This window comes from Miniopterus schreibersii (genome assembly GCF_964146895.1).
Source record: "Miniopterus schreibersii genome assembly, chromosome: 5".
NCBI classification, from domain to species: Eukaryota; Metazoa; Chordata; class Mammalia; order Chiroptera; family Miniopteridae; genus Miniopterus; species Miniopterus schreibersii.
Window position 1 is genome coordinate 44,252,826 of NC_138106.1, and position 70,914 is coordinate 44,323,739.

General features: G+C 48.2%; 1 protein-coding gene and 1 long non-coding RNA gene across 3 annotated transcripts; one reads left to right on the forward strand and one right to left on the reverse strand.

The window, feature by feature from the left end:
- Positions 1 to 2,136: 2,136 nt before the first annotated feature.
- Positions 2,137 to 38,793, forward strand: BDH1 (3-hydroxybutyrate dehydrogenase 1). 2 transcript variants are annotated; one of them, XM_081138427.1, is made up of 7 exons: positions 2,137 to 2,208; positions 16,540 to 16,665; positions 21,036 to 21,108; positions 21,785 to 21,895; positions 28,195 to 28,336; positions 34,805 to 34,957; positions 36,313 to 37,106. In XM_081138427.1, the coding sequence occupies exons 2-7, from the start codon at positions 16,583 to 16,585 to the stop codon at positions 36,780 to 36,782; spliced, it is 1,032 nt and encodes a 343-aa protein (XP_080994553.1). In that variant the 5' UTR covers positions 2,137 to 2,208; positions 16,540 to 16,582; the 3' UTR covers positions 36,783 to 37,106. The 2 variants fall into 2 exon arrangements, with proteins under 2 accessions (XP_080994553.1, XP_080994552.1); XM_081138426.1 differs by lacking the exon at positions 2,137 to 2,208 and adding an exon at positions 6,372 to 6,877 and having other exon boundaries at positions 36,313 to 38,793.
- Positions 37,084 to 45,836, reverse strand: LOC308557702. Its single transcript, XR_013998882.1, has 4 exons — positions 45,399 to 45,836; positions 40,295 to 40,417; positions 39,221 to 39,374; positions 37,084 to 38,642 (listed from the first exon to the last, which is right to left on the reverse strand). It is a non-coding gene; the product is annotated as an uncharacterized lncRNA (long non-coding RNA).
- Between the last annotated feature and the right edge of the window lie 25,078 nt (positions 45,837 to 70,914).

Genomic DNA, 70,914 nt, shown 5'->3' on the forward strand with positions numbered 1-70,914 from the left:
AAACGACTGGGCAAAGTATATATGTGTGTGTGTATAAATACAGAGGAAAAACAAATGTGACAAACTGTTAACAATTCATGAATCTAGATTATGGCTGTATGGGCACTCATAATACTCTTCCTTCATCTTTTCTATAAGTTTAAACTTTTTCAAAGTAAAAATTTGGAGGAAAAATACCCTATCTATTGTTGAGTCTGTGATCCAAGGTAGTTACCTCCTCCACGAGGCCTGCTCCTTGGCCCCAACCTGAAGGAATACCTCCCTCTTCCATCTTCCCAGAGCTCTATGGTTTTGCTTGTTATATCACCTGACTCCAGCTGCCCTGGAGTGGAATACGTTGCAGTGGTGTCTGCCCCTTCCCTGGGCTGTGAGCACCTGGAGGGCAGTGGCCACAGAGGCCTCAGGATGGAGAGGGTGAAAAGGAAGGCTTGCCACATCCCAGCTTGGCCTGTGCTCCAGGCCCCTGAGTAAGGGCCCTTCCTGCTGCTATTGGGTCCTTCCCTCTTAGATAGAAAGATGAACCAATTTGGAGCAGAAGGATCTATTTCAATGTTGTTTCAGAGTCTGGTCAGGGTAGCAGACCACACTGGGTGGATATTTTTTGCCAGGGTTTTTCTGAGGAATGTGTATGGATGGAGAGAGGGAGAGGGAGAGGGAGAGGTAGGAGAGAGAGATTTAAGGAACTGGCTGACATAATTGCAGAGGCTTTACAAATCTAAAATCTATAGGCTGGCAGGGTAGAGACCCAGGGAAGAGTTGCATTTCAAGTCCAAAGGTGATCTGTTGGCAGAATTCTCTCTCCTTCTGGGAAGATAAGTATTTTTCTATTAAAACCTTCAATTGGTTGGATGAGGCCCATCCACATTATGGAGGTAATCTGCTTTATCAAAGTCCACCAATTTAAATGTTAATTGCATTCTAAAACACCCTCACAGAAGCATTCAGAATAATGTTTGACTAAATATCTGGGCACTGTTTGTAAGTTGACTTATAAACTTAACCATCACAGTCTACTCCTTGTCAACTTGGCACCCATACATATCATCAGATTAGCCATACTTAATCTCCAAAAAAAGACAATAATAAGGTCATAATTCCACCTAATGTGATATAACTATCTTGCATACAACTGAAAATGCACTAACCTTTTCCCCAGAAGAGGAGGCAAAGTCCTCGTGGTGTTTACTCTTCTCCTTGGTATCCCATAATTTAAGTACTATGATATAAAGTTAACAATACTATGATATATATGATATAAAATATCTTACATTACATGATAAGGAGATAAGAGAAGAAAGAAAACAAAGGTATCACACACCCTCCTCCCCCCAAAATAAGAAAGAAATACTCATGACAGTTACAGTCCTTGTTTCCATAACTGGTCACGTGGCTGTAGCTGGTATTTATAATTACCTTTTCCAACTGTCTTTTCCATATTCCCTTTGCCCTCAGCTGGTCATGATTCTTTACCTGATGAGGTAACCAAACCTTCATTCATGAAGAGTCCAGGCCATTAGTAGTCCTGCCCGAATCCGGTTGTAATTTTCCATTGGCTTTAATCACAGGGCATGGTAATATTGAAACACCCTAAGGGAGTTGTATTCCAGACATACTCCTCCTTATCTCCCCTTGATGTTAAAGGCGTATGTTTTGGCCCCTCCTTCTTGCAGGTGAGCCAGTCCAAAGTCACTTGGCCATCTTGAAATTTTTCTCAGGTCCTGATTCTGTGTCATGCTCAGGATATTCTCATTCTGTTCAGACCAGTTCCTATGCTCATTTACGCCCACATATACCTGGCAGGGAGAGCTCAAGATGGAGTTGGCTGGAGCTGCCCTTTGGCATAATTTTTTCTTATGTGTCCCCAAGTAGCGGCACCTGCCTTTGACCCTCTGCTTGTCAGAGGGCCAGACTCAGACATTTTAAGCTTAAAACAAATAGTTACAAAGCTGAACTTTGCCTCAGTGACAAACAAACACCCAAAAGTCTAAATATTTTATTGTATTATTAGTTAGGATCAGTGTGAGAATTTCCCCTCCCAGCTTAAGACAAGCATTGAAATACACATAAAGTCTGGAGGAGGCCTCCTGGGGTGTCTTTTACCCCCTATTAACTGAGAATTCCAGGAGTATCTGGCTTGTAACTTGCCTGGAGAGGATCCTGTGTGCCGTGCCAATAGTGCTGAGGGAGCCTTGCTACGTGCCCAAGAAGGTGAGAGAATGCCAACTGAGAGAACTCTCAGCAGAGGGAAAATCTTCAAGTCTTGGGAAGAGCCTGGTGTGAGATGAGGGGGTTGGTGTGGAGCAAGTAGGCCTTTGGAAAGAGGTGCTGGCAACCCCAAACAAGAGGCAGCAGCTTTGCAATTCAATTTACCTTTTGAAACAGCAGGCTCTGTCTCCGGTAGAATAAGCAGAAAATATAATGCACACTCATTGGAAAAAAAACTGAAAATATATTTTGATAAGCATATGGTTTTATATCCTTTTTTAAGTTTATTGTAACATATTACACATTCTTTGAAAAAATAGAATTTGAAGTTCAGAAAATTAAATCAGATTTAAGGGTTAAGAATCTTGTTCCATATTTTTGTCTTTCAAAGTTTATATGATCAATCAGAACCTATATTTACTTTCCCTAAGTGAAGGGAACACATCATGGCATCTGTATTGTCCTCATTGAAAGACGTTTCCATGTAACTTCCAAGTAATTCTAGCTTCTGTTAGATTACTGATGAAACAATGCCCAATTGGTTAAAAAAATTTTTGTACTCCAAATAGCCTTATAAATGTGGACGTTTATACTTGTCTTTCAAAGCAAGAACCTTAGGACAATTGGTCATGTGCTTAAAAGTCTTTGCAGTGGGACAGACTTAGGTGGGATCTGTCTCCGCGGACACTTCCTGTGTTGCTGTGGGCTAGTTACTTAACCCCTCAAAGCCTCGACTTCCCCAGCTGCAAAAGGCAGATAACCTTGGGCTACTTTTAGGACTACTGCAGAGATTAAGTGAAACAATGCACACAGGGCACCTGACCTGGCGTCTGGTACCCAGCAGTCAGTCACTAACTGCCACATTGTATAACTGAGCACAGGAACCTGCACTGGGCTGTTATGGCGTTCCAAGAACAAAGCCCAATGCCTGACATATAATAAGGGCTTAAGCCATGCCAAAGGAAAGGAGGAGGGAAGTTTTATGGGTTGCTGTAGCTTGAGGTGGAATAAACAGAGCTGGGGACACAGTTGTTTTTTATCTCCCTATATTCTCCCATCTTCAAAGATCCCAATTTCCTTGAAAGAACTTTGCTTAAATTCCCAGTCTACAGTCCCCAACTCTGTGGCTTAAACGTTTTAATTAAATCTGTTAGAGTCAAGAGACAGCAAGGCGGTGGGGATAGGGGTGGGGATACCATCCCTCTCTTTCCCTTAAGGCCCGAGCACCTGTTTTCCTTATTTCTTCGCTTCAGGGGAAACCTGGGCCTCCAGCTCTCATTACTTGTACAACCATGTGAAGACCATGGACTCGTTTCAGCACACTAGATTCTGAGCACCATGGCTTTGTTTCATTTTTTATTTATTTTTATTTTTTAAATTTTTTTTTTTAAAAAATATCTTTATTGATTTCAGAGAGAGGAAAGGAGAGGGAGAGAGAGAGCCAGAAACATCAATGATGAGAGAGTCATTGGTCGGCTGCAGCCCGCAACCCGGGCATGTGCCCTGACCGGGGAACCGAACCCTGATCGCCTGGATCCTAGGTCGATGCTTAACCACTGAGCCACGCCCGGCCGGGCACAACTTTGTTGTAGAGTAATACATTGGGCCTTTTCTCTCCTTCACTGTCAATTATAGAAAAAGCCTCTTGATATTTCTAAAATTCTGCAGGTTAAGGGTAAGATTTCTTGCCAAAAAGTTTTGTTTTTAAAGAAAATTCAATTGCCTTAAGACGAGCAGAAGACCTGCGGCTTTGGGATAGTAGTAGATGGTGTTATTATTCTCTGTCCCCCAGCAGAACTCAGTACAGAGCGCTGCACAGTTGGGTGGGCTCCTGGACGGCTTTGAGGTGGCTGGCTCTCGGCAGGATTTCACTGCACTGTCTGGCATTCGATGCTTAACACTGAGGGAGGAGAAGATCAGGAGAATTCATAGGTGGGGCAGGGCCAGATCTAGCATGGGAGGGCTGGGGCCTTGGAAGATGAGGCAACGAAAGAGCCTGAGCCGGGACTCAAGAAGGGCGTGAGCTGGGAAGCAATTAGGAGCTGATATGCGGACAAGAGTAAACACTGAGTCTTTCGGAATGCTAACTCTTTTACAAAGCCTCTCCTGAACCCCTGCCAGAACTCCCACTACACTGACATGTCCCTTTTTAAGAAGATTTACAGGAGACTTCTAATGATTCATTTAGCTATGTACACATCCCATTTCCTTTTTAAGGCAGGGACTAAGGGCTCTTTCTCTCCCAACCTAGCTTGGTAATTTGCAACAACACCCTCTTGGTGTTGAAATGATTTGAAAATGTGCTAAGTACCTGAGACCTGTTATCCAGGCAGAGGACTTACTTTTATGGAGTGACAGGGGGTGGGGGGAGTAAGAAGGAGAGAGAATCTTGGCACAGAACTGAGTTTTCCCATTTTCAAAGTGAGCAGCCAGGACCTTGAAAGGAGGGGAGAGGTTTAAAGTGGGGCTAAGTATGGCTTTGTGAAACACTCACTTAGTCCAGCCCTTCAGCTGGCCCTCTCCTGGGAGTTTCTGATGCTAATACAGGGACAAGAGCAAACACTGTGACCTTCTGGGCAAGGGGATATTCTGAAGGGATTTGCCTGTCTCTGGAGGGCAGGGCGACTGGGAGAGAAAAGCAGTAAAAGCTCAAACTGAACAAATCAATTCCTTGTTAGCAGTATTAATTTGGTGAGAATGAGGCCTGGAAGGTGGACTGAGATGCCTCTTTTGGGTTAACTAATGGCTTAACCTGGGTTCCCCCAAAACAGCGTGAGCAAGAACTTGTATACAGGTAGTTTGTTTGGGGACTGAACCCAAGAACAGGAGTGGTGGACTGGGAAGAGTCAAACAATCCAGGAGGGAAAAAGAAAGGAAATCCAAGGCTGCATTACTGAGTTGATCAAGTTGGGCACTACAGTGGCAACTGGGGCTCCATCCTCTTAGGAGCTATCTAGAATGTACCTTGGAATTGACTACTAACTAGAAGAGTGGAAGAGCGGAGTATTTCTCCACCTGCTCCTGTCTGCCTTGGTCAAAGGTTGTCCCTTGGGGTGTTAGTCCCTTTACACATCCAGGTTCTTGCAGGGGTCCCAGGCTACAGTGACATAGAAGCCCTGAGGCAAAAAGATACAAGGTGGGGCTGAGGCAAGGTGCTCTTGGGTTAGGCTTGCATGCAGCTGGTTGCCACAGCAAAGCTTGAGTAGAAAGACAGGCTGGGAAGATGAGGTCAGCCACAGGAGGAGTCTGATGTAACCACAGGCAGTTTAAATGTTCCTTTCCTGTCTTCCATAAATAGAACTATATTTCCATTTAATTCTCAGTCCAAAGTCAGGACCTATGGTTTTCCTAGGTGGAATATTAATTCTCCCTTAATTAACTGCTTTTCCAGCAATACATAAACCTAAAAAGTGTAACCTGGTGACTCAATGTAGTGACTCGTTGTTATGACTGTGACATGGAGTAATGCTTTTCAACCATTGCACTGAAGCAAGTATTCTGGCTTGAGTCTGTCTGTGAAATGGGTACAGAAAACCAAGTGCATCCTCCCTCCGTGATTGTCCCAATTTTAAAGGCTCTATGGGCCAGGGGCTGGGGATAAAGAAGACACAGCCTGGACCCTGAAGAAGCTCATGGGATGGCCCTGACAGGTTTCTTTAAAACCCCACCAAGCCAGTTACTCCACAACTCCTCCCCCTCCTTTCCCCGTTTTCATCTGCATGGTCCCTTTCTAATCAGCCTTTCTCTGTAATTTGACCTAAACATAACTCTGCCAATGATTTGCCCTGATAATTTCCTTTTTTCCTCAGTCTGTTTTTTATTCTGAAGAACTGGCAGGGGTGGAGTAGCCTGATCTGTGCTGACTGTCCTCTGAGGTTGTACTGTTGAAACTTTTGGAAACTGTGCTATTCAACTATAGGGTGTCCCAGAAAATGTATACACATACTGTGAATAATTATAAAGGCCGTGTTTATTAAAATACATTTCATTTTCATTTAACAGCTATCAGCTGTTTTAATGAACTCTGCCTTTATAATTATTCAAAGTGGGTGTATACATTTTTGGGGGGACACCTGTATTTATTTATTTTAATCCTCGCATGATTTAAAATCTTTAAATAAATTTCATGTGATTAAAAGACAAAAAGCCAACCCACCCACCCCGGTGAGCTCTAAAGGCAGCAAACCCGCAGGGACTTGGCAGGCGCCTCTCCCTCGCGAGCGTCTGCGCACTTCCTGAAGCAGCACCTTCTCTCCCCGCGGGCTCCGGGGGGGGCGGGGAGACTTGTGCGGGGCTGAGGTTCGAGCGGGCGCGCAGCAGGGGGCGCCTACCGAGGGCAGGCAGCTGGGCGCTGAACGACTGCGGGAACTCTCAGCCCGAGCGGGGCCAGGCAGACGCCCCAGCGCAGAGCCGCGTCGCGGGAGCAGCCCCCGCCCTGGCGACGCCCGAGGCCTGGGCCCGCCTGCGCAACCGGAACGCGGGCACCCAAGGTGTCGGGGCGCATCCGGGTAGCTGAGGCCGCGGGCGTGCGCGCCGGCAGAGGGCCTTCCAGGAGGAAGCGGCGGCAGCGCCCCTAGACGGTCGGCCGAGCCAGGGGCGCGGGCACCTGGGAGGCGCCGGATTGAGGCGAGAGCATCAGCCGAGCCTGGCTCCCCTGCCCATTTAGTTCGGGGTAAGAGGCGGCGCCCGCACCTCGCCGCTGCGGTGGGGTGTGCCGGCGCGCGCTGCTGGCTTTGGTTTGGCCTTGCGCGGCCCTCAGCCGGGTCGCCGCGTTGCGGGTGGGGAAGGGGGCGCAAAGTCCTGTAGGCCCGGCCGTGAGGCCGCGGCGGAGCAAGGGTAGGAAAATGGACCGATCGTGCCCGGACCCGTCTCAGCCTCGGACACTGCTCAGCCGCCGCCCTCCGGGGTCTGTCCGCGTCGCGGGAGCCTCGCCCGGCGTTATGGGGAATAAGGTGCTCTGCAGGAGGCCCAGGTTGAACTAGCGGCCCGAGGCCCCCAGGATAGACCTTCGGGACTCATCCTTCCCTGCTGCCGCATTTTACACTAAGGGGACCCCGGCCCCAAGAAGGGAAGGAACCGGCCCAAAGTCCCATTACTGTAGTCCCGGGCTTTGGGCACTGCTCCCGTCGCCGCCGTATCTCCTCTTGTTCGGCCCGGCATCCCCTCCCCAACCTCCCGCGTCCTCCAGGAGGCTCTATGCTCGCGGACGCGGGGAGCGCTCCCTCGCCTCCTGCGCGCCCTTGGGAAGGATGCTAGACAGAGGTCTGGCCGCAGGTCCAGCCGCCTTGAGCACTAGCCAAGCCGGCGGTTGCTGGAGTCGCGGACAGGCCACAGGACCGGGGCAGAAGGAGACCGAACAGGGTGGAGGCGCCGCGGTAGCGGGCTGGGAACGGTGGGGGTGGGGGTGGGGGTGGCGGCGGCGGGGGTGGGGCCGAAAGCCAAGGGGGCGCCCGGGCGGAGTACGGCGGGGCTTTGTCTGGGCGGGGCCGCTTCAGCCAATGGGAGCGCGGCTCTGGCCGAGCCCCCGCGGCGCCCCGCCGCGGGCCGGCGGGAAGGAAGGCGCCCCCGAGATTGGCTGCGCCGCGCGGCGGGAGGCGGCGGCGCCTGCGCGTCTCGGGCGTCGCGCGCTCCGCCTGGTGCGGGCTGGAGGGGGCCTGGGGCCGCTGGGGCCCCGGCTGTTTGCGCGCCTTGGGTGCGCGTCCCTGGTGGGGGAGGGGTTGTCGTTGCGCTAATTGTCGAGCTCTGCGCGGCTTTTTCCAGCCGGTCAGCCAAAATCTGAACACGGTCAGCTGATGAGGAGTCACCCTCCAGTCCTGCGAGGGGGTGCAGAGGCACATGTTCCATCCTGGAAGGTCGCCTGCGAGCCTCTTGCTGCCGGGATCCTTTATGACGCAGTAAATGTATTTTTCACCCGAGTGTTGGATCCCGCCCCTGCACAGGGTATATATACCCCCGGTGGATTAGGAAGCTGACCTTTGAGATGTGTGTAGCTTTCACATTCTCTCTAAATACGCTTTTATAGAGCGTCTGCTTCCTGTCAAGCACCAGAGTAGATATTTTGCAGGAATCAGAAATCAATGATATAACACGTGGGTCCTATCTGTGGGGCACTGATAGTCCAATGGGGATTGGTGTTTAGATGGGGTCTGTGAAAGACCCCAGAAATACCTCTAATGTTACTTATTACCCTCCCTGGGTAAGTGCTGTTACAGAGGCACAGAAGGAAGGAGTGAAATGCGAATTTGGGAAGAGATTGATGTTTTTTATTTAGGGGATCAGGAAAGGCATCTTGGAGCAGGTATTAATTTGAGTCAGTTAGGACTTGGTCAGATGAATAAGTCAGATTTAGTATGGGATGAGCAAGGCCTGGAAATTGGGACGTACAGGGCTTGTTGAGGGATGGTGTAGCAAATGGTATAATGAGTAGATGAGAAAAGTATAGCTGAAGATAGATTTTGGAGGGGCCAGTGAGGAGAAGGATTACCAGCCTGTATACTCTGATTTGAAATGTGGTAAGCACTTATGAATTGAGTGGCCCCTTCATCTGTCAGTTGGACTAATGTCATTTGGACTAATCACCAAAATCTTGAAAATATCTTTGATTCTTTCTTCGTTCACACCCTACATTTAATTTGTCAGCAAATCATAGTAAGTTCTACCTTTAAAACATAGCCAGACCGACCGCTTCTAATTACCTCCATGGTTTCCACCAGGGCTGGTAGCCCTTTTATATATCTCCATGGATTTCACATTTCATTTGAGTTGTGCAATGCACAACCTGCATGATTGTACATTGTGGCCCTGGATTACTGCCATAGTTTCTTAACCTACTAAGAGTTACTATATTAAAATATAAGTCTGATCATGGTATTCCTCTGCTGAAAACTCTCTTAATTCATTCAACTATATGCCTACTGTGTATAAGGCACTGTTAGGTATTGGGGATACAATGGTAAACAAGACAGACTAACCCCCCTCGTCTCATAGTTTACATTCTAATGGGACTGAAACACAACAAATAAGATTAAATAAGCACAATATGTATAACGTTATAATGTAAGTTGCCAAGGACAGAAAAAAATGGAAGTAGGGAAAGGGGATAGAAAATGTCGGGGTGGCCAAAGGATATCTTACTGAGTAGACATTTGAGTAAAAGACTAAGGGAGAGGATGAGCCCTGAGGATAGTGAGGGGAAGAATGCATTGGGTAGAGGGAACAGTAAGGGCAAAGGGCCTGAAGTAGGAGCTTGCCCGTCATGTTCCAAGGACAGCAAGAAAGGCTGCTATGACGGAGGTGCCGTGAACAAGGGTGATGAGGTCAGAGAGGTCATGGGGACCTAGCTTATGGATTTTGGCTTTTACTCTGAACAAGAATTTGATGCAGGAGTGACATGGTCTGATTTCTTTTCTTTTTTCTTTCCTTTTCTTTCCTCTCCTCTCCTCTCCTCCCCCTTCCCTTCCCCCTCCCCTCCCCCTCCCCCTCCCCCTCCCCCTCCCCCTCTCCTCTCCTCTCTCTCTCTCTCTCTCTCTTTCTTTCTTTCTTTCTTTCTTTCTTTCTTTCCTTTCTTCTTTTTCTTCTTTCATCATTTTCACCCTTTTTTGCATTTTTTATTTCTTAATTACAGTTTACTTTCAATATTATTTTGTATTGTTTTCACGTGTACAGCATATACTTTACAAAGTGATCCCCTCAATATTTCCAGTACCCACCTGGCACCATACATAGTTATCTCAATATTATTGACTATTCCCTCTGCTGTACATTACATCCCCATGACTATTTTGTAACTACCAATTTGCATTTCCTAATCCCTGCACCTCTTTCATCCAGTCCCCCAACCCCCCTGACATGGTCTGGTTTCTGTTTCACAGGACCATGCAGGGGGTGTTGAGCAGTGTCCGAAGTGGGGCTAGGATGGAAGCAGGGAGCCTAGTTGGGAGGCTGCTGCAGTAATCCAGGTGAGGAGGGATAAAGGCTTAGACAGAGATGACAGCAGAGGGCAGTGCTACTCAGAGCCCTCCAGTGGGGTCTCCGATGTAAGCTATGCAGCTGCCACTGTCTTTATGGCCCATTACAAAGCCACCAACTGGAGCATGAGCATTTCCAGAGGTACTTGGAGAAGTCAAGGATGCTGAACATACTGACCAAGGTATTGGTAGCCTTATATGAAAAACCAGAGAAACCTAATAGTGCTTTGGAATTTTTAAAGCATCACTTAGGAGCTGCTACCTCAGAAAATCTAGAAACAGGGCTGCTTCATCTAGAATTGGCAGAAATGACAGAGAAATATGAAACTATTGTAGAAGAAAATAAAAAAGTCTGGAGTTCAGAGGAGAAGGCTGGTTGGAGAGAAACATTTGGGAGTTGGCAGCATGTTAATCATATTTAATGCTATGAAAGCTTGCTTGCTCTGGTGGCGGTAAGAGGCCAAGAATGGAGCCCTGAGACTTCGTTGTTTAGTGGTCTGACTTGAATTTGGTAGGCAAAGCCTGTCTCCTAGGGATGGAATGCCTGCTTAATCGGCAGTTTTAATTATGGTAATTTTGGGAGCTCTGGTAACACTCTCTCTCCCGTCACCTAACATATAAATATGCAGCCTTGCAGGTAGCCTAGCATAGACTAACTTCTATTTAGAATTCATAGCTTTGCTTAGACAGGTTAGTAAAGTCACTCAGATCACCCTAGATGTTCTAAAGTTTGTGTAACCATAGTTTATGATTTCCTAAGAGTTTAACACAAGAGTTTAACACAAAGGCTGAGACTTAATTTGTTAAACTTTCTTCCTTGCCTGCTCTGTCCCTGACATTGAAGGTTGCAAGACCTGTTTTTCAGGAATAAACCCAGAATTATTTGCAGGACCAGGGGGCTGCTCCAGCTCAAGCTGCCTGAGGCCTGTCAGAGCAGCCTGGAGGACCCTCTGTTTACCTCCTCCTGAATTATTCTCATTGTCCCCTCATTATAATAATAAAATCTCCCAGAGGCGGAAATTTTCCACCATCTTTGAACCTGCGGTGTATGTATAGTCATGTTTTCCAACTGCGCATGCACAGGAATCCCCCACCTGTACATGAGGTGAACCCTCTCACCTTGAAGTTTATGATTTCTCTGAATAAAGATGAATCTGATCCCTTATTTGGGGACATGCCACTTTGGGAAGTGACCCCCCTGGTGTGTCCTTGCTTGCTCGCTGGCAATAAAGTTTGTTTCTTCTCATAAAATCATCTCAGAGTTGTCTTTTGGCTGGCAACTATTGAGTAATTGGACCTGCTTTGGTCTGGTAACTAATCAAGAAGTACAGAGGGGAAGGCCCATGTTTCTGTTGTCATTATAAGATCTACATTGTGGCATTCTTAGAACATGGAGCAAGTTTAAGAATTAATAATGACCTGAGAAAGAACCTGCTTTCAGTGTGTTTTAGCCAATATTTGGCTGCAAGCAACAAACTTCTGGCTACTTAATAAGAATGGAGAATAAAGACATTGCATGCTGTACAGAGCTGGAGGACAGGAGGGCAGCAGGGCCTCATAGGCAGATCTGCTTGTCAACCCATGGCTGGCATCAATTCAACACCAACAGGAGCCCCAGTTTGGGGTGGGGTACAGAAAGAAACTTTATTCAGTGCAAGCATCTGGATTGTGATATAGCACAAGAACAGCACAACTGTGGAACAACTCAAGAGTGTTGCAGCTCATTGGAGTGAGGCGGTCCTGAGGCCAGCCTCTCTGCCTAGGCAGCTCTGCTGTGGCTAAATGGTTCAGTATTTCAGCTTCAGCCGGGGAGACACAGTCTTCAGTGGACAGGGAAAGTGTGCTTCTAGAATGGAAGGGGAGCTGACTTACATAGACAGAAGACCCCCCCCCCCCATTGGTCTGTCCTCATGCAAATGAGGACTCCAAATCCTCACAGTTTGATTGATCCAAAAGGTAGTGTCCTAATTGGTCAGAATGGAGCCACTCTGATTGGTTGGTGAAGATGCTGATGGGGATATAGCTGCACAGCTCCAGTTGGACAGGGAAAGCCTCAGTCCTATTGGTTGAAATAGGATTCCAGGAACTCCTTTATAAGGGCTGCCTCAGAAGGGAAGAGCACAGTCCAGGAGTTCAGTTCAGGCTTTTGCCTGAAGTGCAGTTTGGATGAGAGGCCCTGTGTAGGAAACAGAGCCCAGTTAGTCACCAGGAGCCCTTCTTAGTTGTTTTTTTTCTGAGTCCACATGCTGAAGGAGGCTCTGTTGTCTCTCTCTCTCTCCACCTCTGTGCCTGACTCCTCTCTTTCTCTGCAGATTGGCTTCCTCCATCTCTGTGGCGTTGGGCCCAATGTAGCATAACAGCCTCCTTCTCCACTCCAGCATCCAGATCACATGTCCCTGCCCCACAGAGGCTGATTTGCATTCTTTCTCAGTGCCAGGGGACAGAGTGATGGGTTCATCTTGGGTCAGGTGTCTCTCCCAAACCCAGTACTTCATGGCTGGAAGGAGGTCTCACTGTCCAACTATAGCTGCAGAGGCCAAATCATGTGGGTGAAAGGCAGGTCTGAGACGACAGGGATCAGGTGAGCAGGACAGACCACTGCAGAGAGTGTTTTTGAAGTGTTCTCTGGGAAGAACTGGCCATCACCTAAGTCTAATCTGGTGACTAGAGTGTCTCTCAGACTAGTCCAAGTGTCTGTATTAGGTTTGCCTAATTAAGGTCTCTGTCAAACACAGGTCCATAACAGTCACCATGGTATTTATGATAAAATGGTGGTGAGAACAATGTCCACTGTATCATTTGATGTTCCTATATAATGCTTTTAGACTTTTGTTCCAGAGTAGTTATTTTTCTAAGGAATAACAGGCATCTTTCTCGAATGAGGGCTTTTAAAATTTGTCAGGTTGCCCTTTTGCATGGCCTCAGGGAAGCCCCATTAACTGTGCAGTTAGCATACATAGCTGAGTTGAGCTGGAACTTTTAGGCAAGACTATAATAAGTGATCAGAAGGGAAATAGCCAGAGGATAATATACATCTATCTAGTGAGGGATCTCAACTCAAATGCCCATAGTGTCCCGGTAGCTAACAAAGGTGATCTGGGTAGGCTTATGGTAGTAAGTGAAAACTGTTTGTCTTGAGTTCAAGCATAACTTAGCTCCCTAGTTACATGCCTTTTAAAACACTAGACTGGCAAAATGAAACAACCAAGTAGAATAGGGGCTGCCAGTTGTCAGACCTTGGAGTCTCACACACCTTGCTGGTCTTAAGGTCCTCAATGGGGGGGTCCCTACATAGGATGGTTCCCTGCTTAAACCCAGCTTGCCCTCTCCAATGGGAGAGGGCCTTCCTTTCCCATTTGGTAGTGCCAAGGCCCATCCAGACTTCCTGTCCAGAAGCAAGTGACTTCTCTTTCCTGCCTAAGGTCTGCCCCCCAACCCCCCTGCAGTGTTCCTGTTTCTTTTTTCTTTTCTTTTTTCAAAAATATTTTTATTGATTTCAGAGAGAGAAAGGGAGAGAGAGAGAGATAGTAACGTCAGTGATGAGAGAGTCATTGATCGGCTGCCTCCTGCACGCCCCCTACTAGGGATCAATCCTGCAAACTGGGCATGTGCCCTGACCAGGAATCAAACTGTGACCTTCTGGTTCATAGGTCAACGCTCAATCACTGACCCACGCTGGCTGGGCTGGTGTTTCTGTTTCTTGATGATGTCCCACCTCTTCTGAGGATGTCAGTACTGGGAATGTGTCTCCCTTGCAGGGGATACCGTGACCTGACTCACAGGAATGAAACCAGCTATGTCTCCTGCAAGATAGTCCTGTTAGAGTGCAATGAGGGAGCCCAGCATCAGGGCAAGATGCACACTGGATCCTTGTGCTTTCCACAGGTTACCCATAGTGTCCAGGTAGTTAACATGGGTTATACATTGAAAATGGAAAGGAGGTGCCCTTGAGAGCAGACCCAAGTGTTCTTAGTGGTAGATAAGTTTCTCCCAGATTATAGATTGATATGTGAGCATCTTGATTTTGCCATGGTATCTTATAAATTTGGGCGCTTAGAGTCAAGCCCCCCAGTGTCAAGTCTCCCTGGGGCAGCTAATTGACTTCAAGGCTAAAGAGACTGCCCCCCCCTCCCCCCGTTGCTCTGCCATTCTTTAGCGCCTACCTCCCACAGCCATTTCTGATTCTAACCCAAAAGGCAAGTGAGTGGCATTTCAGGTTTGAGAACTTAATATTTACAGAGAAAGAAGTCCAGCACAAGGCATTAAGATGACAACCCTGAAGAGTATGTGGGAATCCCACTGCCCACAGTATTGTATTCTGAGTGAAAATGGCAACATGTTTAAGAAACTTAAGAAGACTAAAAAGAGATTTACAAGTCTGCCATTCTGCACATAAGACAACGTTTTGAATAGTACGTTATTCAAGGGGTGAGCTTTTGTGCACTTTAAACTATTTTGACTCCTGCAGCACTTTTAGATATTGCTGACTCGAAGGAAAATTAAATTCAAAGCCACAAGTATTGAGCATAAGGGATAGAAAGGGCTTTAATTATAGACAACTGGATTTGAAATCACCCAGTGGTGGTGACCTCAGACTCCAGTTCTGGGGAGAGGAGGAGGAGATGTGTGTCCTCAGCCAGCTTGTCAGTACTTGGGTGGGATGGTGGTCACCCAGTTAAAGAATCTGAGTCTGTCAGGGGCATCATGGGCATGGGCCTTTGATGGAGGGCGGGTCTGGAGGGGGGTTGGGGGGCGTCCTTGAGCACACAGCTCATCTCCACTCAGCAGACTCACTGAGGGCCTCCTTGGTGTCAGGCATGGTGGTGGTGGGGGATTCAAGATGGACAAGGTGCCTGGACTCACCAAGCTCATGACCTAGAACGGGAAGATAAAGTAGTGAAACAAGATAATTTTGAATTGAAGTGTGATCTTATAGAGAGCAACCCCTGTGTGTTGCATGGGGGGTTGGGGACAGCCTCTGCGAAGTCTGAAGGGTCAGAAGGACTCAGCCATCTGGAGTGAGGAAGAACAAGGGCCAGGGCCCTGAGGCTGGAAAGATCTTGGCATACGTGAGAAACTTCCAGAATACCAGTGTGGTTACAGTGCAGTGAGCACAGGGGTGGGTGGTATCAGACAAGGTTAGGAAGGAAGGCAGAGATCATTCCAGCAGGCACGGGAAGGCTTTTAGGCAAGGGAGTCACATAATTTGACTGCAGTGCTGGCAATGGAGTGAGGTGAGCAGGAGCAGGAGGGGAAGCAGGAGCCTAGCGATCCCTGTTTGTTTTCCTTTCCTGAGGATTAAACAGATTAAACCTCCACCTGCCTCCTGCAGTGAGTTTGCAGTGGTTGCCTAGTTAGTGAACGTGCTATAGACCTGTTGGCCCAGTTAGGTTTGGGTGACAGCAAAAAGGCAGGGGAGGAGCTGCCTCGCAGGCAGAACCTTGTGCTGATACGAACAGTACGTAGCCAACCACAGGCAAGTGTGTAAAGGGACAGTTCACCTGGAAAAGAGCAACATTTTTTGGGCTGTGGTTTCCTTGCTCCACTCCCTTCCAGTCTTCCTTTCCTTCCCAGAGGCCAGGAGGAACCGTCATAATAATTGACCAGAACAGAAAGGCAACCAATCCACACCCTGATCCACAGTTAATATACACAAGTAGGTGCTGAGTAGCCTTAAGGAGATACTAAGTCTACATGGCCTTGTTGCAGTTAAAGTTGGTTTAACCGTGAAAGGGGTAGAGTGTTTTAATTTAGGTTGATTAAAGCATGTCTCATTTAATAACTCCAGTCCCCATGCTATAATGAGTTTCTGACGAATTTAGCCTCAGAGCCAGTCCATGTGTTTGGTGGGGCTGGAGAGAGAGATGAAGAGCTGATTCAAATGATACATGGTGTGGGGCTGGAAAAGCTGCCTAGGAGGCATGTGGGCAAATCGAGAGTGAAGGTTGGTGTCCTGGGCCACACAGGTTGGTGATTTGCCGGATATGGAGAGCACAGAGTATGAAGCTCATGGAGATGGAATCCCTGAGAGGGTGGGCCCCTAAGTCCCCAGTGGTTGCTTCAGGGCCTGGTGTGAGGATCACTGGAATGGTCCACCCTCTCATGCTGCAAATGGGTGATGACTTGTCCAGGCTTGCCCAGTGAGTTGGTGGCACAGCCAGAACCAGGACCCAGGTTTCTAGACGTCCTGACTCCATCAAGTGAGGCTGCAGCTTGAGAGGAAGCTACAGGACAGGTCTATCTGATCGGACCTGAGCCAAACAGACAGGGCCCAATTTGATTTTTGCAACTTGGAAGAAAAATGGCCCCTCCTGCCTGAACCTCTGTAGGCAACAAAGCAATGCTGAGGGTGCATTTTGTGTTTCAGACCCACCAGGAAGAGGCTGATCATTCTACCTCCTGTGGCCACAATGCTGACCGCCCGCCTCTACAGACCCCTGTCAAAGCTCTCTGGGAAAACCTTGAGTTTCTCTGGTGCAGAAGATGGAACAAGGTAAGAACCTTAAGGGTGAAGTCCTTGAGGGTCACACTTTCTGGGCAAAGCATAGAGAGCTCTTCCACATGGATGATGCTGGTGGTTGTAAGGCCTGACTCTCAGGGTATCTCTTAGTCCCCGCCGTGGACCAGCAAAGGAAACTCAAAGGCGTCCTCAGAAGAGAGAGACCTTCCCAGGGCACACAGGGCACAGAAGAATATTTTTCATCAGGTTTTTTAACTTTTTATTTTGAAATAACTACACTGATACAAAAGTTGCCAAAATAATACAAAGGGTTTCCATGTCCTCTTCACCTAACTTCCCCGAATGTTGACATCTTGCAAAACTGTAGTGCAGTCACAAAACCCAGGAAATTACCACTGATACATGTTAGTGAACCTACACACCTGATTCAAATTTTGTCAGATGTCCCACTAATGGACCTTTCCTGGTCCAGGATACAAACCAGGGCCCCACAGTGCCTTTAGTTGTCATGGCTCCTTACTCTCTTCCTATCGGGGGCAGTTCCTGAGTTTTGTGGTTCTTGACCTTGACTCTTTGGAGGAATGTCTCTCAGTTGGGGTTTGTGTGCTTTCTTTGTGTTTGAAGTCAGGTATTCTGGTTTGGAAGGTGCCACCCAGGTGAGGTGTGTCTTCTCAGTGCATCGCATCAGGAGGCACGGGGCACTGGTGTGTCTCATCACTTGGATCAAACAAACCTTACACAAGCAGCCAGTTAACTAAAATATCCTGAGATTTCACTGAACTGCTTGTGTGTTCAGAGAAAGCTAAGTACAAATTAAAGAAACACCTCTTCTTTGGCAGCTTTGGGGTTGCCTTTTCCAAGGGGATTCAATGCACTTTGCTACCTCATTTTCCTCTGTTGAAGCCAGAGCAAGGAAAAAACAATGCTTTTTTCTTTATATTTAAGAGGAGCGAAATTGTTAGGTTAAATTCAAAGTCCCAGCAGCTAGAAAATTGATGAGTATTTTCTATGCCAATAAATATGTTTGGAAGAACATGCATTTAGGGTTATAGCAGCATTTGCTTAAAACCATTTCCCCGGGAGACAGCAGTTTGCTTGGAGATGTGGCTTCAACTACCAGAGGATACCGTATAACAAGAGTTAAAATGGCCCTTCCAGCAGAGGTGACATCTCATCGAAGAGGGAATGGAGCCTGGCTCTGCTGAAGGGCTTTTGAGGAAGGTGATTTACTGCAATTCTTTCTCAGTGAGTGATTCATAGAAATGGCAAAATCTGTCCCCAAAGTGGCTTTTAGAGATTTCTGGAGGTTATTTTTTATTAAGAAGACAGTAATCCCAAAGGAAGTTAAACACTTTTACAAAGGTTTTTTTTTTCTTTTTCTTTTTTTTCTTTTTACAAAGGTTTTATCCTCAAAGGGAAGTGTATTAGTCATTTGAGGGGAAAGAAAGACTGTCATGGGAGATTCTGAATCTTCTGGAAGGATTGTAGAAATAACTGGTTAGGTGGCGGGGGCTGTGGGCAGGGTGGTCAGCGGCAGAGCTGAGTCAGAGGGCGTTAGCTGTCCTTAGGGCAAAGGTGTCAGCGGAGGTCTTGGAGGGAGACCTAGTGTGTGGAGAGGATGGAAGGGACCGCCGAGCCTGGATCAGAAAGGAGGTCTTTGGGTAGGGAAGAACTTGGCCTGGTCATTTTGCTACATCTCCATTGATAAGGGCCTCGTAATCCTGTCCCCACCTGTGGGTGGATCCTGTGACAGCATCCTTAATAATTGACCTCCCAGCCTTATATCTGTAGCCATAGGGTGGTCAGTACCTCTCACAGCAGGCCTCCTGTTCCTGTCTGCCCTCTCCATTCATACTGAACAAGTTCATATTTTATCCCTAGGGTCACCATGGCACCCCGATACCCCACTCGACCCCTGAGTTCTCATTCTATCTACATTTTTTTTTCATTGCTCATCTCCCATGGTTGCCCCACTCAGCACCCAGGTCTCCCATCTGAATGATGTCCATTTGGCCTGAGCTCCTTTTTGAGATGTGATGCCCTGAACAGACCACCACCCACCCCTTCCCATGTGTATCTGCCTCACCAGATACCCAGTGTGCAGCAGTCACCCAGTACACACTGTCCATCCAGATAAAAACCTCCCTGGGAGTGTCTGGATGTGGTCTCTGCCCTGACACCTGACATCCTGCTCTTCTTATTGGCTCCACACAGCCCTCAGACTTTGGATACAACAAATTATTGATAAATGGAACAATCTCAATGAATCTCCACATTGATGTTGATTGAAAAAAGCAATCCCAAGAACATATTCGCTGATACATCTGATAAGGGGCTAATATCCAAAATTTATAAAGAACTTTAAAAACTCAACATCAAAAAAACAAACAATCCAATTAAAAAATAGGCAAAGGCCTGCCCTGGCTGGGCAGCTCAGTTGGTTAGAGCTTTGTCCCGATACCCCAAGGTTATGGGTTCAATCCTCAATCAGGACACATACGTGAATCAATCAATGAATGTATAAATAAGTGGAACAAATCAATGTTTCTCTCTCCCTCTCTCTCTCTTTTTCTCTCCTTTCCTCTCTCTCAAATCAATAAATAAATAAAAATTTTTAATGGGCAAAGGACCTGAATAGACACTTCTCCAAAGGGGACATACAGACATATGAAAAGATGCTCAATGTCACTAATCATCAGAGAAATGCAAATTAAAATCACACTGACATATCACCTCACACTTGTCAGAATGGCTACCATCAATAAATCAATAAATGAAAACCCTCGTGCACTACTGGTAGGAATGCAGACTGGTGTAGCCACTGTGAAAGCAGTATGAAGTTACCTCAAAATAATAAAAAATAGAACTATTTTATGACCCAGTGATTCCACTTCTGAGAATATATCCAAAGAAACCCAAAACACTAATTTGAAAGAATATATGCACCCCTATGTTCATTGCAGGATTATTTACAATAGCTAAGATTTGGAAGCAGCCCATGTGCCTATCAGTAGATGAGTGGATAAAACAGCTGTGGGACATTTACACCATGGAATACTACTTGGCCCTAAAAAGGAAACCTTACCTTTTGCAACAGCATGGATGGATTTGGAGAGTATTGTGCTAAGTTAAATAAGCCAGTCAGACAAAGACAAGTACCATATGATTTCACTTGTATGTGGAATCTGATGAACAAACTAACAAACAAAGTAAGAACAGACATAAATACAGAAAACAGACTGACAGCTGTCAGAGGGGAAGGGAAGGGGAACTGGGTGAAAAGGGGGAAAAGATTAAGCAAAAAACCCCCAAACACCTCATAGACCAGGGGTGGGAAACCTTTATAACATCATTTGCAGGCCATATAAAATTATCAACTTAAAAATTAGTCTGCTATATTTGGTCAAACATTTAATTAACTCACCCCTAATATGATGGCTGGAACTGCGTCTCTTTGTTGAGGCCTTGGCAGGGCCAGAGCAAATGATTTACCGGGCTGTATGTGGCCCGCTGGCTGAATGTCTGGACGTTCCTTACCCCTGTTAGACAGATAACAGTATGGTGATTATTAGAGGGAAAGTGAGGGAGGGGGAGGTAGGAGAGGGTAAAGGGGTGATAAGTGGTGATGGAAGGAAACTTGACTTGGGGTAGTGAACACACAATACGATATATAGATGATGTCTTATAGATTGTACCCCTGAAACCTATATAATTTTATTAACCAATATCACCCCAATACATTCAATAAAAAACAAAATAATAAAGCAATCCCAAAAGATTACATAGTATAAAATTCCATTTATATAACATTCTTGAAATGACAAAATTATAGAGATGGAGAACAGATTACTGGTTAAAGAAGATGTGGGTTGGGAGGGAAGTGGGTATGGCTATAAAAGGGTAACAGGAGGGATCCTTATGGTGATGGAAATGTTCTGGATTTTCACTGCATTGATGTCAACATCCTGGTTGTGATAGTGTACTATAGTTTTGCAAATGTTAACATTAGTGGAAATTGAGTAAAATGCACAGGGCATCTCTATGATTTTTTAACTGCAGTGAATCTACAATTATTTCAAAATAAAAAGTTAAATGTAAAAAACTATCAGGAAGCAGGATAAAACCCAAGGTCTAAGATGTGAATTTACAGAAGGCTTTGTTAACAAAGCTGAAAGTTCTTCCTACACAGTGGCAAAAATAGTCATGGCAACTGATGGCCCACTTTCTACCAGCTTAGCAAACCCTGGAAGAAAGAGGACCTCTTCCTCTGTAGTACCAGCAGGATGTCCCTGGGGGCTCTGGGTGGGGACACAGGCAGTGCTGCTCACTGGTGGCTGAGAGTACTCTGAGTTGCTTCTGCCCCAGGAACAAGCCTGTGCTCATGGCTTCCTTTTTTCTTGCAGGCACACACTGCTGTTTTACTCTGCCTCCTTCGTCCCTGCTGGTCGTCGCACTTATGCTGATGCAGTGAACCTGGTGAGTGGCAGCCCAGCTACCTGGGAACCAGCCAGATGGTCAGAGCCCTTCCCTCTGGGCCCCTGGCCCTGAGCCACCTTCAGAGCAGGGCTTCAGGGCTTCCAGGACACTCAGATCCACTTTCTTATATTCTTAACCTCCACCCCACCTCCCCGACCTCCCATCAAGTAAGTTTTAGAGATTAAGAGTTTAGACTCTAGACTCTCATAGGCCTGGTTTCAGTTCCATTTCTATCACTTAGCATGTTGGACATTTAAAAAGTATCTGGCTCCTCACGCATAGCATGGCATAATAATCATAATTACTATATGGAGTTATTATGAGAATTAAGAATAATGCATGCACAGTGCCTTGCACATGGTAAGTAATGACAAAGATGACAGTGATTATGGTGATGGAGACGATGGTGATTGCAGGTGAGAAAACTGAGGTCCAGAAAGGGCACCTCAAGTAACATTATTAGTTGATGGCAGAGTCTGGGTTAGAACCCTGTCTTCTGGTTCTGAGTCCAAGCTTTTCCTACTAGACTATGGTGCATCTCCAGACAGAAAGAGCCAGGCAGGGAGGGCCAGGCCTGGTTCACTTGGGAAGACTAGTTGTTACTGCCCAGAGGAGGACTAGTCACTCCGCCCTCAGGATCCTGGTTTCTCACGTGAAGTCTTATCTTCTAAAATAGGCTGGCAGCAAAGCTGTCCTGGTCACAGGCTGTGACTCTGGGTTTGGGTTCTCCTTGGCCAAGCATCTGCATTCAAAAGGCTTCCTTGTGTTTGCTGGCTGCTTGATGAAGGTAAGAGATGGGTCATCTTTGTCACCATTGTCCTTTACACATAGTAATTGTTTTGTAGTGTTTTTTTTTTTTTAATTGTAGTAAAATACACATAACATAAAATTTACCACCTTAACCATTTTTAAGTGTACAGTGGTATTAAATATAGTTACATTGTCTAAGTACCTCATGTAAGTAGAATCATACAGTATTTGCCTTTTTATGACTGGCTTATTTCACTTAGTGTAATATCTTCAAGGTTTGTCCATGTTGTAGCATATTACAGAATTTCTTTTTTAAGGCTGAATAATATTGCATCATATGTATATATTACATTTTACTTATCCATTCATCTGTTGATGGACATTTGAGTTGCTTCCACATTTTAGCTACTGTGAATAATGCTGCTATGAACATGAGGGTACAAATATCTCTTTAAGATCCCTGTTTTCAATTCTTTTGAACATATATCCAGATGTAGAATTACTTGGTCATATGGTAATTCTATTTTTAATGTTTTGAGGAACCGTCAAACTATTTTTCACAGCAGCTGTACCGTTTTACTTTCCCATCAACAGTGCACAGGGTTCTAATTTCTCTGCATCCCTGCCAATACTTGTTTTCTGTTTTTAGATATTAGCTATCCTAATGTGTGTGAGGTGATGTCTCATTGTAGTTTTGATTTGCATTTCCCTAATGATTAGTGATGCTGAGTATCTTTTCATGTGCTCATTAGTCATTCATCCTCTTTGGAGAAATGTCTGTTTAAGCCCTTTGCCCATTTTAGAATTGGGTGGTTTTTGTTGTTGTTGCTTTTTAGGAGTTCCCTATATATTCTGGATATTAATTCCTTATCAGTTATATGATTTGCAAACATTTTCTCCCATTCTGGGGGTTGTCTTTTTACTCTGTAGGCAGTGTCTTTTGATGTACAAAATTTAAATATTTTTATTAAGCCCAGTTTGTCTGTTTTCTTTTGTTGCCTGTGCTCTTGGTGTCAGATCCAAGAAATCACTGTCAAATTCAATGTTATGAAGCTTTTTTCTAAGAGTTTTATTGTTTTAGGTCTTACATTTATGTCCTTGATCCATTTTTGTTGTTGTTAATCCTCAGCTGAGGATATTTTTTCCATTGCTTTTCAGAGAAAGAGTGGAAGGGAGGGAGGGGAAGAGAGAGAGAAACATAGATACGAGAGACACATCGACTGGTTGCCTCCTGCACATGCCCTGACTGGGGGCAGGGAGTGAACCAGCAACCCAGACACATGCCCTTGACCAGGAATCAAACCTGAGACCCTTCAGTGCGTGGACCAAGGCTCTAACCACTAGCCATGCTGGCCAGGGCTCCTTGATCCGTTTTGAGTTAATTTCTATATTTGTTGTTAGGTAAGGGTCCAACTTCATTCTTTTGCGTGTGGATATCCAGTTTTCCCAGCACCATTTTCTGAAAGGACTGTCCTTTCCCTTTAAATGGTCCTTGTCAAAAATCATTTGACTATATGTGTGAGGGTTTATTTCTGGACTCCTTCTCTGATACATAAACTTATATTCCTCCCCCCACATCCCCACCCCTGCCACTCTCACCGCATACTCCTCCCCCTTACTCAAGAGGCTGCAGGCACAGAGGCCTCCTGCTCTTTAACACACCAGGCAACACCCTCCTTGGGTTTGGGCTTGGCTGTCTCTTCTTTCCCAGATATCTGCAAGACTTGCTCCCTCACCTCCTTCCAATGTCACACCTTCCTGGTGAGGCCTTTTCTTCCCTCTTTAAAACTGAACACACTATCTACCACATTCACCCCCCACCCCCAATCTTCTTTTCCTGCCTCTCTCCGGGATCATAAGGAGGGCTTGACGGGCCAAGGTGGCATCTCATCACCTTCTGGAAGGGTGAACAGGATGCCCAGTGCCCTCATGGAAGAAGAGGAGATGAGCTGGGAAAGGAGGGCAGGACCGGACCAGAAGGGGACCCGAATGCCTTTGACACGGCTTTTATCAAGGATGCCCAAAGTCCCCATTTTGTCAGATTTATTAGTCATTCCTCAGACCATGTCATACTCAACCCATCAGCAAACTTGACCACACTACTCATGTTTGTAACACTGTTTTTTGATTTTGTGGAACCCTGCTCTCTTGGTTTCTCTTCATCTTCTTTGCCTGCTCCTCCTATAACTAGTACAATGCCCTAGGCTTGCTTCTCTTGTCACAGTGTTTCTAATACATTTGACAAGATGCTCACATGTAACATGTGGTGAGTGTCCTTAGACCCTGCCTTGAGGTGCTAGACCACTAACAATAAATGCTGGGAGACTGAAACCTTTCTGCCAGGCTGAGCCCATCACCTGCCTCACGGCAGTATTACATGGAGGTGGAGGAGGCGGAGAGGTTGGAAAGAGTTGTTAGTGTGCTGTGATGTTTTCTATCTGGTCTCAGGTAAAATGAAGCTGGTTTCAAGAGAACTTCTTGGAGAGCTTACCATGGTGCCTTGGAGTCTGAGGCCACAGAATGAGGTGTTAATATTTACCAAAAGAAATTTAGAGGCCGAAGAAAGGCTGGAGTGGCTCCTCTGGAAGCAGAGCAGAGAGAGCTTCATAGGGGAAGGCTGTCCTTCTACCTTGCCTGAACCTGAGGTGGATAATGGGAGAGCTCCTGGGATCATCTTAAGGGCACCTACCCAGTGAAACTCCTAGCGGGTCCATGTGACCCAGCCAGAGGGGTGGTTCCTGGAATCCTGTGCTGAGGGAGAAGATGCCCATCGGGAGGAGAGAAGGGCAGGGGAGTCTCGAGTGGAGGGATCTTTGAGGAACCCACAAAAGTGCCTCAGGGAGGAAGGGCCAGCCCTCCTGCATCTGCTGTCCCAGGGCGCCCACAGCAGACAGCAATGGTACCACCCTCAGAAGACTACAGTCTTGCTCCCTCATTTGTTAGCCCCTGGATCCAACCCTGTGAGGGTCTGAGATTAAGGAATAAGAGCGGAGGAGGAGCTGGAGCGCAGTAAGACAGCTCTGCCCTTGCTGCCTGGCGTCCCACGCTGCGGGCCTGGGGCAGGGCAGGCTCTGAACTGGATACAAGTTTGAGAATTTGGGTTTTCAAACTGGGCTGGGCTGGAGTTATTTGATTAGCAGACTGAACTAGACTCTTTATGCCAAAACAAAGAGGTTTTCTGTTATCTGAGGAGTGGAAAAGTTGTAAGACTTGCCTGAAATTGCACCCAGGGGTGGAAAACACAGCTTACAGATGAAGTTTAAAGGGTTTAGTTAAAGAAGGTGCTACCCCTCACAAAGGCACCAACACAGCAGGACTGGAAGCTCATCTCTGAGCAGCAGACAGATGTGCACAAAGAAACTGGGCGCCAGGGAGGTGGTGTGGCCCAGGCAGTGCGCCTTGGCCTGAGGACAGGCGGATCTGCAAGGGGAAGGGCCACCGTAGTCTGCAGCCCACAGACTGAGGGCCATTGGGAAAGCTTTCCTTTGAACAGCTGGGGCAGAATGACAGTCCCCTTCCCTGTTGAGGTGGCTGTCAGGAGCAGGGTGTGCAGGCTGCAGAGATGGATGAGGACTCCTGGGGAGGTCTGAGGTAAAGGTAAGAGGGTGGGGTTTCCCTCCTGGGGGCCTGAATGCTGAGCCTAAAGCTGTGGGCAGTGAGATTAACCCCCAGTTTCCTTTGAGAGAAAGCTTTTAGCTGCCAAATTAAGTTCATGTGGACACTCTGACCTAGGGGAGAGGCTTCTCCTGGGAACTGCGGGAACATTGGCTCCATGCTGGCTAGAGGCACGGGGAGAGGTCTTGGGTGGTGTCCAGGAATTGCTAACAGATGGCAGAAGGATTAACAAAGCCTGGGAAGAGGAAAGGACACAGGTACCTCTTGTGCATCTCAGCTGGAATCTATCCTGTTGGAAGTTGTTGTCAGAATCCCCTTGGAGACTTAAATTACTTGGTCTGGGTTCCAAGGGGCATTTGAGGAGCCATGATATCAAGGACTGCATTAGAACAAGACGTGTTTTCTTTGTGCCTGTGTGCTGTGTGTGGAAAAGAGAGGTGTCTGTGGCACCAGCCCCTCCAGCCTTTGGACTCAAAGGTGGTATCCTGGGGATTCTTTTCTGGAGCCCTGTCTGGGAACAGCAGCAGAAACTCCAGGCCTGTCTGCTCCCCTGTAGATGGAACACCTGCCGTGTCATTTGGGAAGGTGGCACATCCAGGGGGTTCAGAGCCCAGCCTTGCATGAACTGAGCCTCACACCTGGCTGCTCTATGCAGACGTGATTCTGGGTGTAGCTGCCGTTCTGGTGCCAGGTTGGACAGAGACTCAAGGGGTCACACATGTTGCTTCTTCAGTAGGGCCACTGAGGGGGCCTCCCTGGAGAAGATGGCAATTTAGGGGTGGAAGAGATCTTAGAGGAGGGAGATCAGCCTGACCACCTGCCTGATGCTGGGTTTTCTCTGTACTACGTTCCCCACACCAGCCTTATTGTCTGAACACCTCCTAGGCAGTCCATGCCACCTCCAGGCTGTGAAAGTCACTCCTCATTTTGAGCTGAATTTGACTTCTTGGCCCTGGTTCTGTTTTGGGCCGCACAGGACAAGTTGGCTCCCTTGCCATCATGTTCTCCCTGAGCCTTCTGTCCAGAATGACGATCTCCATACCTTTGGCCCCATTTCACACGGTCCCTTCACCGTTCTCCCCTGAGTCCCTCTGACATTTCATCCCTGTGGCACTGAACTCCAGCCCTGGGGTTTGGGTCCTCCTGGCTCAAATCACTTATGCAGGACTCAGCCTAACCTGTGGAGAACTTTCCACAGACATTTGGACCCTCCTTGTGCTTCCTGCTCTGGCTCTTGCCTCGGTACTGGCTGTGTGTCCTGGGACAAGCCGTGGACCGAGAGTAGGCATCTCCCATCACTTCATCCTCTGGCAGCCACTCCTGTCCTCTGCTCCGTGCACCATTGAGAAAGTCACCACCAATTCAATGATTGACAGTGTTTTCACCTGTTTGTAGCTCATTCCTATTGTGAAAATATGTGTCATAGAACAGATGAGTATGACAATGCAGCCTGCCTTGTGTGTGAGGACCAATAGATGATGCATGTCAAGTGCTCAGCACAACACGAAGCACAGTAAATGCTCAATAAGTGACGTCTGCTTTTATTCACATCCTCCAGCAGCTCCCACTGCCCCATGCAGACCCCTGCCTGCTGTCCCCTCAGCCTCATGTCCCACAACGTCCTCAGGCCTCTGCTCCCCCTGCAGTGGCTTCTGGCAGCGCCTTCGTGCCCCTGCCTGAAGTGCCCCATCCATGTCCTCCACAGGCTGCCTTTGGAAAGCCTTCCCTGTCCGCCACAGCTTCGGTGCAGCCCTCGCTCCCACCAGGTTTCCTGCAGCAAACACTCCTTGTATTGTGTGCTTGCTCGTCTGCCTCCTTCCCTGAAACGTGGCTCTTTGAGAACAGGGGCTATGTATCTTAGTTATTTATTTTTGTGCCTCCAGTACTTAGCTCAGTGCAAGAACATAAGAGAGGCCCAGGACATGTTTGCTGAGTGATACTTTCTCATGTGTGTAATAACACCTGAATTTGCGTAGCACTTGGTCATTTAATAGGTTTTTAAAAAAACAATTTCCTCATTCCATTACCTGAGCAGGTCAGGACAGGTGGTGATGTCCTATGACTAACTGTAGCTGGAAAAACCAGGCACCTCGTTAGTGACCAAACTGGCAGCAGAGCCTGGCCCTGGCCTCTTACCAACCTGTGGGTGGCAGACCCTTGGCTTAGAAAAGAGGTGGCAAACAGGCAGCCTGCTGGTCACATGTGGCCTGTGGGTGTGCTTTGGCCCACATATTGGTTTTTTTTTAGAGAACCCAAATAAGTTGCCAACACGTAAAAAATTAGGAGATTTTACACAGAAATCCCAATTACAAGCTTAAAACCTAAGCATCTGGCAATCCTGGACTTACATACATGTGGACAACAGCCGGTGGGGATTGAGAGGTGAGGCTTGTGCTCCACTCTTGAGTGTCCCCCTTCTCATCATGTGATACCCGCATGCCTGGCCCTGCAGGTATTGAGTTTGCAACCTCTGCTTAGAGAACCGATGCTGCCAATGAAGACTTAGGGGCTAATAGCGATGTCTGTGGCACTTAGTTTGGTGCTAGGTACTCAGGGATTAGGGATCAATGCTCAGGGATTAGGCCCAGGTGGCCTCCAGAGACTGCCGCCTGCAGTTGTCCACAGCCCCAGGCTTAGGCAGGGACTTGGGCCAGCCCCCCACCTTGGCCCTGTCCTCATCCTAGAGACAGTGGGGTGAAGCAGCTCCTCTCTCCTCCTCAGGACAAAGGGGATGTTGGAGCCAAGGAACTGGACAGCTTGAAGAGTGATCGACTGAGAACTGTTCAGCTCAACGTCTGCAAAAGCGAGGAGGTGGAGAAAGCGGTGGAGATCGTCCGCTCAAGCCTGGAGGACCCTGAGAAAGGTAGGGGGCACCTTGGGACAGCAGGAACTGCACGAGCACCCTTTCTAAGCACCACCCTCCATTTGCTGGTATCCTGCCAAAAGACTGCTTTCTTCCTCCTGCACAGTAGGAGGAAGTGGGTTGAATTAAATACACTGTGCAATCAGGCAACGGGCAATAAAGCCAGAGGTGATTCCAGAATCTACAAGAGTGATAAATGCATGTGCCTGGTTCAGGTCAGTTCAGCCAATGTCCACTGAATGCCCACTCGGAGCCAGGTGGTGGGCCTAAGTGTTGGGAACACAAAGATGGCCAAGACACAGTCCCTGCCTCCAGGACCTCACAGTTCATTGGGGGACTGATCCAGGTGATTTCCACAACACCTCTTGAGCAGGACGGGACAGAAGGATGTAGCCCAGTCTTGGGGTGAGGTGGGGAAGAGGTCAGTAGGGGAGATTGTGGCAGTGTGCTGGGAAGGGCATTCCAGGAGGAGGGGAGAGTGTGAATTATGGTGGGAAGCACACAAGTGCCAGGGGATGACAAGTCAGGGGTCAAGTTTGGTGGAGGTGGTAGCAGAAAATAAGGTTGGGAGGGAGCTGGTCCAGTGCCTGGGGTGCCAGGCGAGGGAGGTGACCACTCTCTTGAGGGCAGTGGGAGCCACTGAATTTCCCGAGGGGAATTTCCCGAGGGGAATGACCTGGTCATACTCATGAAAGCTTGCTCTGGGGGCTGCAGTGACAGTATGGAGTGGATTTAAAGTGACAATGTAGGTATAAGAGTCCTGGGGCCATGAGTATTGGGAAAGAGGAGGATCAGATTCGAGTATCTAAAAGACATAGCTGGCTGGACTTGGTGACTGATGCATGTGGGCAAGAGGGAGAAACACGAGTTCTTTATCCTGGACACCTGGTACTGTCTCATGGAGGAACAGGTTGAGGGATGTGGAGATGCTGAAGTGTCCAAAGGGCACCCTGGGGGAGTATCCGGGCTGGAGATCAGATGTCCAGGGTTGGAGGTGAGACTAGGAGTGGGAGAGATGCAAGGGGATCTACTGGGGAATATGAGCAATTAGGCATCAGAGAAGGGAAAGAGACAACTGTCAGAGAGGTTGGGTACAGGGCCCCAGAAGCTAAAGGGACAGAAAGTTTGGGGGACAGGAGCCAATAGGGGCTCAAACTGCAGAAAGTGTCCTCCCAGTTCAGCCCATGGAGGACCTTCAGCCCTCCCTTGGTGGGAGGGGCTCTGTTGCACAATAGAGGGGAGGGGACGTCATTCATGTAGAACACAACGGTGCTGCTTGGGGAAGCCAGCTTAGTCTGCGCACTTCATCTATGACATTTACCTCTGAGCTTCCCGACAGCCCAGGCAGGAAGGGCATGTCTCACTCAGCTCCCTGCTTCCCACAGAATGGGCTGGGGACAGCTCTCCTGAGCAGTGACTGCAGTTGTTGGTAGGGAGGAGGGAAGGGGTGGGGTGACCAGGTCCTGTGCTGCTGAGCATTATTAGCCAGGGGACATGCTGTCACCCCAGCAGCACCTCAGAAGCTCCTGTGCTGTGCAGCTATCAGAGAAGCTGTTGCTCTGGCTGCCAGCCTGTCACTGACCTGTCACCTTGTCAGCCCAGAGCCATCCCCACCCCCACAGCAGGCCATTCCCAGGCCCCCCTGCTCTCTGAGGAGAGGCCTGTGAGTTCCGGAACATCTGTTTAGTAATTACCAGTCAGACTAGGGCTTCTGTCCCATTAAGAAAAGACAGGATGGGTCCCATTGGGATGATTACCAGGGGCAGCCTGCTTCACCCCTCCCCAGTGGCAAATCTTCCTCCTCCCTGCCTTCCCTGGCATCCGGGATGTTGCCTTTATGAACTAGTAAGGGGAAGACAGCTGCAGTCAGCACCATAAAGCCACTCATTATGGCCTGTGGGTTTGCAGTGATTTAAAATGTTCGTGTAAGGGAATCATCCCTGTAGACCTGAGTGTAGAATGGAGCTGCGCCAGGTCTGGGGCTGCTCAGCACCCCAGTCCTTGTCCCTTGCCACCAGGGAAGAACCACCTCCACTCCCTGGGTTGGTCTGAGCAGTTAGCCTTACCTGGAAGGCAGAGTGAACCTGGAGCCACCAGGAGGAGGTGCTCAAACCCCAGTACCACCCCTCATGCATAAACCTTCATGCTTTTTCCTCATGACCCATTCCAGTGAGGGTTGATAAATCACTCAGCATGACCTTAGTTAACCAAAACTGCATCTTTTTGGGAAAAGATTTGAAGGATTTTAGATTTGAAAAGAAAATAAATCTGTTAGATATATGGCTGCGCAGGTCTGCCTCTCCCTCCCTCCCTGTGGTCCCCTGCCCACCTCCCTCCATGGGCTGTCTTCCTGGTGGGCTAAAGCGCTCAAATTCTCCCCCTCTCTGGCAGTGCTGTCTTTGGACTCCAGGTGGCGCCCTCCCAGAGCTTTCGGTCGAGTTTGTGGTTCCTAAAGGGGTAGTCTCTTCTTACTGTCCCCTCTGCCCAGGCAGGAAGCTCCCAGGAGACAATTGCAGGGCACATTTTGATGGCAAGTTTGGTGCCCCTTCACCCTGGCTCTATGGAACAGTTGCTGCGAAAGCCAGGGGAGCCAGCATGGGGGGGGGGGGGAGTGAGATAAAGGGGACTGTCTGATTAGAGTTGTGAGCCATCCGCCACCAGCTCCTTTGCTCCCCAGCAGGACTCTGAGGGCCACCAACCCCTTTGCTCCCCAGAAGAACTCTGAGGGACTGCACATCTGGAGCCTGTGACTCCCACCCCAGGGAAAGGCCCAGTGGGTGGGCCAATCAGCAGCCTGTGGGCTTAGTCTCATCTTGAAACTACCTACCTCACAGTCAGTAAACATTTATCGAGTACTGGCTGTATAGTTGGTAGTGTACTGAACACCAGAGGGGTCTGACCTGGCAGGAGGAGTTTGTGGTTGGACACCAGCCAAGTGGAAGCTTGTAGTTTCATGGTAGGGCCTGCGAGGTGATAGTACTGGGGCATTATGTCATGGGCAGGGATGACCCTATTATCTGGGACGCCCTGGGTCTGGGAGTGAGAAGACTGGATTTACTCTGAGTTTCCCCTCTTACTAGAAATGTGACCTTGGGGTTGTATATTCACCGGTGTGAGCCTCCGCTTGCCCATCTGTGAAGTGGGAAAAATGCTCTGTGAGCCATCCAGTGCTCATACCTAGATCTGACTGCTGCAGGAGCATGGGTAGCATTTCAACAGCAACAACAAAATGATCTGGGGGGGGGGGAGCTAAGCAGAGCCAGGAAGCAGCAGAGGCGGGAGGGACTGTGATGTCAGAGGAATGGTAGGTTGTTTAGGCTTGGAGAAGGCAGAATACTTGAAAGGGAGTGGGTGAGAGGAGCCTGGAAAAGACTTCACATACCTGTGCCAGGGAAAGGAACCTTCTAAGCAGGAAGTGATTAACAGAGGAGACTCGGCTGAGGGGGTTGAATCAGGATGGAGGTGGAGAGACTAAGACAGGGAGACCTGGGAGAAGCTTCTCCAGCAACACAGGAGGGAGCTAACCAGGACCCAAACTGTGCCGTGGAAACAGGAAAGAAGACATGGATTCTAGGGACACACAAAGGAAGCCGACGACAGCACAGGGCTGTGCCCTCACACAGAACTGGGGTCAAATTCCATCCTTTCCACTTGTTACCTGGGTGGCACTGAGCAGGACGCTTCACCTCTCTGAGCCTCAGTTGCCTCATTCAGATACGGGACAGTTTAATATCTACTTTATAGGTTGCTTGTTTAGGATCAGGTGAATTAGTAGATGCAAAATGTTTAGTTCAGGGCCTGGCTGGTGTCCTTTTTATCTTTATCAGTAATATGAACAATATGCATTAGATGGGGGAGAAATGAGGGAGCTGGAGGAGTCCAAAATGAAAGTGGTACTATTGACAAGGAGGAGGGGCAGGGCGGGGCAGCTGGAACATGATATCTTGGTGTGCTTAGGGTGAGTTGAAGACCTGTGGGACATCCAGGTGAAAGTGACTGTCAGGAGGAGGGACTGGGGTTAGGAGAGAGCTGTGACTGCCGAAGGGTACATGGGACCCCTCCACACAGAGGTGTGATGGGGCTGCTGCAGGAACACAATTGTCACCCAGACCGGCAGAAATGTTATGAGTTTACTCAGAATGTTGGCCGAGGACTCCAGAGAGCTCCAGAGTCCACACATTGCTACAACTTATCACGCCAACAGAGCCATCATCCAGGAGCAGTGTGCGTTCACATGTCAAGTTCAAGTAAACTTTTTCGGATATCAGTGTCAGATGTAATTAATGTTAGATGGAAGAGAGATGATTTACTTTAGGTGTGTGATACTGTCCCATATGAATCGAACACAAAGGTGCTGGAGAATTCCATGAACGTAAAGAAAATGAAGCTGCCCAAGCACCAAGTGTAATTTGAGAGAAGGTGGTCTAGGACAGGACACTGGGGACACCTGTATGTGAGCGGGGCAGGTAGAAGAAAGGTGGCAGGAAGGATGGAGGAGATGCCTGGGTGCTATTAACATCAGGAGAGGAGTGAGTGTCAGGAACCATGAATAGTGCTCATACAGTGGAGAAGCTGAGAGTGAAGACGGGTGACGTCATTAGCATGTGGCGCCCTGGATACCCTGGAGCAGCGGTAGGGCTGAGACCCAGAATGGCAGGGAAATGGGAAACTGTAGAGCATAGCTTGTGTTCTCAGAAGCCTGGCAGAGGAGGGGATGGGAGCAGACAAGGGAGTAGCATGGTTAAGAGAAGGTTCTTTAGGATATGGAGACATGGTATTTGTATTCACCTGACAAACATTTATTAAGCACCCACTGTTTATGACGTTGAAGGGAAGGAGGCAGAGGCAATGGAAGAGTTGAAGCTGCAGAAAGGAGAGGGGACTGATGGCTTACCATCAGGAAGGCAGAGGGTGGAGTGTCAGCTTTGGCCAGAGGCGAGAGAAGCCTCCTGGGCAGAGCAGGGGGAGGGGATGACTCTGGGAATTCTGCTAGGCTGGGGAAGAGAGGGGATGGCAGCTGTGGGGGTTGTGGTGGTTGAGTCAATGCAAGGTCACCAGTGAGACCTGAGAGCGAGGCTTTAGCTCTCAGTGGGGGGTGGGAGTAAGGACTTCATGAGCACTTTGTTAGCCAGCAATTTCCTTCCCCTAATGTCCTTAATTTTCCATAATTGAAGGAGAAGTCATCAGAGGTCAGTTGACGAAGCTTTAATTTGGGTAGCACAGAAGGGAGCAGCTAGATAGCAATTACTCTATCATTTACACAAACTCCATGATGAACTCAGAAAGCAGGCCAGGACAGAGTTCCCGCAGGCAGGGGAACAGCCCCCGGGAGGGCAGTACTGCCCTGAGGCTTCCCCTTGGGAGAGACAGGCTTTCATGACTACAGGACACTGAACCCTGAGGGTTTCCACAACAGAAAGGCAGGGCCCTGTTCTGTCCTGAGGCTCTAGCCTATCCAGTCCTTGCACCCAAAAAACAGAACTCAAAGAGGGCCCTGCAATGCACGGCTGCCCCCTCACTGCCACAGCCCCAGTTAGGCTCTACCTCTGACCCACTGGGCACACTGAAGCCAGTCCTTTCCCCCAAGGGCCTCCGTATCCCTATTTCTGAGATTAGTTATCAGACTAAGTGACCTCCAAGGAGCCTTCTAGCACCAACATTCTGTGTCTATAAAAGCCAGCTGTCCTTTTGCTGGTCTTACTGGTAACAGTCAACACAAATATACCCAGAGAGTGTACATTTGCTCTGACCCTGTACCTGTGGGACCACAAGACCGAGGGGTGTTCTCTACCTGCACAGGCCAGGTGAATACACATGGGGTATTGATGAACAGGTTACCGGGTCACAGGGGCTTACCGCGTGATAACCGGCACCAGTGCATGGTGCAGAGAAGGGGTGTCAGAGTATGGAGACAATGTTAGGTGGGTCTCAGGGTGAAGCAGAATAGGAGGCCCAAGTCAAGATCAAGGCTTGGCTGAGGCTCTAACTTGCTGTGTGACTTTGGATGCTGGGTCCCCTCTCTGGTCTTCCAGAGAGGCTTGGCCTGGAAGGCTCCTGAGGTTCCCTTGGCTTCTGGCAAGAGGGAGAATGCAAGTGAAGTTCAGAGGCAGGGCTGAATACACAGTGCCTGGGTGCAGGGTGCGGGATGAGACTGGCTGGAATAGAGTGGAAATATGTGAGGTGAGGTGGGACACCAGGCTGGGGGCACCGGCAGGGTTGAGTCATGATGGGCCCGGAGAGTCGATTAAGGCAGAAGAAAGGATTGGACAGTCTAGAATTCAGGGAGGGTTACAGCCAGCACTGTCTATCTTTTGTTTTCTTTGATGATTCTAGAAGGAGTCCTGAGAGCCTTGGGCACACAGCTGTCAAGTAATGGGGAAAAAGGATGACAGTGGGGAGGGGAATGGCTGCAGGCTGATGGGCCATCTAGGCCACGGGGTGACCTTGGTTCTGTACCCTCCCATCCAGGCATGTGGGGCCTGGTTAACAATGCGGGCATCTCAACGTTCGGGGAGGTGGAGTTCACCAGCATGGAGACCTACAAGGAGGTGGCAGAAGTGAACCTCTGGGGCACAGTGCGGATGACGAAATCCTTCCTCCCCCTCATCCGAAGGGCCAAAGGTAAGTTCGAGAGGGACCTTCCTCCCGCCCCCTGTACCTGACCCACCTTTCAGCTTTGCTCAGAATGGAAATAGGCCTCAGCATATCCGACATCCACAGCCCAGTGAGGCTAAGCACATGACTCCCAGGGGCCGTGTGGGGGCCTGTGGGTGGTGGTGAGGGGTGTATGGTTTTCAGAAAGTAGAGCAGGAGAGAGGTCAGCAGTCTATGCAGCAAAGGCTAAAAGACTATAGTGGTAATCCAACTCTGGGTACCTAATCTGGAGAAATAGCCACCCTGTGTACAGAGCTTTCTGTATATCATGGCATCAGTAGGGGTGCGGTTAAGTAAATATTGGTTGGTATATCCATTTTATGCATTACTATGCCATACTAAAAAAATGAGACAATTCTACTACTAAGTAAAAAATAATAATAAAATTAGAAATTTGGAAAACAGACAAAATGCCCAAACCATGTTAGGTAGTCAAATGTAAGTAAAGCACCTATGAAGTCACCAACTCAGATGTTCTCCGTAAACAGCAAACAATCATGGCAAAAGGGGAAGATCCATATGATCTATCCTAAGGTCTCAGCATTAATGACAGGAGGAACCCAGAGAGTGCTGTAGGATTTTATAAGAAAACTGCAACCCTTTGGTGACTTCTAACTTAGAGATTTCTGAAAGGATCCTCCTGCAGTGCCTGGGATGGGGCTATGCCTTTACTTCCTGGGTGCACACCCAGGGTGAGTGGGTCCCAGGTCTGCCTGGGCTGTCGGTGTGGATGGGCTCTACTTCCACCCACCACCCCCAGGGCTGGGTGAAGCTATGCACAACTCCTAACACACCCAGGCTGGGCCTGCGGGAGAGCCTCTTGAGGTCATCACTCTCTCCCTCGGCCCGAGACTGCCCACATGCCCCAGCCCTGAAGCCAGGTTCAGAACCCTGCCTCTGGGCCTCCCTGATTGCCAACAGAGCGCTGCCAGGTGATAACATTTGTGGGGGGAAATACAGTGGGAGAATGTGGGAAGTGAGACACAGCTTAGTTGTGTGTTGTGTGTTATGCTGTGCCCTCCTGCTATGGAAGCCTGCTTCTCACTCGTTTCTCCTCTTCTGGCCTGCCAGCACAGCTGGCTACTGGGGAAATATCAGGGACGTTGGTGCTGATGTGTGGGTCTGAGCTGGCTCTATGAATGAGAAGGCCCTTGGACCTTGGGTGGTGCAGAAGGTCAGGCCCCAGCCTGACAGGCAGCAAAATAAGCATCAGGGGCCAGGAGACCAGGTGCCAGCCAGGTCTCTGGAAACATGCCAGGCCCCAGGCCCTCTGCCCCCCAGGTAGTGCCTCCTGAGCAGGTGCTTGCTGTCTTCCTCTGTAGGCCGCGTCGTCAACATCAGCAGCATGCTGGGCCGCATGGCCAACCCGGCCCGCTCCCCATACTGCATCACCAAGTTCGGGGTGGAGGCTTTCTCTGACTGCCTGCGCTACGAGATGCACCCTCTGGGTGTGAAGGTCTGTGTGGTGGAACCCGGCAACTTCATCGCTGCCACCAGCCTCTACAGCCCCGAGCGCATCCAGGCCATCGCCAATAAGATGTGGGACGAGCTGCCTGAGGTGGTGCGCAAGGACTACGGCAAGAAGTACTTCGATGAGAAGATCGCCACCATGGAGACCTACTGCAACAGTGGCTCCACTGACACGACCCCCGTCATCGATGCTGTCACCCACGCCCTGACCGCTGCAAACCCCTACACCCGCTACCATCCCATGGACTACTACTGGTGGCTGCGAATGCAGATCATGACCCACTTGCCTGGAGCAATCTCCGACAAGATCTACATACACTGAAGAGCTTCCAGCTGTTCTGTTGGGAGCCCTGGTGGGAGGGAAGAGGAAGGAAGGAGGAACTTGTATAGTCACCTCTTCATTACCTACTTGTGGATTATCCACCATCCCAGGAGGACCCACTACCAGTTTTAGTGTCAACTGGAGGGGGTAGCCCAGCCCGACTTGTGTGGACACTAAGTGTCTGGGGCCTCCTCGGTCAGGGTGTGGAGTGGTGGGCAGGACCCCTAAACCTCAGGGCAAACATGGTGCCTTTGTCTTTCTGGAGTTGATTTCATACAAAGATTTTAAGGAAAACATCTTTATATTAAAAACAGATTTATTATAAAATAGAATCCAAATCCTTTACATTTTAAGCCAAAACCCCATTCAAAAAGTTTATCTCATTTGATCCGTAAGCCAACATCCTGAGTAAGGGAACAGATTCTTTTCTTTTGTACACAAAGAATTTGCAGCTCAAAGAGGATACATGAATAATCCTTTTATTGCTTGTAAATGGTCCAAGTCATGTGTTCCTGTCACTGCTGTAGAAATGCTTCACATTGTGTGTTCCAGGGCTCTCTGGATCCAGCTGAGTCCTCTGAGCTCTGTGACCTTGCCTGAGCTTTACCATGTGTCCGTGGTGCACCTCTCTGCATGTCCATGGGGCCGGTGTGTGTGGCCACAGCCAGCAGTTCAGAACTGACTGTGTGGAGGGGATGGGACATTGTAGAGATTTCCATTTGAGATTTCTCAACCTCTCTTAAGACTTAGGATAGACTTATGGAGGTGCTCTTTGGCTAAGAGGGCGGCTTCTGGTTTGGGTCTGCTTAGTTTTGCCTGGGGTAGAACCCCTGTTAATGGGGCATCCTTAGCAGGAGCTGTGGTGCAAAGGCCAGGCCCTGTGGCACCCTCTCTCCCAGGGGTGGGTCTGGAGTCTCTACCTGTCTTATGTGGTGTTCACACTCACACACACACACACACACACACACACACACACACACATTTGTTCTGTAGGGCTCAGGGTGGCCGCCTTTGATGTCTTGCCTTCTTGATGTGTCCTTATTTTTTAAAAGAATAGTTTGTTGATTTTTAGAGAGAGAAAGGGAGAAGGAGAGAGAGAGAAACATCGATGTGAGAGTGCAACATTGATCGGCTGCCTCCTGCATTCCCCCTACCGGGGATCAAGCCAGCAACCTGGGCATGTGCCCTGACTAGAATCGAACTGGCAGCCTCCTGGTGGAGGGGATGACACCCAGCCAACTGAGCCATACCCACCAGGACTATGGCCTTATTTTTAATTAAGAAGCCAGGTCACTGATAGGCAGTCTGTGTCATCACTTCTTGGGGTTGGGTTTGAAGGCTGCCATCCTTGAAATTCCCAGGGCCTGGATGTTTGGACCAAAACCAGGCACTGCTCTCCTCCGGGTGGCTGCACACCTAGGACAGTGCTGAATCCCATTCAGCGCTGCGCTTCCGCCTCTCCCTGAAGGGCCAGGCGTGCCACTAGAGGGCGCCCTGCCTCCGCAGCCAGAGCAGCCTCTGCGGCGGGCTGGGAGCGTCCACTCAATCCTGAGGTCTCTCAGAGTTCCTGATCCCCACTGGCACAAAGACACAAGGCCCTTTAGAAACAGCGTTCCTGCTGTTCTAGTGGCTTCCTGGCTTAAAGGTGGAGTCTGGTGCTAGGAGAAGACAGAAGAACCTGGTCAACTAGGACTGACCACAGGGCTCAGGCAATGCCAAGGAAAAGCGGATCCCGCAATGAGCAAATTCACACGGCCTTTTGGGCCTTTGTCCTGTCTTCAGTCAGGATGCTCTGTCCCGGCTCCCTTCTGCAAGGTGAGGCTGAGAGGCCTTCAGGGATGGCAGGGAGGGCAGGCAGGTCTGAAATTCCCCAGAGCCCAGAGAGGGACATTTGTTAGACATCATGTTTACATAACAGTAAGATTCTTTTGTCTCACAGAGCTTCCCTTTCAGAACTGCACTTTTACATCTTTTGTTTTCATGCTTAATTTCATTAAAGGAAAATGAATGTAACCCTTGTTACATGAATGCATGGATAGCTGGGAGCTAGCAGGAAGGGGAGATGTTCACACACTCTGAGCTGGGATCAGCACTAAATCCAAGTCTGCTGGGGTCTTCAGGAGAAAGAACTGCTAGGTTGGCCCACAGGCTGCCCTGATTTTTAATTTTTATCCCCATGATTGAAAAGCCCAGAGAACCTCCCCTCAGTGGTAATCTCAATGGTAATTAAAACCTCACATTTACCATTCACCTTCTGGCAGCTTAGTGCCTACTGAGGTATAGAGTAGTTTTGATTGTGACAAGAGCCGGCTGAGGTGGGCAGGATAGAGGTGGTTTTTCCCAAGAGGGGAAGTGACTTATCTAGTGTCACAGTGGATCTGGGCAGACCTAGCGCCAGCATGAGGGTCTCCGGAGTGCTACTGTTCACTGTCACTTACCCTGTGGCCCCAACAGTCCTGGGCAATAGGTGGGTCAGGGTCAGCAGGCACCTAGATCCTCACTGATTGTCAGCAGAGAGCTGCCCCTCCTTGTGGGGTTAAGGGGAGGAAGGAGGCCTTCCAGAGGCTGCCACCTGACTCTCACTGTCCAGTCCTGCTGGGAACAAATGGCATCCACAGGCACTGCCTTGGGTAGGAGCATTGTCACCAGCATCCACCCCTTAGAAGGATTCCCTGGGTCAGTGAGGCTTGACAATGCTTTTCCCACTGTCTCAGGCCTTCAGCACTGGCCTGGACTTCCAACTCCCAGTCAGCAGGTCCCTGGGCCGGGGATCAAGCATTTATGATCTCATTTGATCTTCCCCAGGGCTTGTGAGGCAGGGAGAGAGTCCAGCACTCCCTGACTGTACTGCTCTGCCACTCCTGTGGTGTGACCTTCAGCAAGTGGCTCTCAGTCCAGGACCTCAATTGGTGCCTCAGGCAAGAGGAGGGAAAGCCTGTAGACAAAACCTAGAACTGAGGGAGGGGTGTCAGGAGAGGCTCAGCGTGCACCCCGGACATTGCCCAGCAGTACCTCTGTCTGTGAGAACCCACGGCCTGCTGCCTTCAGCTGGCCCTAACCCTCTCCTGATGGCTGGAGGCGGGATGAGGGTTTTTTGCAAGCTCCTGACAGTGCCTTGTTACAGAGCACATATTGTGCTGAACATTCCACCCAGGGCTGCTGTGAGCAGGTGACAGGCTGGCCTGGTCCTGCCTGCCACAGGTGGCTTGGGCTGTGCCTATGCTGCCCACATCAGGGGGCCTGCCCCAAATTCCCCACTTTGTGGCCTGTTCACTTCCTGTATTTCAAACAGGGCCTAGCTCTGCAAAGCTGTGCAAACCTGGTGCAGGTACAGACTTGAACAAGCAGAGGCTCCCTGGCTCAGGTGGCACCAGGCTCAGGCCGCCAGGTAACAACCAGGGACATCTGTATAGTTTGGGCACATTACACAGCCAGTTCACCCCTTCCTCTCATCTGATTCTCACAGCAGCCCTGGGAGGTAGGCAGGATGGAGTGAGTATCTCATTTCATACCTAAGGAAACAGACTACTCCAAGTCTCTCGCCAAGTGAGTGATAGAGCTGGGCAGCCAAGCCAGATCTAACCTCCAGCCTGGCGTTAGTGATGCATGAAAATCAGGGCAGATGGCAGCAGGATCTAAAATAAGAAGAGGGAAAAATACCTCAATTATGTAACAGTGGGAAAAGTCTGTAAGTACATGCACAGTAACAACCACAGAATGCTGCCACATGAACCAGCTCCTGCTTCCCTCCCCTCTTTGGGCTCTGCATGCTGCTCCCTAGGAGAGAACGTGCTGGAGGCATCCACCAGCGGCCCTCCAGTAGAAACTCTGCCTTGACTGGGGTAACACTGCCCCTATCAGGGGCATTTCTGAGGGCTTCAGGAAGACTGAAACCCGAACCTTGGACAGAGAGATTCTGGAGCTGCGCCTGAAGGGCTTGAGCATTAATGAGCACAGGGCTTGAGAATCCTCAGGTGAGGAGATGGAACAAGGAGGGCTCTGGGCTGTGTGCTCTGGTGGAGACAAAATAAACAAGCCCCAAGCATCACCTTCCCGGTGTTACAGGCACTGAAGAAGGTGGTTTCTGAGTGGTGGCTTCAGAGGTATAGGGTAAGCACCAGGGACTAGGGCTGGGAGAGGCTGCCAGGACCCCCAGAACCTCAGAGAAGGAAAGGGGAAACAGCCCTCATCAAGCCTGACAGCCTCCTGAGTGACTGAGAACTCATTACTTCCTCAGATGGCATTTCCTTGGTTGGGGAAAATTTATTCAAAGATTGACCTGAAACCTACCACCTCTAAAAACTCTTTTGGCACTTGGCTATGACTCAGACCCACACAGAACAACTTAAATCTTCTCAACTAGTCCACTGGATGCTTGGAAATGGCCAAGTTAGGTTAAGAGTCCAGGCCCCTCATTTGACAAGGTTTCCATACTCCTCACTGTCTGAACAGAAGGTTTCAGCTGTGGTTATCTCAGCACCCATTCTTGATGACTCACACCAGGCTGAGTGACCACCTGAGTCCCCTCAAGCGGCCAAGAACTTTGAGACAGGTTTACCATATGGGAGAGCTGCTGACAATCCTCACACGCACGTGCCCTTCACAACTAATCGAGTGTGCTTACAACTTACCTCTCATCTGATCCTCATAAACAGCATATAAGTTAGGCAGGACCATGTTCCCATTTTACAGATGAGGAAACTAAGTCTCAGGGAGGTTAAGCCACTTGCCCAAAATCACAGAACATGGGAGAGCCAAGACAGAAACCCAGGCCTTCCCCAGGACCCCTTCCTATACCCCCAGTCGACTTTAGACTCCCTATCAGGGACCTTGAGCTGGGCTGGCCTCTGCTCAGTCAGAGGCTAGCCATGTAGCCTGTGAAGTGTGAGGAGCACTAGGCTCCACTTCCTCCTAGCTCACAGTTTTGCAGAAAGCACGGAAGGGAGGCTGAGCCTTTCCTGCGTCTCACTGCAAGTGCCTTGGTTGTGTCTATGGGATCTGCCAGTGGCCTGGGCACTGATAGAGGCTTGAGGTGGAGAGAGCAGGGCCAGGAAGTATTCCCAGGACTGTGGCTGAGGACCACCCTGGCCTTGGCATCGGTGGACATGTCTTAGAGCTAAGAGTGTAAATGGAGAATAACCTTAGGGGATGCTGAGCCCGAAACACCTTGTGCTGCTTTCTCAGTGAGACTTAATTACTCTATAAAATGTGAGGCTGCTTCCACTCATCAAATTATAGATAAGCTTAATTACAGCTCCCTGAGTAATCATACTGGGCTCCTTCAGAAATAGCAGTGAGCTGGTTGCTCTTCTCGACTTCAGCTACAGTCCATTCCCACCCCCACCACACCCCTGTTTCAGGAGGAACTGTCCATTTTTCCCAGGTGTAAGTGCTGCTAAATTGTGCTCTCAGAAAGCGAGAGCTGACTTGGCAGATACACTGGGCACTCTCCTCTACTGGCCACCGCCTGGCTGGGACCACTCTCAGCCAGTGAGCTGCTGCTGGGTTATGGTTGTGTGTTCTGTTACTGGGTTGTTTACTCTGCTGGGGTTTCTCTCTCTCCTACTTATGTGTTCTAGCGAAAGGTTTTGACTCAATGTTTGAGCAAAGGTGGTCAAAGTGGTGTGGGACCTGCCATAAGAAACAAAGAAAGAACATGGTGCTGAATGGAAAACACATGCTTTCTGGAGATTCAAGGGCACCTTCAAGGAAACAGAGTAAAGAACAGCAAAGAAACTAGAAACTGATGAAAGTTCTATGACATTATGAAGGGCATCATAAACTTCCCTGCAGTCTGGCAGGATTGACAGACTTGTTTCAGTGGAAGAAACTGGGGGAAGGCATGATGTGATTTCAGGGGGATTTGATGTGAATGGAGGAGCAACTGCTGATGATAATCCAAGTGCCCTTAATGTCCCCACACCTTCAGTTGCAGACTGAGCCACCGTGGGTGCCCTAGTAGAAGCAGCATAATCCCATCCCTGTTGTTTAGCACTCAGGTGCCTGACTCCCAGTTGCCTACCTGACCTGAACAAGCCAGAGGCTTGGGGCAGAGATTGCTGCAGCTCTCTGATATCCATCCTCCCCTTCTATAGGAACATATCCACCAATGTATGGCTGGGCACATGGCTGTCCATAATAAAGATTACACTTCCCAGCTTCCCTTACAGCTAAAGGTGATCATATGACTATGTTCTGGCCAATGGCATATAAGCAGACATGGTAGTACAACAGCCTTCAGGAACTTTCCTTAAGAGATAGCTATAAGCACCCTTTGGCCCCTTTATCCCTTCATTCTACTGCCTGGAACTTGGGTGCTGCCTCCTGGGACCATGGGGTCAAGGTCATGTATGGGCATTACAAGAGAGTGTCTGGATACCAGACGCTGGTAAACTACTTTCCACTCTTGACCACCCATCTAAATTTTATATGAGAAGAAGTAAACTTCTGTCTTTTCTGTATTACCACTATTTTGGAATTATTTCTTTGCAGGCAAACCAAATTCTAACTAATGCAGGCCCCAGCTGGGCAGAAGATGGGAAAGCCATTGTACACCCACGGGGGCCAGAAGCCACCTTTGATAATAGCCATGAGCATTCATTGAGCACTTCCCACGTACCAGTATGCGCATTAGTCCATTTGACCTCCAGGCAATACTATGAGGCAAGATTTATAACCCCAATTTTATAGGCGATTAAACTGAGGCTTAGATTTAATACTGTGCCTAGTCAGTCAGAAAGTGACAGGATTCAGAACCAGACTCTCTTTAACTGCTGAGCACAAGCACTGTTTCTTAGGCAATCAGCAGGGTCCCTGCCAAAGCTGGTTGCAGCCTCCCTGACTTCACCTTGGCCCCTGGGGGCTGTGGCTCAGCTCAGACGGAGAGACTCAGAGGCTGTGACTGCGCCGAGACTGACCATAAATCAGGCTGACACCTTGGGCTACCCAAAGTAGTGTCCTCATCCACCAAACAAAATTCTTAGACTTGAAATATTTTTGAAGTCTAGTTCCTCTCCCTCATGAAGATGTCCCCTCAAGAGCATCCCCCAGTGAGATCATCTGCTGTGGGCTGAATGTTTGTTTCCCCCCAGAATTCAGATGTTGAAATTCTAACCCTCAAAGATGATGGCATTAGGAGGTGGGGCCTTTGGAAGGTGCTTAAGTCATGAGGGGATAGCCCTCAGGAATGGGATTAGCACCTTGTAAAAGTGGCTCCAGGGGGCTCCCCAGCCCCTTCCATCATGTTGAGGACACAGTGAAAAGTACCAGTTATGAACCAGGAAGAGGGCTTTCTCTGGACCATCCCGGCACCTTGATCTTGGACTTCCCAGACTCCAGAACTATGAGAAATAAATTTCTGTTGCTTATAAGCCACCGAGTCTGTGGTGTCTTGTTGCAGCAGCCCCAGCTAAAACAGCATGTCCTGCTGAGTAGCAAAGAGGGCTCCGGACTCCTCTTCCTCCTCTCCCTTTTCCTTCCTTTTCCTCTCTTCTTCTTCCTCCCCTCTCTCCTCCTCCTCCTCTTCTGAGGATCACAGAGGTTGTGCCCTATGCCCCTTAGCCAACATGGCCTCCCCCAAGTGGGTTTTTGTTTATCTTCAAAGATTTCCATGGAGAATCAACCTCAAAATGTCTAAGACATAAAGGATTCCATAAGCCGGGAAACCTTGGTGCTAGTCCCCTTTCTGGTACCAAGTTCCCTTGTCACTTGGGCAAGTCCCTTCTCTCTGGGCCTCATGCTCCTCATCTTAAAATAATAGTAATGCTAACAATAACAACCACCCCGAACACACATTTTTTACTGTGACTCAGCACATGTTCTAAGTGCATTACATACACTAATTCACTTAATCCTCATGACAACCCTGTGAAGACAGTACTATTACTCTCCTTTTACAGATGGAGAACCTGAGACACAGAGGTTCTTAAACTGCCCAAGGTCATGCACTACAAAGTGAAAATGAGAACAATAAACTTGAAAGAGGACCTCAAGCTTGTGTTTAGCATCAGTCTCTTGATTAAATGACATCTCATGCAGAGTCTCAAGGCAGTAAAGATCAAAGCGGAGGTGTTGAGTGGAATGGAGGGGTGTTAGTCTAAGCTCTCACCACTCGGCCCTCCTGCACTACCCTGGAGGCGGCTCCTTAGTTCTAGACCCCTGTGAAAGCCACAAAACTCTGTGGTCTCTAAGGGCCCCTCCAGTTGGAACATTCCCAGGCTCTCTCTTGGCCAGGAGTGGCTGGGGCTTGGAAGGCAGGGAACTGAGAGGACTGGTGCCCTGCCCTATCTAGCTAGAGTGGGATGAAGGGTTTGATAAGAACCCGTCTGCGAGTTCTCCTGCACCACGATTCACCCTCCAAAATGGCCCGTCGGTTTTCTAGGTGAGCAAAATGTCCACCTGCAGAGCTGAGGCCCAGGGGCCTTGGGCTCGACTTCAGTTCTTTTCAGAAAGAACGGCTTTATGGCAACACCTACGCCTCAGATCAGAGGCATGGAGGCAGCAGCATCCTTCAGGCAGACCCCCAGCAGCGCACAGCCGCCTGGCCCTCCCCCTCCCCCACCAAACGCCTGGCTTGTCCCCTCAGCAGCTCCAGAGATGCGGGCAGTGGGGACTTACGGGGCACAGGAGGCGGCACATCCCGGTGGAGTCCACGGTCTCCTCCAGACACTTCAACACTTCGTAACCAGCGTCCTCCCCGTCTCCCGGCTGAGCAGCTGGAGCGCATTCCTCCCTCCTCTGCTGGGCTGCTCGGGTGGACAGTAGAGGCCGGTCCCCTCCCCCACCTCTTCGGGACCTTGGTCAAGCCTTTAAAAATCTCTTCGCAGTAACACCCGGTGCCTGGCCTTCAGTCCCTGTTCTCCTCTCCCCTATTAACAAGTGGAGGGATTGTGGGTCGACTCTGCCCACTCCCCACCCCAGAAGCCCACCAAAAGTCACTCTCTGGCTCATGGCTCATGAAGTGCCCTGTGACTGTTGGTGGAAGACATCTGGGCTCCTCCTGTGGTGAGGTCAGTCTTATCTTGGCCACCAGCGAAGCCTGCCTGCCAGCTCTCTGAGGAGCAACGGAGCAGGCAGAGCCAAGGCAGCTGGAAGGAATTTCTTTTGTCCAGTTTTTAGGGCCTGCTTCTGCTTTATTTCAGCAAGGAACTCAGCACTTAGAAACATCCTGCCAAACATTCTTGTTTTCAAAGGAGACAACAGCCCCCTGTTCCCCAGTAAGAGTTGTTTATTACAGCAGTGTCAATGTGTTGCCCCCATTGATTTTCCCAGGTCCCCTCTGAGCCTTCTTCCGAAGGGTGTGTGAATAGCCTGGAAATGAAGGAACTTACCATTTCTCTTTGATGCCTCACCAAGCTGGAGACACCTGCACTGAGGGTTAGAGACCTGCATTGAAGGTGGTTTTTAAAAGTCTGTTTTAACCACTGGTTTATTGTGTAGCTTTGGTCACATTCCAGCCTCTTGAGCTTCATGCTCCCTATCTGCACAGTAAATCTTTACCCTTCCTAGAGGCTCAGCAGTTCTTCAGAAGTAGCTAATAAGGGGTTTGCTTTAAGATCTTGTGAAGAAAGTGTACTGCTAAAAAATAAAAATAAAAAAATTGAAAACCACTGGCCTAGACGACCTCACACCTTTGTGGAGGAATTGTCTGTTAGGTCTCTGACTCAAGACTTTCCTTTAGGCTTAGTTACCATGAGGTCCCTGAGTCTGACATGTCTTCTTCTCTGGGTGGCCAGGCTGAGTACAGCACAAGGATTGAGGGGCATCGTAATGCAAAGGACCTGCTGCCCTGGGACAGCCCCAAGGAAGGACAGGAATGAAATGATTCTGCAGAGCTTTCCCGCCTCCTGGAGCTGAAGGTCTTTCTGTGCCCACCCGTCCCTCCTGGTCCAGGCAGCCTCTGTCTTCTTCTCTTACAAGATAGTGATAACAGCGATCAACGTGCTCTCACTGGACACAGCAAATCTGTAATGGGGGGAGGGAAAGGATGATTTCCTCCCTTTTACAAATGAGAAACCAGGCTCAAAGAGATGGGGGGATTGAGCAAGTGTTTGGCAGAGTGGTGCAAGAATCCTGGCATCCTCTGATAACTTTGGGTGAACCAGGACTCCTGCCAGCTAGGGGAATGTTTCTGGGACATGTGATGTGGTGAGAAGGAAAGATACACTCTGGCTGAGCTAAGCCACCCTCTTGAACCTGCTCTAACAGTCAAAACAGGCCAAGGCAAGAAAGTGTGGGGTGTGACTTCTCTTGGTCCCCTGGGGTCCACTGAACATTTCCTGGAGCTCCAGAGCCAGGGCACTTTAAGAGTTGAAAAGAGGGTCCTGGCAGGCCCAGGCCACAGGTAAGAGGACCCTGATCCTGTTGACTCCCCACACCCAACACACACACACACACACACACACACACACACACACACACAGAGGCAATAAGAAGGGCTCTCTTCCATGGCAAGTTCCCTGGCACAGGAGTGCTGTGTGAGCAGAAGGGCTCTTCCAGCCAGCCCTTAAGGCTCTGAGAATCTCCCATAGCATCACCGGCAGTTTCTTAGCTTCCTCTGTATGTTCCAAGACAGGCCCAGAACGTCCTCAAGGGGCCCTGAGTGGAAATCAGTATTCTAGTCACATCTCTGGTGTCTGTAATCCCTCCCACTTGGGCAGCACTTGGGGTTTACAAAGCACAGTCACACTAGAGGCCTGGGAGGTAGGCAGAGCAGATAGCAGCCTTATCCCTGTGTTATAAACTGGACAGAACAGAGACCGAAGGAGAGGGATGACTTGCCCAGAGTCACACATGACATTGGAAGACCCAGACCTGGAACCCAGCTGCTACTGTGTTGGGCGGAGGGCCTTGCTGTACCAATCCTGGCTTTGCTATGAGGTTTCCTTCTCAGCTAAGGCCGCAGCAGCCTCTCTAGCAAAGATAAGACCAGGATATCCATCCTGATTTCTGGCATTTCCCCTTGACAAGCTGCTCCTCTTACAACCAGAAAGGGAGGGACCTGTTAGGGGAAAAAAGTAACGCACCTGACTTGGGAAAGAAATTCTCTCCATGCCCTCTCCTAGCCCTGGCCAGCCCAGGGGAGTGGGAGTCAGGAGGCTGGGGCTCAACCACTGATTCTCTGGTGGGCTCTGGTCAGGAGGACATTTCTTTTTGGGTCTCAGATTTTTCTGCTGTATGATGGGATAAAGGACTAGAATCACTATTTTCAAACATCTCATATTAGGACCGCCTAGGAAGGTTTGTACAAACCGTTGATCACGGAGCTTCACCTAGGTCTAGCGGACCAGCATTGGGGTTGGGGAAATCTGTGGGAACCCACATCATTAACTAGTTCCCTGGGTCATTCTGAGGCCCCCTGACATCTGAGAGCATAAGACTAGATGGCCCAAGGGCCTATCCCGCTCTGACATCCTATTATTCAAGGCAGCAGGAAGCGTGGTAGGTGCTCTCTGACTCGTTGCTATGTCCTCCCATGTTTTGCTCTTTATAGTGGACCCAGCGTCCTAAAAGTGGAAAATATCTTGAACAGATTAGCAGAGTGCAGCCTTTTCAGGAAAAGTACAACAAGTCCGAGAAAGCCCAGGAGGGGCAGGGTTTTTGCATTTCCTCGAGGCCATGAGCCAACTGTGGGTTCTCTGGGCCTCCACCTATCAAGGTGTTTCCCAGGCCACCAGTCTGGGGTGTATTCAGTGACCCATCCCACAGGTGTATCCTGACAATAGGATGATTGGTCTGATGTGTCCTCTACTCACAGATTTGTGGGAACTCTGACTCTATCCAAAGACTACATCTGGCTCAAAATGGCCATCTTCCCTCCCTGCTCCTGAGGAGCCACTAGCTTCCAGGATGCCAAAGCAGTCCTGCCACTCCTGGAGTGTCTGCCTGCTTGGTATCCAAATGCTTGTCTATACAGAGAAGGCAGATATCACTGCCCTCTTGGCTCTAGACTCTACCAGTTATGGTTCTTGGCTGAAAACAACAGAAACTAATTCTGGTTGATGTAAGCAGAAAAAGAATTTATTCAATGGATGTTGGGAAGCATTGAAACTCACCAGGAAGGCTAGAGAACCAGGCTTGGGAAACAGGTGGGAACAAAGCTGGCTGCCTCCTAGAAAGACTCTTGCCATGGGGATTCTCCAAAACTAAAGAGGGGATTTAGATGCTATGCATTCCACAAAATCACATTCTCCACTCACCTACAGATGCAGCAATCTCTAAGAGTCTACACTCCAGAAAAATATTGTTGATTTTTGCTCTGGTTGTTGCCAATACCTGCATTTTCTGTTCTTCTAGCCGAGTTTCAAATCCTGTGTGCTTCCCACCTGAGAAGGGTCCTACCAGGAATCTCATCTCCTTTGCTCTACCCTATTTATCCCTCATGATGCTATACTCATGTTTTCTACGTACAGCCAGTGGATCTGTTAGCTTCTTGCCTCTGATTCTAGACCAGCCCTTGTGCCTCTCATGCCGACTCATACACTAACTCCCTATCCCATGTGTCCTCAAGCTGCCCCACTTCCTCAGAAGAAGGGCATTTGATCTCTAAAACCGTCCACTAGAATAGTACCCTTTTCTCTGACCAATTTTCTCCCTCATCCAACCAATCAGAAAATATTTCCTGGGCATCTACTACATGCCAGTTACAGTGCTGGGTGCTGAGAGACAGGATGCCCTGTCTTCATGGGCCTTAGAGTATAGTGGGGAACACAGGTATTAATAAAAATCATACAATATCTTGTGGTAAATACAATGTGATAAAGGCAATAAAGGAAGAGCTCACAAAAACCTTGAATGCTTTGGTAAGGGGACCTGCTCTCCTTACTAAAGCAGATACTTTCCTGGAAAGGTAACACTTGAGTTAAGATGTAAAGAATGAACAAGAATTAGCCAGGAGAAGAGGAAGGAAGGAAGTAAGTTAGTTAGGAAGTTAGTTAGGAAGTTAGGAAGTTAGTTAGGAAGTTAGTAAGTTAGTAAGTTAGTAAGTTAGTAAGTTAGTAAGGAAGGAAGGAAGGAAGGAAGGAAGGAAGGAAGGAAGGAAGGAAGGAAGGGAGGGAGGGAGGGAGGGAGGGAGGGAGGGAGGAAGGAAGGGCATCCTAGGCAGAGGGAACAGCATAGGAAAAGATTCTGAAGCCGAATGAAGCTTGTCTGCTCCCAGGAGTCAAAGAAAGCAGGGTTGGAATTCCTACTGTGAGAGGGAAAGTCATGTTGCCCAAGGTATGGGTTAGACCAGCAGAGCATTGGACTCACATTATGGGTTTTAGTTTTTACCAAAGAGCAACAGGGAACTTTTTTTTTAAAAAGTAAGTAGTTGAGGCCTGCAGTGTGGAAAAGAGATTGGAGACAGCTAAAGTGGATGGGGGGGGGAGGATGTGAGATCCAGGTGACAGTTACAGTGTCTTTAGCTACCAAGCAGTGACCATAAAATGGAAGAGAGGACAGGTTTAAGTTATAATTTGGAAGTTAAATTGACAGGACTTGGTGATGAACAGAGTATGGGGTAGGGAAGGGGGTGAGGGAGACTGTGTGTCTAAGATGACCCTGAGGTTTTCCACCTGTGCTACCCGGTGCGTGGTATCAGGGGAACATCACCCCTCGCTCCTCATGTTTCCAGGCGGAGGGGCTCCTATGAGAGCAATTGCTCCTGAGCTCTGTCTCCCTGGCTCCTTATGTGGCTGGTGCATTAAGGAGGAGGAACTGGGCTAGTGTGGCTCGGAGCCTTCTGCGTTTTCTGGTCACCTTTCCCTGCAGGTGTGATCCAGTTGGTTCTCTCACTGTGCATTGAGCTTAATGGGGTCAGCTCTGCCCCTGTGGTAGAAGCCTGCAGCTTGGGAGGCAGGGTCAGCTCAGAGTAGTATAACCAGTTCAACTCGCCCCAAACCATGGTTCAGACGTGGAAATGGAAAAGGGGTGTCATTTTTTGAACCCCCTCCCCCCAGCCCAGATACTTAAAGTTCTATTTACTGAGCTAGGGAACACAGTGAGGAGAGATCATGAATTCAACTTTGGCTCTTTCCTGACCTCTTTGATTTCTCAACTTTCGCTAAAATGTCCCACTAAATTAGTATACTTGCCCATGTGCCTTTTTTGTATTATCTTGGGGGCATTAACTATATCAAAATAAGCATTTCTAAAATTTACTTTGTTTTGGTAGATCAGCCCAGATTTTAAATCCCAGCCGGCTCTCCTCAGAGAGGTGAGAGCCTGCACCCCATCCTGGGGGATGATAACTGTAGCAGGACAACTATCATGACTGAGCACTCAACACAGGTCCTCTGCAGAGACTGGCTCATTTAATGCTCACAGTACCCTCTGGGAGAAGCACTTTCATTATTCTCACTTTGCAGATGGAGAAACTGAGGTTAAGTGGCCAGAGGCAAGGCCACCTGGGTAATGAGAGGTGAGTCTGAGTTTCCAAAGCTTTTGCCCTTAAGCACTAGGCTGAGCTGGAGGATGTGCTGGAAGATTTTTAAGCACCGTGTGAAAGTAAGAGGCACAGCTGTTTTTTATGCTCTCAGCTGAGGGATTCCTGTGACCTACGAGCTTCTGCTTTCCTCTCTCCCTGTCCACGCTGAGCTTCTGCTTTCCTCTCTCCCAGTCCACGCTGATAAGCTGATCCTGCGAGCCTTTGAACTCAGAGCTTCTCTCCTTTACTCTCTCCAGGCATTTTCCAGACGTAGGTCCCCTTCTCTAATGCAGAGACTACCTGTCTGATAAATCAAGCCAGAATCATCTGGAAGAGTTTATAGGCAGGCAGGAAGGCCAGCTTGCAACTGAGTTATCTGGGATTCTGCCTGAGGCCTTCACATCAACTATGCGACACAGCCACTGCTCAATGCAGAAAACAGGACAACCTGGAGCTGGTAATGAAATCACCTGCTGTCTGCTGTCACTGGCTTGTCTTCATTTGCATCTGGAAGCAGTGCTGTTATGAAATCCAGTCTCCTATAGTTCTGCATCGCAAGTGGGGAGGGCACACACCCCTCCCCACCCCAGCAGGCTGTCTCAACCCCTGGTTCTCCGGCCCTAGCCAAGTGCTTTCATGGCTGGAGCCTTGCTCCCGATCTGAACACCTGGAAGCGGTCCTCTACCCTGCGCCCGCCTTGCAGTCTCCTCCAACCTCTATGTAAAATTGTACCGACCCCATGGAGCTGTCGTGAGTGTAAGTGATTCAATATTTGTAAAGGCTTTGGCACATAGTGTTATAAAACAGGTAGCTGTCATCATCTTCATCACCATCAGTACTTGGTTTCCCACCTGATGTTTCTGGTATCATGTTTTTTGGTATCAAAACCAAGTACCATGTGTAATATTATTTATTTAATACTTTATTCAAGCTAACTTTAAGTAAACTCACTTTTGAAATATAGCCTCCTTCTAAGCAACAGTATCCTTGAAATCTCAGGTTTGATGGTTTATTTATATTTTTAAAGACTCAATACAACAGATGCATGCCCACTGGAGTATGTTCCGCCTGTAGCACTAAATCATCTCATGCACCAGCCACTGGTCCTCTCCCCTTTGAGCAACACCCCTGTGGGCAACTGCTGGCACACCTCTCAGTTTCCTCGTCTATAAAATAGATGCGATGCGATGATGACACAGCTTCCTAAGACTTGTCCTATTCTGTGGCACGATGGTTGTGACCATGCTTTGTAAAGTGCAATTCACTAGCCAAGTTGATCTCATGTAGCCCCCCTATCCCCACCCCATTCCAAGTTAGTGGCTTATCCCAGGTTTGCAAAAGGAACTGCTTATCATTAGCTTCCCTGGCCCTCATCCCACCTCTCCTTAGAAGTTGTTGGACTGTGTCTCAGGTAAGTTTTTTCCAGCCCAGGCCCCTCCAGGTAGCCTGGAGCCTGCTCCAGGGTGCAGGAAGCAGAACTTCTAGGAGTGTTGTCTCCACTGGCCATGGGTTCTCTTTTTCTGTCCACCTAACTCATGGGTCCTGAAACACCTTTCCTTTGATTCTGACCAGCAGAGGCAGCCGCTCAAATTCTGCTTTTTCCTTCTGCATGATGACTTATTAGGCATTCCTTCCAACCTGAGCCTCTTCCCTTCTCTCCACGTGGGCCCACAGGTAAATCTCCACTAGCAGTGATGAGGCACCTTTAGCTCCAAGTAGAGAAGACTGAAGTGTGTGTGTGTGGGGGGGGGGGGGGGTGCTGTGCCAGGGACAGAGAAGAGGCTGACGCCTGGGATGCTGTGCATTTCTCTGACTCCTCCTACCCAGCCAGCGCCCAGGGCTCCACAAATGTCCACTTAGAAAGTTCCATCGTGCTTGTGTGGTGAGGGCCCTGTGACTGACTGGCCTCCATCAGACACAAAAAAAGTAGAAGCAAGTTGGATACCAACTTTAGAAAACTGATGGCAATAGGATTCTTTTTATTTTAAGGGAGAAAGGGAAAAAATGCACATAAAACAAGCCCAGAGCTTCTCCCCAAAGAGTGAATGGATCGAGCGGTTTTCAGTTTCTTATACAACTTTATTCTTAGCCTATCCTTGTACCATGGAGTCCAGAAGAATGTACAAAACAGCTCTTCAAGCGTGAGTTGTATCTTCCAAACCAGTCAGAGGCTGTGAGATTGGGAGTCAAAGTGGCTCTTGTACTGCAGTCAGAGATCCCTGGGCCTTCCCCAGTCTTAGGTCCTTCAAGCTAGGCCAGAGGGTCCCTCACATTTGGCCCTCTCTCCTTTCAGCACCCCTACCCCAAATCCTGCCCCTTCAGACTCAACCCACTGTTCCCACTCCCAGGTCCTGCCTTGTGCCCTCGGCCTCCAAGACAGGGCAGGCATTTGGTCACCTAGGGGTCTGCTCTGCCTGGGCTGGGACTGGGGGTGGGGCTGAGGGCTGGTGGGAGAAACAGGTCATTGGGTTCTGTAAGATGAGATGAGCTTGCTTTTGGCCAAGCTATTCTCTTTAGCATATCTCCTGTGTATTTATGTGCTTATGAAATCTCTGCTTTCCCTCCCCTTGAGTTGGCCTAGCTTTGGTTCGTCAGGCCTTAGGAAAAGGGAGCAGAGTGGAGTGGGGTCTGTTATGGCCTGAATGTTTGTGTCCCTCTCCCCTAAATTCATATGTTGAAATTCTAACCCCCAAAGGCTATGTATTAGTAGATGGGGTCTTTGGGAGATGCTTCAGTCATGAGGGTGAAGCCCTCACAAATGGGATTAGTGCCTTATAAAAGAGATCTGACAGAACTCCTAGCCCCTTCAGCCATGTGCGCATCCGCAGACCATGCTGGCACCTTAACCTTGGACTTCCAGCCTCCAGAACTGTGAGCAACAGATATCTGCTGTTTATAAGCCACCTAGACTTTGGTATTTTATTATAGCAGCCTGAAAGGACTGAGGATAGATGGATATAAAAACTTATTCTGCCCTGTACATTTATTAATTGATCAGAACACTAATTTTTTATGGCATCAATTTCAATGTATTGGCAATTGTTATCTCCTAATAAATGGGGTTCATAAATACTTATCCCAGCTTATAGAATTCTGGGGGAAAGGGCTTCCAGAACAGTGACATGGTGTCCCCCCCACATAAGTAAGTTGAAGATGCCTGTGAGCATCATTCCTCATTAGGACAGCCTCACCTGGCAGGACAGTAGGTGACACAGGGAGCTTCACAACAGAGATTGTAATAATAAGATAATAGTTCTTTGATCAAATTATAGCCTAAGTGCTGAGCCCTGTTTTGGACTGTGAGGATTCAAACAAACAAAATGTGGTCTCTGTCCTCAAGGGCTCTGAATCTGGGTCATTTTGACTTAAAAGAGTTTGAAATGACCCTTAAAATCTACTCTTCCCTCTCCACCAGCCCAAACTAATCACCGTCAGATGAATACAGGTCTGACTGAGGTTTAGGCTCCCTCCCCTTTCATTCCTTCATGACACGTGTGCTCAGATTTTGTGTACATGGTGCACGTCTGCATGTCTTTTAACATTTTCATCCACATCAGTTTTGTTTTTTGCTTCTCAGCTAAATTCCCAAATAATACAAGGAAGTGTGTTTATTCCTTTAAATTGCTTTGTGCAAAGATCTGCTCAGCTGAACACCTGGATCTTATTTTGATAATGATGCTGCTGATGTTGACAAAAGCTTGATAATTCAATAATTATGTAATGTGCCCTATTTTTAAAAGAAAGCTTAGCTACAGCCTAACTATTCTGCCCTGCGCTAATAGTTAGAATTCAGAAAAGGTTTCTTTTAAGAAAATGGCAAAAGAAAAGGATTTGCAAAACCCACCAGGTGAGAAAACAGTGTTCCCCCTGATAGTTTTATCTGCTTTTGGCAATGTCCAGGTCACCCCCAGAATGACACAGTGTCCCTGTGTCATCGCATCTGCTTCTGCCTGTCATAGCTCGGGACCCATCAGTTCCTACATGCTACCCTTCCTGCTTCCCAGGCAGGCCTGGGCTTCCTCCGTGAGTCACTGTCGCGGCAGCTGTGACCCATGCAGCATCTCCGAGGGTCTGGGCACACTTCGTTATTAGCCTCAGTGTTCACTCAGCAATTTCAGGAAGAAACTGCAAGATATTGCCCAAAGCCCATCCTGCAAAACAACAGTGCAGTTGAAGATGAGAGTAGTTTCCAAAGCTAAAAGTAAAGCCAAACAAATACAATCCTGACATATTCCACTGGCCAAGCTGGATGCTTTGATATCATCAGGTCAGCAGTGACACCCTGAAGCCTCTCCTGGAGATTTCCTCGACTCTGTGACCAGGGCTGATACTTAGTTGGCGTGTGGGGTAAGGGTAACCCTGTCCCACCAGCTTCCATGTGCCCTCTTATCTCTGGGAGCTCCCAGGGAAGAAGCTGATATGGCTCCCTTTTGGACAGAATGGGCAGTAGCCACACTGTACATTTAGTAGTGGAAGTCTCTAGATCCAATTTTCATCACAAGAATTTGGATAGCTCCACTACTGCCCTGAAGCATACCTGGCTGTGTCCCTGCCTCTAGCCTGGTACCCCAGCTGAACGATCCAATGGAGGTGCTCTGGCAGCCCCTGCATTTCTGTGTACCTGAAAGGTGTGCCCTCCTTGGCCCGAGAATTAGAACTACCAGCTCATGGGAGCTAGGACTGGCTAGGACCACTTCCTCCGAGGTATTGCAGATGTAAGGCAAGAACCTTGAAAACCAAATTCTAGAAGATAACAAGGAGAGACAAGTGGAGAAAAAGAGAAGACAAGTGACCAAGACTGATGCATAAACATAGAACTGGTAGAATGACACTTGTTCCTAAGAGAAGCTCATTATACCACTGGTTCTCACCCCAGGCTGAAGCCCTCTGTTGGATTGTGAAGACATCTTGGGTGTGTCCAATAACCTGGGTGTCTTCTTTGCCTTTCACTGGGCTTCAACTTGAGACACAGTGAAGAGAGAGGATGGTTGGTGTGTGCGAGAGAGAGAGATGGGTGTGAAAGAAAAATTCTCCAGCTAACATCTGAGGTTTACCACCAGCCAGAAAGACATTAGCTAAGCACTTCCCTGGACCACCTAATACAGAGCTCTCAGAAATCCTGTGGAACAGTTTCCACCTGATAGCCTCCTACTCACCCAGACATATTCCTCAGTCCCTAGCCAAGGAAGGGAAGGATGTGGACCTGGTGGGCTTGCAGCTAACCTGGACCAGTAATCAGAGGGAGCTTAAGTTTGGTGCTGGCTCAGACACTGGACAGTATAACCTGTCTTCCATAGGATCTCTCTTGGATGCCCCGGATATGCTGGAAATGATCTTTGGCAGTTTTAGGGTAGTTTGCTGGCTGAAGTAGCTGAGAGAATGGCAATTTGGAGAGCAAGAACCAGATCACAGCAATCTGTTGGCTACAATAAGCCACATTGAAGACTGCCTTCAATACAATTCAAGTCACCATTTATGACTAACCCTTCCCTGTGGATTACCCGCTGACTGTGGCCTATCACCACCAAACTGGTGGGAACAGATGGGCTAATGTGATGAGAATATCACAAAGTAGCTTTTGAATTGAGAGGATCACAGAGTATCAGGGCTAGAGCCCCTTAATTTTACAGATGAGGAAACCAAGGCTCAGGGAGGAAAATATTATCGTTATTGGTTCACGTTTCTGCTTCTGCAATTAGATTACAAGGTTCTCTAGAATTGGGACTATGTTTTTGAAGCCTCAAAGCCTAGCAGAGGGCTTGCCCATAGAAGATGCTCAGTAAATGTTTGTGAAAGGGAGGGAGGGAGGGAGGGAGGGAGGGAGGGAGGGAGGGAGGGAGGGAGGGAGGGAGAGGGAACTTGCCCAAGGTCACACAGGTAGCAGTGGCAGAGCTGGACCTCACTCCACAGGCCTCCCTCAGGAGGCCTGCTGGCCACCTGGGAGCTGCTCATCAGTCAGCCTCTCAGCATTGCCAGATCTAGGCAATCCTCTCAGCAGGTCAGGTTGGCTATACTCTTGCCCAGAAAGTGTCACTGATATCTTCAGGCATTTGCTGTTCCACAGCAGGGCCCCCGTGGGTGATGGTCCCCTGGTCTGTGATGTAAACAACATCAGAGGAGCCAAGACTGCCTTCATCCCAACTCCCCAGCTAGAGGTGCTAAGTCTGGGGTATCAACTTAGGCTGGTGTCTATGGCCAGGCAGGACCCAGGGCTGGAGCTTAAGGAGAACCTGGAGTGAGACCTCCAGGGTGCAGGCAGGATGGGGATTTTGAGTAAAGTCACTGCAGCAAGAATACGTAGGGGTTCTTGCAGGGGTGGAGGGAAGGTTGTTGGAACAGCCTCAGAGTCATGGGATAAAGGTGAAGGCCAGTGTTTTTCAAGCTTTTTTTTTTAAGTAGTGGAATTCTTCTCAAAGGAAACCTTCTCAGAATGTGTCAACCTGCTAAAAACGGAGCTGCTCTGTTGTCTCAGTTTCCCTCTACCCAGAGTTAGCTCCCCACTCCCAAGAATTAATGGAGCTTCCTAGACTGGACTAGTTCAACCTACTTCTTAGACCAGTGGGGAAACTGGGGCATAGATAATAGAAGGGACATGCTAAAGCTCATTTGCTATAGGGGCAAAGGCAGACAAGAATTGAGGTCTGTCTCCTCTCCCTAGCTTAAGACTTTTGGCAGTAAACCTTACTAGAGCCAGAATGGGGCCAGACTGGAGAGACCTTCAGCCAGGCCAAAAAATGTAGGTTCCATGAGACGGAGAGCCATGGACTGTGTCTGGGTGAAGGCATTCTTTCTGGCCTTCCAGTCTGACAGCCCAGGTAGAACTGCAGTCCCTGATGTTTCAATTCCTTCATTGAGAAAACCAGCATATTTGACTCATCTGCGAAATAGCTCTCGCAATGCAAGGTCAAAGGAACTTGTGGGGATCGTGGTTTGGGCTAAAGAGGGACAGGTGTCATTGGTGAAGTTTTGGTAAATAGATGAATTGTCAGTGAATATGTTTGATGAAAAAATGAGTGCTTCCTTAAACTGACACATAAAATGTGCCCATTAATTCATTTGCCTAATGATGTGGTTTTGATTAGGAACTCAGAAATAACTTAATAGCCCCATCTTGAGCTCACAAATAATGCAAAGAACTGTTAAATATCCTTGGAAGCCAGACAAGACCTTCCGCCTCTGTCTTTCCTGGGGTTTATCTTGACGTCTTAGTTTTTCAGTTACTTCATAGCTGAGAAGACTTGGAGTGAGATGAAACATCTAAAATGGGCAGCACAGGTATTTATTTTTCCGTTTTTAATTTATTTTTGTTTACAAGCTGAGAAAGGCTTGTCTGAGAAAATCAGTCACTTCCTGAGGTTTCAGAGTCAAATCACCCCTCCACAGTTGCCAAGGAGAGCTGCTGTCTCAAACCCTTACTCCCCCAGCCCCACCCGGTACATTACACTTGTGGAGCACTTGACAGTTTGTTAAGAGCTTTCAAGCATATATTCTCTCACTTGATCTTCCTAAAAGGGCTCTGAGGCAGGCCTGGCAGGCAAAGCAAGTGTCAGAGAGGCAGGGAGACTTGCTCAGATGGTGTAGCTAGTTAGCATTTAGTTAACAAATATTCATTCTTTTATTTTATACTCATTTATGAACGGTATTTATTATTACAGCATGGAACCAGCCAGATCTGCTGACTTGCTTCCTAAGATTCTTTTAGCCAACCAGGCTCCTTTTTCCTAAGGATATAAATAAAAATGGGTTTTCTGCTAGAAACAGGTCAAATGACTTAATACAGCCATAGACAATTCAGAGGGACCTGGTAAATCCTAAATGAGTCATACTTCATTTGAATCACAAACCAGAGGAACACAGCCTGCAGCAGAAAGAAATAAAATTATACAGTCGGAGGGAACTCATTTACTGAGACTCGTGGCTTTTAAACATTTTTCAAGCATAAAAGCCATTCTTACAATAAAGTCTCACCAGGCAGCTCAACATGAAAGCCTACCAAACCAGCATCTTTGTAGAACCTGAAGCCTCACTCAGCATATTTGGAAAACCCTCTTATTTATAGATGAGGAAACAGGCCCAGAGGCCCAGAGAGAGGTTCCTCAGGGAGTCAGTGCCTGAGCAGGGGCTGGAACCCGAGCCAGTGGTATTGCCCCTGAAGGGTCCTCATGCAGAATGAGCTGATTGTCCCAACTCACCTGTTGGCCATTTCCACCACTGTTCCCATATTACTAACACACCCTGTCCTGTTTGGTCTCCTGTCCTCAAGCTTCACCCTCTTCTCAGAATGTATTTCTGCCTGTAAAACTTGCATGTTTTCCCTCCAGACTTAGGTCACAACAATCTTCCCTCCCCCATGAAACTTTCCTTAAGGGTCATAGCTTAAAATACTTACTTCTAGAAACTTTGGTGACATTCTTAGGATGCTCTACTTTGTCTTAGAGCCACTTAGAGTTTAATCCCACTTCTGAGATTGTATTCTTCTTGAGGACAAGGGCTCTTCCCAGGACCTAACACAGTTCTTCCAGCTCTAAAATACTTTGGAGCTATGATCTCAAAAGATGTTCCTCTAGAGTCTTTTTTTTTTCTAATGGAATTGATGTACAGAGTCAGTCTCATATCTGAATATCCAACTCCTGGCTAGTTAGATTCTTTCAAAGCTAAAGGAAGTTTCTCCCACTTTGTTCTCACCCTTACTCTCAAGTGTTTACATGCAGCTCCATGAGAACACTTTGTCTGATGGGCCTTGACCAGGGCCTGTGAGGCCAACACAATTGCTGCCTTCTGGGGTACTGGCCAAGGAGTCCGACGGGGCTGGGTGTCCACCCCAGCCCTGCTCTTTCCTGGGCAAGCCACATTTTCCCTCGGAGCCTCTGCCTCTTCGCCCAATACCATGCCCGCCCTGCTGTGAGGAGTCGAATACAAGATAGATGTAGAGGCATTTACAAAGTGCAGGCTGCCTTCTTGGCCAGCTTACGGAAATCAGTGGAGAAAAATTTAAATCCAGTTTTAAGATTTAAAAAAAATTGTGTAATACCAAGTAACTGGTTTATCTGAATGTTCTCTTTCCAGGGAGTTGCTTTGGCTTGGTCCAGTTACAGGCTCCCTTCTACTTGCAGGTTCAGCTCCAGGGCCCTTGTACTTGCTGCTCTGGAAGTCAGCTCATTGTAGTCTACTGACTCCAGTTGAAAATATTCATTTATACCCCAAATCTTTTTGAATGTCTACTATGCCAACATGATATAAGTTGAATTGTGTCCCCTTCCCCCAAGAAAAGATGCCAAAGCCTTAACCCCTGGTATCTGTGAATGTGACCTTATTTGGAAATAGGCTCTTTGCAAATATAATCAAGTTAAGATGAGGTCATATTGGAGTAGGGTGAGCCCTATCATACTCCAATACAGTTTGTGTGCTTATCAGAAGAAGAGACCTAGACCCCGACCCAAAGGGAAGACTACCATGTGAAGATGGAGACTGAGATTGGAGTTATGCTGCCAGAACCAAGGAAGGCCTGGGGCTACAGGAAGCTAGAAGAGACAAGAAAAGATCCATCTCTAGGGGCTTTGGAGGGAGCATGGCCCTACCAATACTTTGATTTTGGATGTTCAGCCTCCAGAATTGTAAAAGAATAACCTTCCATGGTTTTAAGCCACTTACTTTGTGGTACTTTGTTATGGCAGCCCTTGGAAACCAATTCAATGGCATACTGGGAATCTAGCAGAGAATAAGGCAGTCTGCCCTGATAGAATGTGCATTTTGATGAAGGAGGCATGACAATAAACATGGATGAATGAATAGGAAAATGGCAGATTCAGTTACTGAAGGGATTCAACAGGGTCATGTAACATTTCAGGTCTTGCTTGAAGGAGAAGCCCATTGTAGGGGAGGTGGGTTGGAACCTGATTGTATAGGGCATTGGGATGATGTATGGGAAAAGGGATTGTCATGGAGCCAGGGTGGCTGTGAATAGACCTAAATGGGTTGTTCGAATGGATGATAGTGGCTTGGAAGAGAACGGTAGCAATGGAGAGTGAAATGGACAAATTCAGTGTATCTCGTGATGATGGAACTAAAGATCTTGCTTTGGAGATGTGAGAAAATGAGGAATGAAGGATGAATCTAGATTTTTGGTTTAAGCCAAAACAATTTATTTTTAGGTAGATGGTGAGGTCATTTGTTTAAATGGGGAAGATTAGGTTAGGCAGGTATTGGGGGTTCGAGGGAGAGAATCAAGGATTCTGTTAGGTTTGAGATACCTGTTAAGCATCTTTGTGGAGATGCAGGCAAACCATTAGCTCTGTGAGTTCAGTAGCAAGAAGGCTCCGAAATCCAGGGTCCTTCTCACTGTCCCAAGGCCTCCAATGAGACTGGAGAAAGTGTTTTTCTTCCTATTGGAAGCCTTCTCTTTCTCCTGTGGATATGCACCTTGGGTGGCCCTGAATAACTACTAATGCTAAAAAACTTGCTAAGTAGCATGAAAGCTTTCCAATTCCTTTACCAAATATTTGAGCTTCAAAGCTTCATGCAGCATCTTCAGAGTTGTGTCTAGCTTTATGGGCAGAGTTGGGTCTCTTGGGGATTCCCACATAAACTGAGTGGAAGGGTTGGGGGAAGCTGTAGGTGACCCTGAACAGTATTCCCAGGACTCCAGGCTTCAAGCTACTTGACTAATTAATAAAGCAGAGAACCTTTTGCTTTGCACAGACCCACTTTCTGCAGTTCAGGCATTTCTGGCTGTTGTTATTCCCCCAAGTTAAAGAAATGGTCTGTCTTTACTAACTCAATGCAGATATTTGAGGGATCCCTGTGTGCAAAAGGGCATTGTCTAAATGCTCAAGACAATAGGCCTCGTTCCCATGGATTTAAACCTCAGTCTTAAAGAAAGGAGAGGAGAGCAGACTCAAAGGGGACAATAAGAGTGTGGGTTGGGGCGGAGGACTGAGGAGGAAGTAAGGTTCAGGGCTTCCCATCCCTCAGCACAGCCTCCTCCCCCACTGACTGGGCGCTCGGTCCCTGCCACGGCACCTGCCGTATCCTTCTGCAGCTTTTCTCTGCAAGTCCGCACTGGAGTCAGTAATGGGCTTTGGACACGGGGGCTTTTCAGCAAGGTGAAGGGACGCAACAAGAGAGGATTGCCTCAGGCAATGCTTCACCTGACAGCAGCAAATTTGAGATTTTCTGCTGCGACTTGTCGTTAGCAACACAGAGGTGCACACGAAAGAAACCAAAGAAAATTGCCCACTGACCCTGCATATCCCAGACTCAGGAGACACTTGTCAGGGCCCACGGAGTCTCCTTCCTTCCTGCGTTTCCTCATTATTTCCTGACCAATTCACAGAGGAGAATTAACCAGAGCCCCGCAAATAGGATGCTTACAGTCAGAAGTAAGAAAGTTAAGAAGGGAAAGATTGAGGACTGAGAGATCAAGCCCAACTGGGGAATCCAGGAGGGCTTCCTGGAAGAGCTAGCATTGCGTTCTGAGTACTGAAGAACACACAGAATTTGGACATGTAGAGATAGGGGAGAAAGAGGGCACATGCCAGCAGAGGAAAGAGGCTGAGGGAAGGAACAGAGGTGGAGAAGCCCAGAGCACATGAAAAAAGCGGTGGTCAAGATGACTGCAGACCACCCTGAGGGCTGCAGGGTTCAAACCAGGGGCCCAAGGGAAAGCGAAGTTTGTGTCATCCTGAGATACTCAGAAACACTGTGACCCACCCGTTTACCTGTGTTTCTCTTTTCCCTCTCTTGAGCACATCTTTCTCTGTTGGAGACTCATTTATAATTCAGGCAGCCTCCTTCAGAGGGAGCAGGTGTTACTTTGAGATGAAACACTTTGGGAAACAGAATGCACAAGCGGGAAGGCAATGTGTCACAGCACAGCCAGGCAGAGGGGAGCGTGGGTCAAGGCAAGGGCAGGGCAAGAGGGGACTAGTTGGTATGAAGTGAGAAGGCAGCATAGGACAGTGTTATTTCCTTTAGTGACACTGTGATTTACAATAAGAAATATATATTTGGTCTCAGTCCATTTCTGGCACAGAGTTCCGAAAACCCTTGAAATTTCCTAAGTTGAGAGTCATCAAGGTGTCTTTGCTATGTTAATGAGATAACTTTTGGTCCCCTTCCTTGGGTACCCTGTGATTACAACTTTGGAACTTTCAGTCCCACCCCTGGACCTCCAGGAAAGGGAGAGGGGCTGGAGATTTAGTTCAATTTCCAATGGCCAATGACTTAGTCAATCATGACTATGAAGCCTCCATAAAAACCAAGAAGACAGCGAGATGGTCCTTTTCTCCTGAGAGCTTCATGTTGGAAACCAGAATGCCTCCCCAAGCCTCAAGAGGACAGAGGCTCTTGTGTTCGGTACCTCGCCCTATGTATCTCTCCATCTGACTATTGATCTGTATCCTTTAATATCCTTCATAATAAATCAGTAATCTAGTGAGTAAATGGGTTCCCTAAGTTCTGTGAACTGTTCTAGCAAATTAATCAAACCCAAGGAGGGGGTCATAGGAGTATCTGATTTATAGTCAGGTGGTCAGAAGTACAAGTAACAGCCTGGGCTTGAAACTGGGGTCTGAAGCTGGGGGCAGGGGCAATCTTGTAAGATTGAGCCCTCAACCTGTGGAGTCTGATATTTTCTCTGGCTGGAAAGTGTCAGAATTGAGCTGAATTCTCGGACACCCTGCTGGCATTAGAGAATTGCTTGTTGGTGTGGGGGAGCCTCCACACACATGCTGATACTGGGTAGGGAATCTTTTTCACCTTCCTGCCCCAACACACACTCTATCTTTGAAAATCTGGATTGACATCACCCTCCTTCAACCATACTATCCATGATTCCATCGCTAGAATTCCTTTCTTTGAGTCTTTAATAGCTCATCCTTCAAGATGCCCTTTTTAAAATGCTCATATACTTACGAAGGTCTGTCTACCCTGGATCCCTCAGAAAGCAGAGCCTGAAGTAAGTGCTTAAGTATATCTGCTTTATCAGGGAGGGTAATCCCCAGGAGCAGGAGTAAGGGAAAAGGGGAGCACAGGGAAAGCCAAGAGAAGGGCATATTTTCAAGCTGGCCACAACCAATATAAGTTACAACTGCTCATTTTATGAGACCATCTTCTGAGGCCATATAACCCTATATGCAACATTCTTTCTCAGTCTGGAGGAGTAAGAGAACGATGCATCTGCTGGCTCCCATCTGCTGGAGACATTTGGCCCATGGGATGTGAATTCCTCCACTCTTCCTCGTTGCACATGCATGAACACCAGGCAGGCCACCAGGCATTTTGTGTCAGAGTCAACAGGGAAGCCCGCAGGTGAACTCTGTGGCCTGGGTCAGGCCAGGTGAAGGTTGTTCAGACCCACATAGAACTGGTCACTGCAGTGAAGACTATGGATGAAACAAGTGGCCCTTGGAGAGGCCAAAGAGTTTCTAGAGATTCCTAAAAGATATCTGGTTCAGGGACAGTCCATTTCATTAGCAGGTCATGCCTTGGTTACCAGTTAGCTCTGTAGCAGGTACCTGCCTGCTGGCAAAGCCCTAAGAGCAAGAGATGTCACTGAACCTGGCTGAGGGTGGAAGTGCTGGGGGTGGGGTGGGCCTCAGACAAGCTCACTGCCCCACCTTCTGACCCAGGTTGGGGTGTGGCTGTGATGTGAATCACCCTGAAAGTCTATGTTGGATTACTTACCTTCACGGGGAGGCAGGCCCCTAAAGGGCCTCAGCAAACAAATATAACCCCAAACAAAGACAAGGCATTAAAGAGGCTCAAGAGGATCCAGCATTATTAATGGCCTATTCAAGCCAGGGAAAATCAATAGCTGTTTAGAAAGGGCTTTGGGGAAGAAACTAGTTTTGATTAAAAAAAGGGAAAAATAAATACTTGCTCTCCATGAGGATGAGAGATTGAGGCAGGATTTCCCCTAGATTGACAGTGTTTCTATAAACTTTTGATAGACACCTGACAAGAAGGAGGGTCTGTGCGTGAATAGAAATTAATGACTAGATTGATTTCTTAATCTGATTTTCCCTTACCCCTATCCAAAGATTCCAAATTTCAAAGGAGAAAATACATAGTTTTCTAAAACACATTAATACCTTTATTCTCCAAACACTCAGGAAACTAAAAAGGTTTTTAAAGCTCCACAGGGCACATTTGAAATGCTGCATACTTTTAGTTTGGCAGGGAGAGTAAAAACAAGCCCAGATTCCATTTGAAGGGTACAGTGTTTATCTAATACTTTTCTCCAGGAGCTCCAGGCTCTGCTGAATGTAAACACTTTCTCCTTTCCCCGAGGGGAAAGAGGTGGCTTTATTGGCCCAGTTTGGCAGCCAGAGAAGCAAAGCATGTGATGGAGAAACAATTTGTCCAAGGGAACACGGTGACAGTGTGAGGCATGATTCTCCTCTACTTTCTGTCTTCTTGGTTAAATTGCTGCTTCAGACTAGAAATCACTGTAAAGACTCTGAATTAAGCACCAACATTTTAAAGGGGGAAGAAGAGGGGCCCCTTAGATCTCAGAGGGCGATTCCTTCAGTGTCTGGAAATCCACTTCTGTTCACTTGCCCTTCACCCAGCAGGACTAAAGCAGAGCACTTATCTGTGGCCAACAGGCCCGAACTGCACTAATCCAGTGAGTACTCTCCTGGGCCTCCCAGTAACTGTGTCCAGAATCAGGGTGCTGGCATCCACCCCAGTGACCCAGTGTGGCTTCTGTCGTGATCTAGTGATACGTGAGTTCAGTACCCCTTTGTTTAGGGCCTTCTATGTGCTTTCCTGAGCAGAGCCCCGAGCGGCCACATGAGGCTACACTTGCAGAGGTGAAAAGGAGGACCATTTGGTGCTGACTCCAGGGGCCATGTCCCCGAGGTGTGGTAGGCCTGCAGGGTCCCTGGCATCCTGTGACCAGTAGCCTGGGTGCAGGGGAAGGTAGCACAGCCTTGTGAACAGCTGTCCCCACTTTGCTTCAAACCCCAGCACTGTCGCTTATAGTTGTTGGTCCTAGGGAAGTAACCTTGCTGCCCTTGGGCCTCCTCTGTAAAATGAAGGTAATAATCTCCACCTCAGAGTGAGGGAATTGAGTTATATCATATGTATAAATGCCTGGCACACAGGAGGCATTCAATAATTCTGGTCATTGTTCTCACTGGTTTAATTCCAAGTGTCTCTATTTCATTAGACTGGAAGCTATGCTTCCCTGATTCCCTTTGTCACTCCTGTTTAGGCTTGTATCTGTTAGGGAGGTCCACAGGTGGAAAGTTACAGGCATTCTGGAGCATTCCTTAAAGCACACCCAGGGTTCCCATAGGAAAATCTGGAGCTTCCGGACTGTGGGGCCCAGGCCCCTCTGCAGGGTGGGGTGAAGTGGTGTTTGAACACCCTCGTTTTTCTTTGCAGATTTCTTTGGAAATTTGAAAGGGGACAGCTTGTTGGTAATGAGACAGTGTTTTCCATCTTCGTCTTCCCCATCAGATGGTGTCTATCAGGCTTGGGGGTGGGGAAGGGGATCAGATCTCCAGAGAATCAGGATCTGCTCCCTGTTTTCTTACTGGCTAGGAGGAATTCCTTTAGGGGAAAAAAAATTGTCAGAGGAAGAAAAATCAATATGGTCCTTGGAAAAGCTGCACGGCTCCTCTCTCCTTCCCATTCCTTCCCACTGCTCCTGCAGCTGCTGCTCAGATGCCCGCACAGCTAACCTTGACAGACAAGCCCCACTTCCTCCCCCACAACCCGTTCCCCTGGGGCTGCATTGTGCCATTTGTGCCCTTGCATGGGCCACACACACCGCCCCAAAGGTGCACAAGAACACATATTACAGGTGTGTGCAATTTGTGCAGGAGAAGGTGTGTCTTTGTCTTCCACCCGCATCGCTGAGTTATCTACGGGCTTTTTGCTTTTTCAGAGATTACATGAGGAACTGAGAGCCTTCCTGGTATGGGATGAATCACCACCCCCTACCCCCAATTCATATGCTAAAGTCCTAATTCCCACTACTTCAGAAAGTGACTGTATTTGGAGATAAGACCTTTAAAGAGCTAATTAAGATACAATGAAGTCATAAGGTACAATGGGCCCTAATCCAATATGACTGGAGTCCTTATAGGAAGAAGAAACTTAGACACAGAAAGACCATGTGAAGACACAGGGAGAAGACGGCCAAATACGAGACAAGCAGAGAGGCCTCAGTAGAAACCAATGCTGTTGGCACCTTGATCTGGGGCTTCTAGCCTCCCGACCTTGAGAAAAGAAATTTCTGTTGTTTAAGCTCCCAGTCTGTGGTACTTCTTTATGGCAGCCCCAGCAAACTAAAATACTTCCCATTTGTCGCCCCGCCAGGCGTGGCTCTGCGGTTGAGCATTGACCTAGGATCCAGAAGTCGGAGGTTCGATTCCTGGTCAGGGCACATGCCCGGGCTGAGGGCTGGACCTCCAATGACTCTCTCATCATTGATGTTTGTCTGTCTCTCTTTCTCCCTCTCCTTTCTACTCTCTGAAATCAATAAAGATATATTTAAAAAATAAATAAATAAAATACTTCCCATTTGTGTACTGTCAAGTCTTGCGGTTGTTTTTAACTGGGAATCTCTCTTTTTCTTCAGTTTGAGGGATATATTCAAAGGGAGCTTGTTTGATTGATTTAGTGACGTCCATCAGAAACACTCCATGAAGCTCTTGGCAGGTTTACAAAAGGACAAAATGCAAACCCAGGTTCACCGGTGTTGGCGCATTTGCACCGCAGGCCCTAAGCTGCAGAGGTGACCTGAGAAGGTGGACCTCTGTGACCAACACAAAAGGCTGTGAGTTCATGAGATTTGTCCTGCCAAACAGTGGCAGAAAAAATGAGCAATTATGATAGCAAGCTCTTTACTTTAAAAATGGATTTATAAGCATCATTAGGGAACTTGATATTTGTCTCACTGAAAAGGCTCTCTTTTTATTTAGTAAGAAATATGTTTCTGCCAGTTGTAATTCTAGTTAACCTAATACAGTGTGTTCTGGGCTTCAGTTTTTCCTTCAGTTGTTAATAATTTGATAAACCTTTATTACATCAGCAGTTCTTTCTGGGGCCAGAAAACTAGAATTTTTTATAACAATAACTTTCTTTTGAAAAGCACTTTCAAAGAAGTCCCAAAACAACTCCCTGTAAAGCAGTACATGTATTGTTTCTAACAACTAGCATTTGTGTAGTACTTTATCTTTTACAAAGCACATTCACACACAACGTCTTGTTTAATTGCCAGAGAAGTTCAATGCAGAGAAGTTCAACAAACTGGTCGAAGATACACAGCAGTTTTTAATGCTACGCTGGGATTAGAACCCATGCCAAAAGTTTTTTTATGACACCATCTTTTTTCTTCATAAATAGGCATAGAGTTGTGGCTTCTGATGGTCTAAAAACTCAATAACTAATTTCTACCCATTCATTCTTCCAGACCCAGTTCAGATATCACTTCTTCTGTGCAGACTCCCCAGATACAACGCAGACCTAATTGCTTCTTCATAGCCTCAAACTTGGGCCCTTCTTAGAGCTCTCACCCCTCTCGTTTATATTTTGGTTATCTATGTACCCATCTTATCACCCCAATAGACTGAGCTCCGTGAGGCTGAGAGGAGGACTTATTCGGTTGGCCCAGCCATCCCAATGCTCAACCAACAGAGCTTGATGCATGTGTAGGGTGTGAAGCTGAATTGAATTCACATGCCCCAGAGGTGAGGTTCAGAGCTGCTCCTTGGCCCAACAGGGGTTCATTGCTTTCTGGAAGTGGATGGGAACATAGGTGCCTCATTCACAGAATTGGATACATTCTTCCGGATTGGGGGGGAGGGGTACCTAATTCAAACCACCCTGCACCTACATTAATGCCATCTTCCTGCTACCCTCTGACTACATTTATACTTTGGCTTCCTAGTTCTTTTGTTTTTTTCTCGGGTAGGTTTCAGTGGTTCTAATCACCGATCCTACTTCCTACACCCTCCTTCTGCTCCCAGCCCTGGTCCACAAACCTGGAGGAAACTCCCAAATCAAAGTGGCCTTCAAAATGGGGACCCAGGCCCAGCCGGGTGGCTCCGTTGGTTGGAGCGTCATCCAGTACACCAAAAAGGTTGCGGTTCCATTCTGGCTCAGGGCACATCCCTAGGTTGCAGGTTTGACTCCCGGCCTGGGAGTGTAAGAGGGGCCACAGATCAATGTTTTTCTCTCACATAGATGTTTCTCTTTTGCTCTCTTTCTCTCTCCCTTTCTCGCTCTCTAATATCAATAAACATCCTTGGGTGAGGATTACAAAAAACAACAACAAAAAATGCTGACCCAATGACCTTCAAATTCCAACCTGGGGCTGTTGAGGGGCCAGGGGCAGCAAAAACTTGGCCTGTTAAATTTACCACTCTGTTAATAGCTCAGAAATGTTACTACTGATAGGATGTGATTTAGAAAATTTTTCAGCCCATAATTTTTCAGGATGGTGAAAGATAACACAATTATCCATTTCAACTGCTAAACATTATCCATATGGGTATTTTCCATCACTGGTTCTTCTGTAGTCTCTGGGCTCGCTGAAGGTGTTAGATAAACAGTGACAATGGAACACACTCTCAAGTCCCGAACAGTGCCACTCCCAGGATCGCCGTCAACCCAGATCTGACCCCTAAATCCTTCTCTCATCCTCACCCACGCTCCGGACTCTCAATAGCTTCTTTGTTTGGGGGAGGTTTTCTTAAAATTGCAGGTTGAGCTGCTGGTTCCTGACACCAGGCAGAGAGCAGGCTGCACACAATTCTTCCTGGGCAATTCACTCAGAGCAGAGTGATCTTTTTAGAGGCTCGAGAATATCAATATTCAGCTGCTTTGCTAAAATGCTTCCCGTCTCTCACAGTCAGAGAAATCTGCTTGCCTTGAGCTAGCCTCCAGTTTCTTGTTAAGAGCTAATTTTAGAGCTAATTTGGGTTCCATTAGTATATGGTTCTGTTGCAAATCTGACATTAACATTGGCGGCTTGATGAGTAACAAAGGGAGGGAAAGCCTTTTACCCTAACTGCAGCAATGCAGGCACATATGGTGTCATTTTTCAAGGAACAGATTTTTGTCTTTCATGCCATTTCAGAACTGTTTCCTTCTGAAATTACCAGCTCTAATTTAATGCAGAACATGCCTAGATGTTACTGCAGAAACCTAGTTAAACTGAGAGAGCTGGCAGGTCCCACAAATTTGCAAAAACAGTGCTCATTTGCACAGTGTAATGCCTCTCAAGTCCATGCTCATGAACAGGGACTGAGCCACCAGCAAGTGTGGGGCTCTTCTCCCCAGGGTGACAGAGCCTCCTGCTCTGTGAGTCAATTGGTGATACCCAGAGTACCATCCTGGGGATGCTGAGGAGAGAGGGCGCCAACATCTTCTTCTTCTTCCCTCTCTGCCTTTGCCCTTAGAATGAGAGCCATGTAATGATTGTGTTTCTGAGGTTGGGACTCTGCTTCCACAAGCCCTAACAAGGGGAAGTTAAAGCATTTCCCTTCCACCCCATGGCCAGTTGAGTCTTCCTCTGCTGCCCATGTGTTTGGGCCAACGTGGCTTTAACTGAGCTCTGTGAGTCCAACTGTGGCAAGGAGGACACGAGGCCTACTTGCTAATCTGAACAATGCCCGTGGCTGGCTGGATGACCCGGTTCCCTGAGCTTCTATTGCCTCCCCTTTAAAATGAGGGAATTCTGAGATTCTCTGATATTGACACTCAACAGCCTGT

Coding starts and splice junctions, on each gene's coding strand:
- BDH1 (XM_081138427.1), top strand. CDS start 16,583: ATGCTGACCGCCCGCCTCTACAGACCCCTGTCAAAGCTCTCTGGGAAA. Junction 21,109..21,784: donor ATGCTGATGCAGTGAACCTG/GTGAGTGGCAGC, acceptor CTTCTAAAATAG/GCTGGCAGCAAAGCTGTCCT. Junction 28,337..34,804: donor CCTGGAGGACCCTGAGAAAG/GTAGGGGGCACC, acceptor CCTCCCATCCAG/GCATGTGGGGCCTGGTTAAC.